The following is a 72,089-nucleotide window of genomic DNA, read 5'->3' on the forward strand; positions in this document are numbered from 1 at the left end:
GACACAAGGAATGCAGGCAGCCCCTAGAAGCTAAAAAGGCAAGAATATGACTTCTCTTCTAGAGCCTCCAGAAGGAATGCAAGACCAGGCATGGTGGCTCATGTCTGTAATCCAGCACTTTGGGAGGCCAAGGCGGGTGGATCGCTTGAGCCTAGGAATTCGAGACCTAGGAATTCGAGACAAAAAACCACAAAACTTAGCCAGGCATGGTGGCACGTGCTGGCAGTCCCAGCTACTCAGGCGGCTGAGGCATGAGAATAACCTGAGCCCAGAGAGGTGGAGGCTGCAGTGAGCAGTGATCATACCACTGCACCCCAGTCTGGGCAACAGAGTGACACCCTGTCTCAAAAAACAACACAAAACAGGCCAGGCGTGGTGGCTCACGCCTGTAATCCCAGCACTCTGCGAGGCCGAGATGGGCGGATCATGAATTCAGGAGTTCGAGACCAAGCCTGGTCAACATGGTGAAACGCTGTCTTGACTAAAAATATAAAAGATTAGCCAGGTGTGGTAGCAGGTGCCTGTAATAACAGCTACTCAGGAGGCCGACGCAGGAGAATTGCTTGAACCTGGGAGGCAGAGTTTGCAGTGAGCCAAGATTGTGCCGTTGCACTCCAGCCCGGGCGACAGTGTGAGACTCCATCTCAAGAAACAAAAACAAAAACAAACAAAAAAACCACATAAACAAAAAACAGAAGGAAGGCAGCCCTGTTGACTCTTTGATTTTAACCCAGTGAGGCCCATTTTAGACTTCTGACCTCCAGGACTGTAAGATCACACATTTGTATTTTTAAGCTACCAAGTTTGTGGTGATTTGATACAGCAACAATAGAAAACTCATACACAAACCCGTTCCAGATCTCCTCCTCCCTTGCTGTCTTCCACTCTAGAAGCTGGAGAGCCTAATGCTTGCCGTGTCAGCAGGTCTGTGCATTCCGAGTCCACATGATGGTCACCCAGATACCACTTTCACCAACATATGGTGCGCTGGAAATCCAGAGGACCTTGACTATGGAACAAAGTGCTTTGGCTGTCAAGACACACCCAGTGGCAGAGGAGAAGATAATGCTTCTCCTCTACAGTGTTACGCTCAGCTGCAGCCACATCTAGTGGGGGAAATTTCTGCCACGCAGCTCTATCTGTAGGTGACACATGGACACAGCCTTTTCCCAAGGTGTCTTCGTATAGGGCTAGAGTGCTACATGCGGAGATATTTCTAAACATAGCCATACATTTTAGCTGTAACTCCCTTTCCCTACCATCTCAGTGTCCTAGCCCCTGAGAGCAGAAGTCCCGTTGTATCCCAATTCCAAGATCCACCACGTTTTCTACCTCAAAATTAGTATTTCTGCCAGGTGCGGCGGCTCATGCCTGTAATCCCAGCACTTTGGAAGGCTGAGGTGGGTGGATCACCTGAGGTCAGGAATTCGAGACCAACCTGACTAACATGGTGAAACCCCATCTCTACCAAAACTACAGAATTAGCAAGGCATGGTGGCACATGCCTGTAATCCCAGCTACTTGGGTGACTGAGGCAGGAGAATTGCTTGAACTTGGGAGGTGGAGGTTGCAGTGAGCCGAGATTGTGCCATTGCACTCCAGCCTGGGCAACAAGAGTGAAACTCCCTCTCAAAAAATAAAAATAAAAATAAAAATAAAAATAAATTAGTGTTGTTTTCAGAGGAAAAAAAACCCACCTTATTACAGCAAAAGTGCATTTTTGCTTTCTAATCCCCATAAAGAAATTACCCCCTCAGTACCTCAAGCCATAGTTTCTTTCTCTTATGATTCTCATACATTTAACTTCATTTTTTGATCAGTATTGCTTCTCTACCTTTCCTCTCACAACCACCATAAAGCTGTCGGCAAAGCAAAGCGAGGAGTTTGCCACAGGCTCTGGTTTTACGTGCATGAAAATTTCAGTGGAGTGTGGAGTGTTTATGTACTTCCATATCGTTCTTTACCTCCCTCCAGCTAGGAGTGTAGTGGCGCGATCTCGGCTCACCACAACCTCTGCCTTCCGGATTCAGTCTATTCTCCTGCCTCAGCCTCCCGAGTAGTTGGGATTACAGGCACGCGCCATCATGCCCGACTACTTTTTGTATTTTTAGCAGAGACGGAGTTTCACTATGTTGACCAGGCTGGTCTCGAACTCCTGACCTCATGATCCGCCCACCTCGGCCTCCCAAAGTGCTGGGATTACAGGCGTGAGCCACCGCGCCCGGCCAAGACTGCATTTCTTGTCCACCAGGACAGTACTTGTGTTGTTCTTCCTTTTAGCCTTACTATATGCCCTCTGTATCTCTGGCCTAAGGTGATTGATTTCCATCCACCATAAATATTCCCTTGAAGGGTTCTGTTCTCTTCCATCTCTGTGTTCCATTCTTAAGTTTCATGCCTCAGAGTCTCAGCAACGGAGGTCACTCAGTTTGTTAATCGTGCTCTGAACTTAGGTACACACTTTGTTACTCATTAATATGTTCTAGGTGCCATGGGGAAATCCAAGATGCTTCATGTGACAGGAATCCTGCCTTGTGGTTCACAGTCCAGTTGAAGAGATGATTATTTAACCAGTAGGAGAAAAAGAAGTAGTGCCTGCTCGAAGAAAGGGATTGATAAAATGCAATGGGCGGTCAGAGGGGGACAGAGGGCACTTCCAATTTAAAGACAGACCTCAAGGAGGAGGGACTTCTAAGCCAGACCCGGAAAAGTATAAACAACTTAAAGATGGCTGGGCGTGGTGGCTCACGTTGTAATCCCAGCACTTTGGGAGGTGGAGGGGGGGCGGATCACTTGAGGTCAGGAGTTTGAGACCATCCTGGCCAACATGGTGAAACCCTGTCTCTACTAAAAATACAAAAATTAGCTGGGTGTGGTGGCGCGTGCCTGTAATCCCAGCTACTCAGGAGGCTGAGGCAGGAGAATAGCTTGAACCAGGGAGTCAGAGGTTGAGGTGAGCTGAGATTGCGCCACTGCACTCCAGCCTGGTGACAGAGAAAGACTCTATCTCAAATAAAATAAAATAAAATAAAATAAAATAAAATAAAATAATTAGCCGGCATGGTGGTGCGCACCTGTAATCCCAGCTACTCAGTTGGTTGAGCCAGGAGAATTACTTGAACCCGGGAGGCGGAGGTTGTAATGAACAGAGATCGCACCACCGCACTCCAGCCTGGGTGACAGACTGAGACTCGTCTCAAAACAAACAAACAAACAAACAAAAAACTTAGAGATATGAAGAAAGGGGTGGGTGTCATTGCAGGCAGAGGAGACTGTCATGTGTATGAAATGTGCAGAGGTGTGATAAGGCTGCTGTGTCCATGGAGAAGAATGAAGTTCAGCTTGGACAGGCACAGGTGTGTAGGGGTGGTGGTGGCGGGACTAATGTGAGATAAGACTAAAATGTTCTGTGGGGCCAGACCCTGGAGGGTTGTAAAGTCAGCAAACAGGACTTGCCTTTCAGCTGGAGCCACTGAGAGTCTTAGAAGTTTGGTGGGCAAGGAGAAAAGTCATCTGTTTTTTTAAATGTGTAATAACCACTAACTTTAAGAAAGAAAGCCAGTATTCGATGGTTTAACAAAGTGGCGTGGGTTGTCATCTAACTTCTGATCTCTTTCTCTCTCCCTTTCAAAAAAAAAAAAAAAACTTTTAAACAAAATTTCCAAGTTAATAGGGGCAAGCAAAAAAATGGTGACATAGGTGCTGAAAGGCCCTACCTAAGCATATCCCAGGGAAAACTGAGGCTAAAACGTTACTCAGATCCACCAGGCACTGACCTTTTCACAGCAGTGCAATCAGAGGAGACGAACAGGAAGAGGCAGCTCTCAAATACGATGAAGGTTGTGGTGGAAATGGCCTTGGAATGGCATTTGGGAGCCCAGATTGTACTGTTCCCTCTGTCATTGACTCAGATCCCTTCCCTTTTCCGGGTCCCAGTTTCCCATCTGAGCACTGAGGGGGGCCCATCAAGGTGGCATCTCAGGGTCCTAACCACGCTAGGCATGGGAAGTTCAGGGAACTCTGTTCTGTTTTCTTCTGAGGGGCCTCAGCCCCTCTGCTGCTGCCCCCAGCATGGGCATGAAATGAATGCATTCCACTATTCTTTCCTCATCCCTGGAACTTCTCTGGTCCTAAAATGCTGTACCCAGATCTCTGGATATAGAGAATACCAACCATAGTCCCCTTAATTCTGTTGCCCTTTCCAGGTAGATTTTGGCATCACTGGAGAGACATTTCAGGTGGGAGTGATGCTGGGGTGGAAAAACTTTGAAGAAACTCAAAGACAAAACTCTCCAAGGAAGGCCTATCCCAGAGCACTGTTTAGAAGGTGACTTTTAGAGAAAGCGTGGCTCTGCAGAATTAACTTTTTTATGCAGAGCTGTGAAGTGTGGAGTGGGGTGGGAACGAGGTCGTGTTTTGGATGGAAGCAGAACTGATGAATGGCCCTTGAATTGGCATTCTGCCCCTCACAGATTCCCTGGTCACAGTACCTGGAGTTGCAGATGGGCCTGGGGCAGATCTGACTGGTTTGGAAGTGCAACTCCTTGATCTTGGACTGTCAATACCTTGATCTTGGACTGCCAGACTGGACAACATAGTGAGACCCCATCTCTACCAAAACTGGTGCTTTTTAAAACTACCAGAAGCAGCTGGGGGTGGTAGCTCAAGCCTGAAATCCCAGCACTTTGGGAGACTGGGGTCGGCGGATCACTTGGGGTCAGGAGATAGAGACCAGCCTGGCCAACATGGTGAAACCTCATCTCTACTAAAAATACAAAAAATAGCCGGGTATGGTGGCTCATGCCTGTAGTCCCAGCTACTGGGAGGCTGAGGCAGGAGAATCGCTTGGACCCAGGAGGCAGAGGTTGCAGTGAGCCAAGATCGTGCCACTGCACTCCAGCCTGGGCAAAAGGCGTTACTCCATCTCAAACAAACAAACAAAAAAACTGCCAGCAGCTTGATCTTGGCATCACTTATCACCACTGATGGGCAAGAGAGAGCTGAGAAAATGGCAGTGGAGCCAAGAATAGAGGCAGGAGTAAGGCTCAGGAGGGAAGGGGAGGTAGGGAGGTCCCCAAGGTCTTGCAACACAGCCTGGCTATGAGTGAGTCCCCCCACCTCCCCCAGCAGATCCTGCAGAGAAGACATCATCTCTTTCCTGGTGACAGTGTCTATCTTCCAGGACACAGCTGCCTCTTCAGAGCTAAGGCAAATCTTGTGCTGGAACCAAAGCCACATCTGTTGGACTCCTCCACCCAGACCATTTGCCAAAATGATGGAATAGGGCCAGGCCTGCCAAGAGGTCCTCAGAGGGTATCTAGGTGAAGCCCCTCTCTCTACCAAAGAGGGAAGTTAGGCCTATGGATAGGGAGGGATTTGCCCAAGGTCATTTATCTAGCAAGTAGCTGCAGTAAAACTTGATGCCAGGCCTTCTTACACAAGATGTAGGTTAAGATAGCATTAGCCTTAAGCCAGACTACATGGGTCCAAATCCTGGCTGCTTCTCTGTCGGCTGAGAGGTTTGACCAACTTCGTTAACCTCTTTCAGATTCAGCTGCCCTTTTATTTTTTAATCCTTATTTTGTTTGTTTGTTTGTTTTTTGAGACAGGGTCTTGCTCTGTCACCCAGGCTGGAATGCAATGGCATGACCATGGCTGACTGCAGCCTTGACCCCCTGGACTCAAGTAATCCTCCTACCTCAGCCTCCAGAGTAGCTGGGACTACAGGCACACGCCACCATGCCCGACTAATTTTAAAAAAATTGTGGTAGAGATGGGGTCTCACTATGTTGCCCAGTCTGGTCTTGAACTCCTGGGCTCAAGTGATCCTCCAGCCTCAACTTCCCAAAGCACTGTTTTCCAATTAAATGAAATAATAAATAAAAATCACTTAACATAATGACTGCATATAATCAGGGCTCAATACATGTTAGTGAAAAAAAATGCCTGATTACTTTTCTCTACCTTCTGCAATAAAGACCTCCCAGTCTCAGTTCTTTCCCCCAGAACAAACTACTAAGTAGATATTAGATTTCTCTAGAGCTGGTCATAGGTATCACTCCTTTGGTTGTGCTCAAAGCAGAGAGCATTCTTGTTTGATACCGTTATTAACACTAGGTGCGTATCTTTTTTTTTTTTTTGAGATGGAGTCTCGCTCTGTCGCCTAGGCTGGAGTGCAGTGGTACCATATCAGCTCACTGCAACCTCTGTCTCCTGGGTTCAAGCAGTTCTCCTGCCTCAGCCTCCCAAGTAGGTGGGATTACAGGCACCCACCACCAGGCCTGGCTAATTTTTTTTTTTAATATTTTTGGTAGAGACAGGGTCTCACCATGTTGGCCAGGTTGGTCTCGAACTTCTGACCTCAGGTGATCCGCCTACCTTGGCCTCCCAAAGTGTTGGGATTACAGGCGTGAGCAACTGCGCCCAGCCATGGGTATCTTTTAATAGTGGTCCAGGCCATCTTCCCACAGACACAGTGAACTGTATCTAACAGGATGTGCTTGTGTAAGTTGCATTATTGGCAGCAGAGGCAAAATTGTGGCCACACGAGAGAGGCGTCAGCTACTCTGCATTTTAACTTTCTTTTATCTTAGCTAATTTTAAAAGATTCCTTATTTCCATTAAGAAAGAAATTATTCTTATTATAATATGTTCAAACAAAAATGCATAATTTAAAAGTTAAGCTGGGCGTGGTGGCTCACGCCTGTAATCCCAGCACTTTGGGAGGCCAAGGTGGGCAGATCACCAGAGGTCAGGAGTTGGAAACCATCCTGGCCAACATGGCATAACCCTGTCTCTACTAAAAATACAAAAATTAGCCAGGTGTGGTGGTGTGTGCCTGTAATCCCAGCTACTCGGGAGGCTGAGGCAGGAGAAACACTTGAACCTGGGAGGTGGAGGCTGCAGTGAGCCGAAATTTTGCCACTGCGCTCCAGCCTTAGAGACAGAGCGAGATATAATCGCTAAACAAACAAACGAGCAAACAAAAAACAAAAACAAAAAATTAAAAGTTAAGGCTGGGCATGGTGGTTTATGCCTGTAATCCCAGCATTTTGGGATGCCAAGACAGGCAAATCGCTTGAGCCCAGGAGTTTGAGACCAGCCTGGGGAAGATGGCAAGACCTCATCTCTACGAAAAACACAAAAATTAGTCAGGCATGGTAGCACATGCCTGTAGTCCCTTAGGAGGCTGAGATGGGAAAATCCCTTGAGCCCAGGAGGCGGAGGTTGTAGTGAGTTTTGATTGCGCCACTGCACTCCAGCCTGGGAACAGACTCTGACTTTAAAAAAAAAAAAAAAAAAAAAAAAGTTAAAAGTCGCTTATATAGCCACCCATTCAGAAGTAACCTCAGCTAGAGTATGATGGATTTTCTTCCAGTTTTGAGCTGGGCCAGGTGGCTCACGCCTGCAGTCCCAGCTATTAAGGAGGCTGAGGCAGGAGGATTGCTTGAGCCCAGGAATTCCAGACCCGTCTGAGCAATACGGTGAGAACCCCATCTCTTAAAAAAATTAAAAAATTACATATTTCCTTTGAGTTTTATTCTATTACATCCTATTTGCTAGGGCTGCCTTAACAAAATACCCCAGACCAGTTACTCCAAAAACAGGATTTATTTTCTCACAGATGTGGAGGCTGGCAGTGCAAGATTACGGCGTTGAGAGGGCTGGTTTCTTCTCAGGCCTCTCTCCTTGGCTTTTGGGTGGCCGTGTCCTCTCGCTGTATCCTCACATGGTCTTCCCTCTGTGTAAGTCTGTGTCCTAATCTCCTTTTCTTATAAAGACACCAGTCCTGTTAGATTAGGGCCCACTCTAATGACCTCATTTAACCTTAATTACCTCTTTGAAGGCTCTGTTTCCAAATACAGTCACATCCTGAGAGGCTGAGGATTAGGGCTTCAACATACAAATTGGTCGGGGGTGGGCCAAGGCACAATTCAGCCTCTCTTTCACACACACACACACACACACACATGCACACACAATTTTTTCTATACATCTCTGCAACTTTATTTTTCTTAAAGTAATTTCAACATGTTTTAATGTGAGAAGAAGACCTGTATCTTTCTGAGGAAGCTGAGGTATTGAATCTTTAGCTTTTTATCCTCCGTAGGAAATGCAGGCCCACTGGGTCATGACCAAGTCTCAGTTAGCAGGGCACATGGGCCTTTCACAGCCCCTCATCCTTCTTTTGATTGCTTTTATTTCTCCATCTTTTCCTCTGACATTTATGTGATATTTTATTTTATTTTATTTTATTTTGAGACAGAGTCTCACTCTGTTGCCCAGGCTGGAGTGCAGTGGCGCCATCTTGGCTCACTGCACCTTCCACCTCCCTGTTTCAAGTGATTCTTCTGCCTCAGCCTCCCAAGTAGCTGGGATCACAGGCGCCCGCCACCACGCCCAGCTAATTTTTGTCTTTTTAGTAGAGATGGGGTTTCGCCGTGTTGGCCAGGTCTGGAACTCCTGACCTCAGGTGATCCACCCACCTCGGCCTCCCAAAGTGCTGGGATTACAGGCGTGAGCCACCACGCCCCGCCTGATTTTTCTTTTTTGGAGATGGGGTCTCGTTATGTTGCCCAGTCTGGTCTCAAACTCCTGGCCTCCCAAAGTGCTGGGATTACAGGCGTGTGCCACCATGCCTGGCTAATTTTTGTATTTTTGGTGGAGACAGGGTTTTGCCATGTTGGCCAGGCTGGTCTCAAACTCTTGGCCTCAAGTGATCTGCCCGCCTTGGCCTCCCGAAGTGCTGGGATTACAGGCATGAGCTGCTGTGCAGGGCCTTCATTCAGTTGATTCCTTTCTACATCTTTCCTCTCTTTGGCTTCTAGAGGTCACACGCACTTTCTTTTTTGTGTAAGTGCAAGGCATGTGTTATCTGAAAGTCCCTGCTGTTTTCACAAATGCCTTCTCCACCTGTGGGGGTGGCCATGAGCCTGTGGCTTCAGCTTCTGGGAAAGCTGAGGTGGGAAGATTGCTGAAGTCTAAGAGTTGGATTAATGTTTTCTCCAAGTCTTCTCTTTGACCTTCAAGGTGAATAGTTTCTCCCTGACCGCTCTCCTCCTTGTAGTTGGTATTTGTGAATTTTTCCTCTACTCTCTCCCCCGGAATTCTGCCCTGGTAAGTCAAGTTTGGTCCTGCAGGCGTATATACCCTCAGCTTTTAGATTCTTCTCATTTCCAGATGAGTCTTTGCAGGCTCATTAAGTTCCCATGGGTATTGCTTTGAAGTGGCAGTTAAATCTATTCTAGTGTCTTCAATGTCATGATTAGAGAATATTTTCTTACCTTGAGATAATATAAGTAGTTATGTGTCACTTAACGACAGATTCTGAGAAATCTGTAGCTAGAAGATTGCATCATTGTGCAAACATCACAGAGTGTACGTTTACAAACCCAGATGGTAGAGCCTACTACACACACAGGCTGTATGGGATAGCCTGCGGTACTGTATGCTGTAGGCAATTGTAATACGATGGTATTTGTGTAGCTAAACACAGGGAAGGTAGTGTGCTGCCCTATGACATTATGATGGCTACAGCTACAACATCACTAGGTGATAGCAATTTTTCAGCTCCATTATACTCTTATGAGACCACCATCATATATGTATCCATTATTGAACAAAACATTGCTATGTAACACATGACCGTATTCACTTATATATTCTTCTAGTAAGTACAAAGTGACTCCAATTTTTTTTCCAAATGACTAGCCAACTTTTCCAATGTCGCTTGTTCAACTATCCAAACTTTTCTCACTTATATGATATATGGAAGAGTATTTCTATGTACAGTGTATATAATATAATAAATAATGTATAGATAAAGCTTTTCTAGACTTTTCTTTCAGTCTTATTGATATAGCTCTTCTAGTTATATCTATTTTCAGAATACTAATATATATCCATAAACATACTACATTATATTATCATACATAATTTTTTTTTGAGATGGAGATTTTCGCTCTTGTTGCCTAGGCTGGAGTGCAATGGCGCGATCTTGGCTCACTGCAACCTCTGCCTCCTGGGTTCAAGCAATTCTCCTGCTTCAGCCTCCCAAGTAGCTAGGATTACAGGAATGCGCCACCATGCCCGACTAATTTTGTGTTCTTTTTGTAGAGGTGGGGTTTCACCATGTTGGTCAGGCTGATCTCAAACCTCTGACCTCAGTTGATCTACCCATCTCAGCCTCCCAAAGTGCTGAGATTACAGGCGTGAGCCACCGCGCCCAGCCTCTCATACATAATATATATAAAAATTTACTTTTATACTACTGGTAACTCAAAAGCTGTATAAGTAATATAAAAGTGCCCATTTTTCAGACTGGGCAACATGGTGAAACCCCCTCTTTACTAAAAATCCGAAAATTAGCCGGGCATGGTGGCATGCACCTGTAGTCCCAAACTACTCAGGAAGCTGAGGCGAGAGGATTGCTTGAGCCCAGGAGTTCAAGGCTGTAGTGAGCCATGATCGCGCCACTGCATTCCAACCTGGGTGACAGAGTGAGACCATATATACATATACATATTACATATATATAATAAAAAATTTTTTAAAAAGCCTATTTCCCTCTTCTCCTACTGAGACCCGTATGTACAAGGCCTAGTCCTAATGCTGACTTGTCAAAGCGCAATGGCTATGCCCCAAATAAGAAAACTGAGACTACCTCTCTTCCTTCAAGGTTAGGCTGCCTAGCAGGGCCCAGGAACCCATGGTGAGCTATAAATTTGTCCGAAGTTATCAAATCTTTATTTTAATGTAAGAAAGGGGGGAAAGTCTTATGTAAATATGAAGTATTATCCCAACAGGTGGCCCTAAAGTTTATCTTTGGGAAGTAGCATTCTTGGTTCTACCAAAAAATACTTTCATAATTCTTCTAGACATATAAGGTTGGTTCTCAAGTTGTAAAGCCTGGTCGTGAAGTGTAGAAAGAGAGAAAACAGAAATGAGACAGGAAGAGAGAAAAGGTAGAGAGCAGTGATACAGTAAAATTCCCAATGATGAAAGAGCTAAAAGGACTTTTAAGAGGAATCTAGGCTAGGCACAGTGGCTTATGCCTGTAATCCCAGCACTTTGGGAGGCCGAGGTGGGCAGATCACGAGGTCAGGAAATGGCGATCATCCTGGCTAACAGGTGAAACCCCATCTCTACTAAAAATACAAAAATTAGCTGGGTGGCGCAAGCCTGTAATCCCAGCTACTCAGGAGGCTGAGGCAGGAGAATCGCTTGAACCCGGGAGGCGGAGGTTGCAGTGAGCCGAGATCGCACCACTGCACTCCAGTCTGGGCAACAGAGTGAGACTCCGTCTCAAAAAAAAAAAAAAAAAAAAGAGGAATCTAATATTTAAAGCTGAATTCTTAGGGCTTGTATTATACGATATAAATTCCTTCATCTCTCCAAGTTTTCAGTATCATCTCCTCAAATGAAGGCCATGTTGGGTGGGGCAGGTGGGGGCCGTTGAGGAGAATGGGGACAATAGCTGTGTTCTGTATCTAGGTCCATGGACTGTTGTGCGATGGCCCATGATCTAAACTTACCAGCAGAAACACAATCTTAGAGCAGAAGCAACTGTGAGAAATGAAGTCCCCCAGACATTTGCAAAAATTTGGAGAGCATTGATTTCTACGAATTATAGAATGGGGACTTTATTTTTCATTTCTTTATTTTTTTGAGGCAGAGTCTCACTCTGTCACCCAGGCTGGAGTGCAATGGCATGGTCTCGGCTCACTGCAACCTCCGCCTCCTGGGTTCAAGCAATTCTCCTGCCTCAGCCTCCCAAGTAGCTGGAATTACAGGCATGCACCACCACGCCTGGCTAATCCTTTTGTATTTTTAGTAGAGACGGGGTTTCACCATGTTGGCCAGGCTGGTCTCTAACTCCTGACCTCAAGCGAACCACCTGCCTCGGCCTCCCAAAGTGTTGGGATTACAGGTGTGAGCCACCACGCCCGGCCAAGGGGACTTTAAATTATACTAAATCTAGTGAACAGGGTGATCTCAGCTAACACCTTGCAGTTATCTAAAATGTCACTGGATCTGTGTTTGTCTTTCCAAGGAGCTGGCTTCCTTCATATCTTTGAGGAAATGTCTCTCCATATTGTTCAATTCACCTTCCAGAAACTGGTGGGAAGAGACAAGAAACTCAGTTTCAAAGCCTCTGCCAGTTCTTCCAATGGTCCTTTTTTAAGCCAAGCAAATTAGATATGATTAAGGCTTTTTTAATCTGTGAAATGTGTTTAATCACAATAGCTTTTTCACAGGATTGTGTTGAAGATTCAGCAATTAATATGCAGACAGTACTTTAGAAGTGCCTGGCACAAAAGTAAATTCTCTGTGCCTTGCCACACAGTAATCTCACCTGGAGAAGCTCTGAAACTACTGATGCTGGGGTGGGGGTTGACGGTGGGGGGCCCTGACCAATTAAGTCATAAACTCTGAAGTGGGGCTCAGATGTCAGCAGGCCCTTGACCAATTAAGTCATAAACTCTGGAGTGGGGCTGACATGTCAGCATTTTTCAAAGCCTCCTAGATAATTCTAATGTGCAGTCAGCATTAACCACCACTGCTTTACGGGCTATTATTTTACCAAAACGATACACTAAATGTTGATTTCTTAGGAACAAAACCCTTCACGCAAGTTGTTTGTTAAGAGATTTGATATTCCCACATTCATCCCCTTAGGAGACCGGAGGTGGCAGGTACAATTTGCATTTAGATTTTCCTTAAGGAATGTTAATTGCTTAAGCTGTCATAAGAGTGGACGTTTTATGTTTCCCTGGTGGGAGCAAGAGAAGAGTCAGTACAGCGTGGCTGAACTCTGATCTGTATGTCTCTTTGGGAGGTTCTCCAAACCCAGCAAAGCAAGAGATCCTGCTTGCTTGCCGGACTTGTGTGCTGCTAGAAATGCAAGACTGAGTCAGCTAAGAGCAGTGCCAAAAAGTCACCAAGCCACCGCATGTAGCCTGAGATCACGAGGAAACCAAAAGTCTTTCTAAGGTCAAAAAGTTCTGCCTGTATTTCCAGATCTTCTTCTTGGTTTCTAAGCAGCCAGCCACCTGCTCTCAGCTTTCACCTAGGACTCAACAATTTCAGGAAGGAAAAAGATTATTCTAGGTCAGAAAGATTCTGGGAAATGTTAAATAACCTTGCCTCTGGAGAGTACATTTTTTTTGGCCTCTTTCTGACCTTGGCAAACATGTCCACCTTCTGGGGGCCACAGAAGACAGCCCTTCATCTTTTCCTAGTCGGTGCCTTCTTCTAGACCTAAATTCCTGATCTCATGCTGAAACCCAGATTAACAACTTTTTGGTGGGGAGGGGAGTTGTTTGAGATTAGACCAGGAAAAATTAGCCTGGTGGGGGAGGGGGATCGGTTTCTAGATTCATTCATTTATGTGTCCGCAGTGGCTGCCTGGTGCTGTTCTGTAAAAGGCCCATGGAAATATAAGTTATTGAGGTAGAAATATACAGAACATCTCAGGTAGGGGCCAGGGACGGTGGCTCATGCCTGTAATCCCAGTACTTTGGTAGGCTGAGGTAGGAGGACCACTTGAGCCCAGGAACTCAAGACCAGCCTAGACAACATACTGAGACTAAATTAAAAATTAGCCCAGTGTGGTGGCATGCACCTGTAGTCCTAGCTGCTTGGGAGGCTGAGGCAGGAGGACCGCTTGTGCCCAGGAGTTCAAGGTTGCAGTGAGCTATGATTGAGCCACTGTACTCCAGCATGGGCAACAGAATAAGACCAAAAAAACAAAAACAAAGAAAATCCCCAGAACATCTCGTCTTTCTAGATATGTATGAAGGCTACGCTTCAAGGACAAGGACAAGTTGCACACGCAGTGGTTTGATTGAGGAGTTTAAAGGAAGAACCCGTCTGCTCAATACAGACGACAATATCCTTGTTTACAGTGCCTATCACAGACCTCTGGGCTCCATGCGGAATTCGAGCAAATGCTAGGAAACCACACGCTATGCAGACTAAGCATTACACATAAAAGTACAGTTAGCGCAGGAAGCATGGAAGGAAAAACTAAGAAGTCTCACTGTGGTCCAGGCCAGGTTGAGGACCCTGTCTCCTACAGAGTGAACATCCCGGGGTACTGGGGTAAGAGTGAGCTCAGGCTGGCCCAGCTGGCTGTGTGGGAAGGGCAGAAGCCGCCCTGGCCTTTGGCGTCAGCCACGTGCACTTTGTCAGACTGCCATCTGCTGAGCACTTGTTAGCAATTCCCTCTGCTTTTATGTCACACCCCTGAAGTCCCCTCTCGGTTAGAGATCTTCTGAGCCCCAAAACGAGGCCTTTTTTAGGAAGCAAAAGGGATAGAAACGAGAAGCCCCAGAGCCTGTGACTGAGGACACTACTCTCTCTATATATTTTTTTTATGAGACAATCTCACTCTGTCGCCCAGGCTGGAGTGCGGGGTCATTATCTAGGCTAACTGCAACCTCCATCTCTCGGGTTCAAGCAATTCTTGTGCCTCAGCCTCCCAAGTAGCTGGGATTACAGGCACGCGCCACCACACCTGGCTAATTTTTGTATTTTTAGTAGAGACAGGGTTTCACCATGTTGGACAGGCTGGTCTCAAACTCCTGACCTCAAGTGATCTCCACCCACCTAGGCCTCCCAAAGTGCTGGGATTACAGGCATGAGCAACTGTGCCCGGCCGACACTACTCTTTTCTTCTCTGAACCTCATTCCTGTATTTTATAAAGGAGCGGAAGGCTCTAGATTTTCTTTCCTCCCATCTATGCACATTTACAGCACCCCATACCTCCCCTATCATAGCAACTATATAGTGACTGCTTCGTGTGTCTGCCTGACCAGATTGTGAGCTCAACATGAAAGGGGTTGTGTCTGTCTTGTTCATCCTGTGTCCTCAATGGTATGTACACAGATACTCAAAAACGTATCTGTTGAATGAGAGAGGAAAGGAGAAAGGAAGGAAGCGAGGGAGGCAGGAAGGAAGGAATGGAGAGAAGGAGGGTAAGATATCTCAGCACGTCACTAGAGCCTATTTGCAAGAAAGCCGCTAGGAGCCTTGAAAGTCCCTGCGAATGAGGAAGGGAGAAAGCTATTTCTCTCCAATCCCCACGAAGAGAAAATAAACGAGGCAAGCTGCAAATGGCGAAACAAGATGTGGTCTAGATTTCCAACAGAAGACTCCGTACACCTGATAAAGCAAAGCTACTTGTGGGGACCCAAATTTTGTGAACGTACCAGGCTGGTCCTGGAGGGTGGGTAATAGAACAGGGGGTAGAAGGGTTTTCTTCCAATGGTATCAGAGAGGTCTGAAGCTTTGCAAGAGCCGGAAAATGGAACTTTGTTAAAGCTTTGCAGTTTACATACATTGTCTTATTGTCAAAAGAACGGTATAGAATAGAGAGGTCACGGGCCAGGCACGGTGGCTCACACCTGTAATCCCAGCACTTTGGGAGGCCAAGGCGGGTGGATCACCTGAGGTCAGGAGCTCGAGACCAGCCTGGCCAACATGGCGAGACCCTATTTCTACTAGAAATACCAAAAAAAAAAAAATTAGCCAGGCATGGTGGTATGTGCCTGTAATGCCAGCTAAGTGGGGGGTTGAGGCAGGAGAATTGCTTGAACCCAGAAGGCAGAGGGTGCAGTGAGCTGAGACTGTGCCACTACACTCCAGCCTGGGTGACATGGAGAGACTACCTCTCCAAAAAAAAAAAAAAAAATCACCTGAGGACGGGGAAAGAACAGTGACATTAGCACAGGACTGGGCATGGGAACAGACCTCATAGCCCCAGAATTCTTCCCCTACCTGGAGTAACTTGGAGGAGACTCTAATGTGTGCCCTTAACTCATGTGGCCTCAGAGAACGAGGTGAAGGGAAAGCAGGTGGACTTGAAAGTTCAGGGGGTCTGGGTCATGACAAAAAGCTCTGAGTGTAAACTGGGCTCTTGATTTTTCTTAAAAAAAAAAGTGAATACTGAGAGATAGATATTTCTCATTAGATTATTTTTTACGGTAACCCTGACTTCATGCTCAAAGCATGGAATCACGGAATCACAGGCCTTGCCCACCAGCCCATCTCAACTTCTATAGAAATCTCCCTGACCCCTGACTTTCTGTAACTCCAACATCAATAGCAGCTGCCATTTTATTCAGCTTCTTTCTGCCCACAAAGCCAGGACTAAGGGGAGGTAAGTGACACATCCCCTTGGGTGCAAAACTCAAAAGGTGCCAAAAACCTCAGTAATCATCATAAAGAACATTTCTAAAATTCAAAATTAATGCAATAAAAATCCATGGTGAATAAAATATCTTTTTTTTTTTTTTGAGACGGAGTCTTACTCTGTCGCCCAGGCTGGAGTGCAGTGGCACAATCTTGGCTCACTGCAATCTCTGCCTCCTGGGTTGGAGCGATTCTCCTGCCTCAGCCTCACAAGTAGCTGGGATTACAGGTGCGCACCACCACGCCTGGCTAATTTTTGTATTTTCAGTAGAGACGGGGTTTCGCCATGTTGGCCAGGCTGGTCTTGACATCCTGACCTCAGGTGATCCACCCACCTCAGCCTCCCAGAGTGTTGGGATTACAGGCGTGAGCCACCACGCCTGGCCCAAAATTTTAAATAAAGACACAATCTAACTTTGCTCCAGCTCCACCTTGAGAGCCAGCCCCATCTCAGCTCTGACCAAACTCATTCTCATTTTAGGTCCTTTGTCCTTGCTATCCTCTCTGGAATATTCCTCTCAGATCCCTGCATACTGGGCTCCTCATTGTTTAGGTTTCTGTTCTAACGTTATCTTCTCAGGAAAGCCTTCTCTTATCTGACTTCACTGTCTAAAATCCCCCATTCCCCATCCTCCCTATGCCTGTACGGGTTCTCCCTATTCTACTAATGCTTTGTGGTTTCAGAGCACTTACAACTGTAATAATATTCTGTTACTTGTTTATGTCTCTGCTGATATCTCTCCAGCGTTCAACACATAGTATGTGCTCAAAAAAATATTACTTGCGCAAATGAAGGGAATGAGTGAAGCACCTATCAGAGATGGTGCTCAGGGCTTTACATGTATTATCTCATTTAATCCTCTCAGTAATCCCCTGAGAGAGATTCAATCACCACAGTTTTACAAGTGAGTAATCTGAGGTTTAGAGGTTAAGAGACATCTTCAAGGTCACATAGCTAGTAAACGAGGGAAGGCTAAACTCATCCAGAATCCTGTTTCTTTCCGCCACCTCTGCTGTTGCCAGGCAGGTGCAAGCCTCATCAGCTCCCTCTCGAATGACTGCATGGCCTCCTGGTCAGTGTCCTGGCTTGCATCCTTGGCCCCCAGCAGTCCTTCCGCAACACAGCAACCTGTTTAAATGTTTTATTTTATTTTATTTTTATTTTTATTATTTTTAGACGGAGTTTCACTCTTATTGCCCAGGCTGCAGTGTAATGGCATGATCTCGGCTCACTGCAACCTCCGCCTCCTGGGTTCAAGCGATTGTCCTTCCTCAGCCTCCCGAGCCCGACCTGTTTAAAGGTTTTCAATTGTTAAGTTAGCACACATCTCCCCTCAGCTTAACTCTCTCCGTTGCTGGCTGGGTGTGGTGGCTCACGCCTGTAATCCCAGCACTTTGGGAGGCTGAGGTTGGCGGATCACTTGAGCTCAGGAGTTTGAGACCAGCCTGGCCAATATGGTGAAACTCTGTCTCTACTAAAAATACAAAAATTAGCTAGGCATGGTGGCAGGTGCCTGTAATCCCAGCTACTCAGGAGGCTGAGGCAGGAGAATCACTTGAACCTGGGGAGTGGAGGTTGCAGTGAGCCGAGTTGCACCGCTGCACTCCAGTCTGGGTGACAGAGCAAGACTCTGTCTCAAAAAAATAAAAAAAGAAGTCTCTCCAGTTCTGTCCCTTGCTCTCAGACCATAAGCCAGAAGCACCTCCTGGTTACTATGTGATCCATTCCCCATGACCTGTCACCCGGCTCACTCTGCTCGGCCACTCTGGCCTCCTTGCCATTCCTTGAACACACGGGGCCTACTTCCACCTTGCTTGTCTCCCATTCTCAGACTGCTGTCCCTCAGGCAGCCACATGGCTCACTTGCTCACCTTCCAGCTTTTGTTGAAATGCTGTCATCTCTATAAATCCTGCCTTGAACTCAGCCAAGGACGGTGGCTCATATCTATAATCCCAGCACTTTGGAAGGCCAAGGCGGGAGGATTGCTTGAGGCCAGGAGTTCAAGACCAGCCTGGGCAACACAGTTAGACCCAGTCTCTACAAATAATAGTAATAATAATAATAATAATAATAATAATAATAAAAAATACATAAAAATAGTTGGGCGCGGTGGCTTTAGCCCAGGAGTTTGAGACTGCGTGAGCCCTGATTGTGCCACTGCCCTCCAGCCTGGGTGACAGAGTGAGACCCTGTCTCTAAAAATAAATAAATAAAAGAAAAATAAAAACTAGAACCCAGCCTTGTACTACTGCTCCATCATGCCAGCCTTCCCCCTATATAGCATTTAGCTATCCCCTTCTAAGATATCTTGTCATTTGGCTTATTAATACTATTTGGTTTACTGACTGTCTTCCACCCACTCAAATGCAAGTTCCGTTAGGGCAGGGACCTATCTGTTTTGTTTGCTGGTGTGTCCTGCCACTACACAGATGCTCAATCAATATTTTCTGAGTGAATGAATAAGATAATCCTTGGAGCAAGGATTTGAAACCAGGTGAACATCCTTCAAATCTCATGCTCTTAACTAAATCAGGAAGCGTGTCTCTAAGGATGAGCAAGGCAGGGCTGTGTGGCTCAGAACTGCCTCTGGACCCCTGTCTGTGCTGTCATCCCCAAACCTGAAGGCCCAGCACTGCACAGCTGGCCTTTTGCTTGAAGGCATCTGACTCCATTGCATTTACTTCCCAGGCGTCTGTCCTTTCACCCTTGGTTTTCTTATCTCTCTCGTCCAAAGGCAGATTTAACTCTTTTATCTCTAACGCTACCTCTGCCTCCTTCATGGAACCATTGTTGTGAAAACAGTGAAGTCTCAACACTTTCCTCTATAAAAGTCCTGCCAACTGTATGCCAAGGAGGCTCTGCTGGGATATGTGCAAGGAGGGGACCGTGCTTGCCAGGCAGCCTGAGGCTGGGGCTGCTTCCTCCCCACCTGTCCTGCCTGTAGCCAAGTAGAGTATATCTCAACTCATCATCCGTCTTCCACTTTCTTTAGCCCACATCATTTGTGTGACTTTGAGGCTATGAACTGTCCAACTGTCCAATCAGGTTTCGTGAGAAAGTAGCAGCTCTGGAAAACAGATTCTACTTGTGTTTGGCATTATGTTCTCTTCGGCTTTGTATAAAAGGTGCTATGCGGCCAGCTGGAGTGCAGTGGCACGATTTTGGCTCACTGCGACCCTTGCCTCCTGGATTCAAGTGATTCTCCTGCCTCAGCCTCCCGAGCAACTTTTGTATTTTTTGTACAGAAAGTCTTTCACCATGTTGGTCAGGCTGGTCTCAAACTTGAGACCTTAAGTGATCCACTTGCCTCGGCCTCCCAAAGTGCTGGGATTACAGGTGTGAGCCACCCACCGCATCCAGTGCCCCTACTTCTTTCATCTTCTCCTTTCCCCTCTCTTCCCTTTCTTTTCTCATCCTCCCCTCCTTTCCACTCCTCCCTGAGTCCATAGATGATTGGAATTGTGAAGCTGCTTTAGAGTTTTGGTAAAAAATGATGTTCACGCAATGCTTAAGGGTGTTACTACCTCAGTGGAAGGACTTAACGTGTTTTAGAAATGAGCTCCAGAGACCTTGAACTGTTTTTCGTTTGTTTGTTTTTTGAGACGGAGTCTCTCTCTGTAGCCCAGGCTGGAGTGCAGTGGCATAATCCCGACTCACTACAACCTCTGCCTCCTGGGTTCAAGCGATTCTCCTGCCTCAGCCTTCCAAGTAGCTAGGACTACAGGCGACTGCCACCATGCCCGGCTAATTTTTGTATTTTTAGTAGAGACGGAGTTTCACCATATAGGCCAGGCTGGTCTCGAACACGTGACCTCAAATGATCCACCTGCCTTGGCCTCCCAAAGTGCTAAGATTACAGGCATGAGCCACCGTGCCTCGCCTGAACTCAGTTTTGCTGTTGCTGAGATGTTGCAAGACAGACTGTAAAATGTGTTTAATTTGATTTGTATAACCGAAGTCCCAGAGACGTATTGATTGATTGTATTAATTTTTGTACTTTTTGTCAATTAATTAACTTGTTAATCTTTTTGTTAATTAAAAGATTTAGAGATTTCATATTGTAATCTGTGAATTTCCGACTTCTCTTGAAAAAAATATCAGAAGATCTGGCAATTAGGGTTCATGCTTGCCAGGACAGGTGTGCTTCTGATGGCCTCAGTCCACATGGGTTTTCTCCTGCTCTGAAAATTAAGGTTGGTTTTTCTTCACTCACACTCATATACACCACCTGCCTGGCCCCAAGGCACTTGAATCTGTGTCCCTTTGAAAGGTGACACTCAAAGATGATCATTCCTGGAGTGTACAAAAGTTTAACAATGGGACGAGTTGCTCAGAGATTGCAAGTGTCCACCTGGGGTGAGGGAACTGTCATCTGCCTTCATTTCATCTTTATATCCACTGTAGGATATAGGTGCTAAGAAGAGCTGGGGGCTGGTTCATCTTGGTCTTAACTTTCTGCTGGAGTCTAGAAAGGATAGGTTTGGTTCCTTTCTATGCTTAAGAGCAGATGTCCTGCCAACGCTTTATCATTTAACGTGAGACCGACCATATATGGAAAGTGCTTGCCTTGGTGGCTGGCACAGTCACAGTAAGCACTCAATACACACTTGATGACAAGGATTATTGTTGTTGTTACCATCATTAACCCTTGATTTCCTGCCACTCAACCAGCTCCCGGGAAGATAGATTTCCAAAACCCTTGCCTTTCTCTAATCCTGACCCATTAGTGGCCACCTCCCTTGCCCTCCTCCTCCCAACCCCTTCCTAATGTCTGGACCCATTTGTTTGCAGCCCTGAGCTCACTCCTTAACAAATGACACTGCCTCTTTGGCCCTGACTTCTGGCTTCCCCTCCTCTACCAAGACTAGCACATCCACCCCTGACTGCACTGCTTCTCGCTGTGCAGGTCAACCACTCAGACTGTCTATTCTTGCCTCTGCCCTAAAATGTGGGCTCTTGTAGGCACTGTCCTCAGCTCCTACATGGGACCAGGACTTCAGAGAGCACAAGTCGACAGGCTCTCATGATTGTGTCAAGAGAGTCAAGACCCACTGGAGAGCAGGGACCATGTCTGCATCTGTCTTTTTCACTGCTGCATCCTCAGGGCTCAGGACACTCCCAGGTACAAAGCAGATGCTTAATAAATACTCATTGGATGGACAAATGAATGGACGGACAGATGAATGAATGAATGAATGAATGAATACACAAATGAATCGGATCAGGGATCAGAGAGGAAAAAACTGCTTATGTTTTTAACACTCCTAGATGTGTTGCTTTTTGTGATCTTTTCTACTTCTCTTTAGTGAGTAGCAATAAAATCAGTAAGGAGAAGAGAGTCTGTGTGTTGGTTTTCTGGAGGAGGAAGCTGGGAAGACTTTCCTCTGCCCTGTGATCAGGCTCTGAATGGGGAGAGTTGTCCCAGGACATAGAGCAAGTGGTGACAGCGTGTGATGGAGGGAGGAAAGGAATACCTGTAGCATAGGGAGGAAAGGAACATATCGCTGGCTGGAGACTGAGAAACCACTACTTGTTCTGTGTCCTGAGAGAGAGAGGGGTTGAGCAGGAGAAAGGGCTGCTGGGGTTTCTCACCTGCAGACACCACTGCTGAAAGGCCTCCTGCCCAAGTCCTACCTCTGACTCAGTACCGACCTTAGGCAAGGCCCTTTCCCCATTTATGGCCATGTCCGAAGATGTGGCCTGCTCTGAGGTTATCAAAAGGCAGAAGCCTCATGAATACACCTGGTTATTAGCTCTGGCAGTGTAAAACCAACAGCACCACCAACCACATGGTGTGAGCTTCCTCTTCCACTTCTCTGTTCAGTTTCTCTTCCTGCCTGTTTTCTCTGCTGGGTGGGCAGTTCAGAAGGCTTGGGTCTACCAAGCCCCAAACAGGAGAGGCTACTTTCCTTTCCTTCTGAGCAGCCACAGCAGTGTGATCCCAGGTGTGTATCTGTTACCTTTTCCTCGCTCCCATCCCCAGCCCATGTGTCCCATGAAAATGAGCCATGAACCCCCCTTTGGACAGTGGGAAACTTGATGACAGATCCAGGTCCCCGATTTGCAAAACAAATTGCCTCTACTCTTTCTTCCAGCCCATGTGCCTCTCTTTGGGCAAAAGTTAATTCTCACCAACCTCTATCGACCTCCTCGGGTTGACTTCGCTGTTTTTTCTGGAAATTTGTGCTTCCCCATTTCTTAGAGCACAGCAAACTTGGGGTGCCCTGAAGGCTGAGACAGGGGCAGGGTGTGAGCAGCACTGGGCCTCTGAGGATGCTCCTCCTTGTACATTCCTGCCACATTGTGGGGACACAATCCCCATCAGCGTGATGATGTTATAATTGGGGTGGGCAAGATAGGGAAGTTCATTGCCTGTTGCATCCTTCCCGGCACCATCTTGGGACTCTTCCCACTCATTTGCTACTCAGGATCCAGGGTTTTCCTAGACCAAGACACAGCGGATTGGATGTTCGGCCATACCTACTCCCTTGTGGAGGTGCCAGTCATAACTAAGGTGTATTGAGCATTGACTTTGTTTAGCCAGGCATCGTATCAAACACTTTATCTTCATTAACTGATTCGATGCTCATAACAATCCTACAAGGCTTGTCACATTATTCTTTTCACCTTTAAAATGAAAAAAAAAAAAAAAAAAAACAAAACCAAAAAAAGCAAGCTTAGGAAGGTAATTTGCCCAAAGTTACCCAGCCACTAAGTGGTAGAGGCCCCACACTCTTCCCACCATGGCCACATCTTCTTTTTTTTTTTTTTTTTTTTTTGACAGAGTCTCACTCTCACTCTGTCACCCACGCTGGAGTGCAGTGGTGTGATCTCGGCTCACTGCAACGTCTGCCTGCCGGGTTCAAGTGATTCTCCTGCCTTGGCCTCCTGAGTAGCTGAGATTACAGGAATGCACAACCACGCCTGGCTAATTTTTGTATTTTTAGTAGAGACAGGGTTTCACCATGTTGGCCAGGCTGGTCTCGAACTCCCAACCTCAGGTGATCCACCCACCTCAGCCTCCCAAAGTGCTGGGATTACAGGTGCGAGCCACCGTGCCCAGCCGGCCACATCCTCTTATAAAGTGGAGGGGTGGAGGAAGGAGGGAGGTCTCTGCAAGGGTTTCCTTCTGGGTCTAACCATTAGTGAGCCCTCTCTAAGGAAGGAAAACCAACATCTGTGCAGAACTTCAGGCAATTCCCAGCTGGTGAGGAAGATGTTGATCCCAATTAGAATCTGGCATCTGGCACTTGCAATAAATACCAGGGCACCTGCTTGTGTCCACAGAATCACCCCAGCCTTTGAGTCAGAAAGAAAACACTCTTCACTGGATCCTCAAAGGAGTCCAGTCTCTGGCCCAGCTCCCACGGAGCTCATGGTCTGGTGGAGGTAATGAACTCCTCTCCCTCACTCCACGTCTCCCTAACTCACACCTCCTTCCTCTGAAAAGACTCCCTTCCGGGCCTTGACTAAAAGGGTCCCTGTCCTGAAGAACAACCGCTGAGCTACAGACTCAAGAAACAAGTCCTCATGACCCATCAGTCCCCTATCCAGCCGTCAGCCTTGATACCATATGACCTCAACCACTCTGCCTCCAGGGAACTCACAGGTCATCTGAAACTCATACCACCTGGCTGAACTCTGCCCTCCAGTTTATGGGCCTGTATGAAGTCTGATTTAACTGCAACAAGCCTTTTGACTAAGATTGGGATGTATATGTGCTCAGACTGCACATATCAATTCTCAGAAGTTGTTTTTTTTTTTCTCTCGGCTGGGCGAGGTGGCTCACACCTGTAATCCCAGCACGTTGCAAGACTGAGGCGGGTGGATCACTTGAGGTCAGGAGTTCAAGACCAGCCTGGTCAACATGATGAAACCCCGTCTCTACTAAAATACAAAAATGAGCTGGGTGTGGTGGTGGGTGCCTGTAATCCCAACTACTCGGGAGGCTGAAGCAGGAGAATCACTTGAACCCGGGAAGCAGAGGTTGCAATGAGCCAAGATCTCACCATTGCACTCCAGCCTGGGCACAGAGTGAGACTCCATCTCAAAAAAAAAAAAAAAAAAGAAGTTTTTTTCTTGTGGCAGAGCAAGAGTGGAAAACATAGTGTATTTTAAAAGTCAGCTTTTTTCCCCATTTTAAAATCCTGAGACCTAAATTTTTGTTCCTATGCAGTCAAACCTTTAACCTCCATTTCCTGTGTTCTTTAGCCTTCTTCAATAGAAAAGCTGCTAGCAAATTGCCTCCATGCACTATACACAGGTTTATTTTTTCTATGTAAAGTATGTCCTTGTGGTTTGAGATGCCTTATGAAGATGGAACTGACTGACTTCACTGATGGCCTGAATGTGGAGAGTGAGAGAGAGGGAGGAATCAGGAATGATACTGAGATTTTTGGCCTGAGCTTATGGATATAAAAAGGATTAATGGAAGGGAGTTTCCAGTAAGCAACTCACAATTCTACTTCCTGAAAAAGGAGTACTCTATCCAAGAAACTGTAAGAGGGAAACTTGGGAAGGTTTCCCCATCTCCTTAATATGGAGGAGAGGTCAGGAGGCAGAGGCAGGCTGTGGGGCTCTTGGGACCCGCTATGTTGTGTCACTTTTTTTTTTTTTTTTTTTTTTTTGAGACAGAGTCTGGCTCTGTTGCAGAGGCTGGAGTGCAGTGGCACGATCTCGGCTCATTGCAACCTCCATCTCCTGGGTTCAAGTGATTCTCCTGCCTCAACCTCCCGAGTAGATGGGACTACAGGCACCTGCCACCACACCAAGCTAATTTTTATTGTATTTTTGGTAGAGATGGGGCTTCACTGTGTTGGCCAGGCTGGTCTCAAACTCCTGACCCCAGGAGATCCGCCGGCCTAGGCCTCCCAAAGTGTTGGGATTACAGGAGTGAGCCACGGCGCCTGGCCTTGTGTCACCTTTTGCTGATGCAGATGAACAGTGGTCAGGAGCAGTTTCCGTGGTAGGAAAAGATTCTGGGGTGCAGAGGAGGCAGAGGCCCCCGGAAGGAAGCTGCACAGCACCACACCGTGTGCTTTGAGGGGCAGTTAAGCCAAAACTGGCCTCTGATGTGGTTGTTTTACCAAATGCAGAAAAGAGACCACAAAGAACGAAGTTTCCTAATTAGGACTGCTCTTGGTCCAGCTCCTTGCAGTCTGCCATACCAGTCAGGTCATGGGTGTTAAAGGTTTCCTCTTACTAAGGAAATACCTGAAGTACAGGAATAATGCTAATGACAAAAATGCCAGGCACAGATGAGGTGGTAGGGGAGCTACGTGGGGGCAGTGGGAACCTTCTACTGGGTTCTACAAGTTAGACCACAGAGCTCCCCCTTCTGAACACCTGAACATGGGCAGTTTTTAGAAACCAGCATAACCGATGTGAGTTTTACTGCACTGTACTCAGGTTAAAAAACGTCACATTTATTTCTACAAGTAAGAGAAATGTAGCCAGGTGTGGTGGCTCACGCCTGTAATCCCAGCACTGGGGAAGCCAAGGCAGGTGGGTCATTTGAAGTCAGGCGTTCAAGACCAGCCTGCCCGACACAGTGAAACCCTGTCTCTACTAAAAATACAAGAATTAGCCGGCGGACGCCTGTAAACCCAGCAACTCAGGAGGCTGAGGCAAGATAATCACTTGAACGTGGGAGGTGGAGGTTGCACTCCAGCCTGGGCGACAGAGAGAGACTCTGTCTCAGAAAAAAAGAGAGATAAATTTGCACAGAGCCCTCACCCACTTGGTGAGTGGAATATTCCATCTCAGTCATAATTCTGTTGTCCTTTCTTTCTTTTCTTTTCTTTTTTTTTTTTTTTTGATGGAGTTTCACTGTTTTTGCCCAGACTGGAGTGCAATGGCACGATCTAGGCTCACTGGCAAACTCTGCCTCCCGAGCTCCAGTGATTCTCCTGCCTCAGCCTGCTGAGTAGCTGGGATTGCGGGCATGTATTACCACGCCTGCCTAATTTTTTATATTTTTAGTAGAGACAGGATTTTGCCATGTTGGCCAAGCTGGTCTCAAACTCCTGACCTCGAGTGATCAGCCCACCTTGGCCTCCCAAAGTGCTGGGATTACAGGTGTAAGCCACCGCACCTGGCCAATGATGAATCATTTAGCTATAGAAACTCAAGGCTCTTCACAACGGAAGGCATGGCAGAAGCTCTCAACCACATAGCACGTGAAAGAGGCCCCGCTCAGAATGGCCTCACCCTGCTCCTTCACGAACCTAGTGTCACCCTTCTAGCTTCTGAAGAGAAGGCCAGAAACCCTCAGGAATATTCATCCAGTTCTGGCCCCAAAATGGCTTGTGCCAAACTTTAGTATGCTTGAGAGATGGCAGTTCTAACCAGGCCACTGAACGCTCAGCCACAAGAGAGGTGAACTCTCCACCACCATCATCTATCACTCCTCTCTTTACCTCCATCCTCTTTCTACTCTGCGCCCCTACCCGCCCTCAGTCTGGACCTAAGACTTCCTAAGTCTCTTCAGTAAGCCCTGGAGATCTCTTGTTTAGCGAAAAGACTGACCCCAGCCTTGGGTTGACTAGGTCCCCAGTTCAGGCAGCTGAGTGACACAAGATCAGGAAGGAAGAGCCATCTGGCTCAGGCCTGCTTTCCCGTTGCCACCAACTGTCCCACACATTTCACAGTTCCCATTTGGCAGCCACCAGTACCAAACAAATGTGAGGAAAAGAAGCCCCTGGTCCACACAAAACCCACAGTATCTTATTTTCAGGCCACAGCTGAGGCCTGTTAAGCCTAAGTAGCAAAACCTGCTATGTCTCATATCCTTATCTTTATTTATTTATTTATTTATTTATTGATTGAGACAGTTTCGCTTACCCAGGCTGGAGTGCAATGGCACGATCTTGGCTCACTGCAACCTCTGCCTCCCAGGTTCAAGCAATTCTCCTGCCTCAAACTCCTGAGTAGCTAGGATTATAGGCATGCGCCACCACACCAGGCTAATTTTGTATTTTTTTAGTAGAGACGGGGTTTCTCTATGTTCGTCAGGCTGTTCTGGAACTCCCTACCTCAGGTTATCCACCCACCTCGGCCTCCCAAAGTGCTGGGATTACAGGCGTGAGCCACTGTGCCTGGCCTCATATCCTTATTTTTATCTCTCCTTTTCCATTGCTGCCAGACAATATGGCCTAGAAGATTTTTTGCTTTGGGGAATGTATGATCATACTTTTCTGGCCAAATAATTGGTGTCTTTAATATTTCATGGGCAAGGGATTCCAATTAATAAAGCAGATTGAATGCATAAATGTATCACTCTTCATTTTAAAAAAAACACTAAAATGATCTTAAGGAAAGTTTTTCAAAAGGCATAAACCAACAAAGAAAATTGAAGAGAAAAGTATAGTAGATTCATGATAGTAATATTTTTTAAAATGGAAAGCAGATAGAAGAGGGGTAACTGACCTAGAAGATAAAAGAAGGAAGAAACTGGCCAGGCGTAGTGGCTCACGCCTGTAATCCCAGCACTTTGGGAGGCCAAGGCAGGAGGATCACGAGGTCAGGAGTTCGAGACAAGCTTGGCCAACATGGTGAAACCCTGTCTCCACTAAAAATACAAAAATTAGCTGGGCGTGGTGGTGCATGCCTGTAGTCCCAGCTACTCAGGAGGCTGAGACAGGAGAATCGCTTGAACCAGGGAGGTAGAGGCTGCAGTCTGCCAGTATTCCTCCACTGCACTCCAGCCTGGCGACAGAGTAAGACTCCATCTCAAAAAAAAAAAAAAAAGTTTCAGTTAGACTAGATGAATACATTCTACAGAGCTATTGTATAGCATGATGACTAAAGTTAATAATAATGTATTGTTTACTTGAAAATTGCTAAGAGTAATTTTTTTTTTTTTTTTTTTTGAGATGGAGTCTCGCTCTGTTGCCAGGCTGGAGTGCAGTGGTGTGATCTTGGCTCACTGAAACCTCCGCCACCCGGGTTCAAGGGATTCTCTTCCTTCAGCCTCCTGAGTAGCTGGGATTATAGGCATCCGCCACCATACCTGGCTAATTTTTGGATTTTTAGTAGAGATGGGGTTTTACCATGTTGGCCAAGCTGGTCTCGAACTCATGACCCCATGATCTGCCTGCCTCGGCCTCTCAAAGTGCTGGGATTCCAGGTGTGAGCCACTGCGAATGGCCAATTTTTAAAATTCTCATACAAAAAATTAGTATATGAAGTGATGGATATGTTAACTAGATGGACTTAATCAGTTCACAATATATACATATATCAAAACATCAAGTTGTACACCATAAATATATGCAAGTTTTATTTGTCAACTATACCTTTAATAAAGCTTTGGGGATGTGGAGAGGGAAAATAGAAAGGAAAAGAAATAAGAGAAATGTTCCTTCCTGCTAAATGTGTTAAATACTGTTTCCGTAGAAGGAAGCACATTACTTGTATTTCCCTTAAGATTGTGAGGGAATTGTGTATACAGAATGAGCCCACATTTTCTCACTAGTAAATAGGCCTGCGATAAATTATTTCAGTAGCTTTAAAATATTTTCTCCAGATTTTGGTAGGAAGTTGGTTTCTGATAACCTCTTTTAGTACTGGAAGTAAATGCTACATTATAAATTAATGTTGATATGAATTTACAAATAGGTAGAGTATTGGGTACACATTTTAATGCTAAGTTTAAACTGAATGTCTGTGTAATGGATTTTTTTTAAATAGATTTGGAAGTTTTTTGGTTTTTTGTTTTGTTTTGTTTTGAGACAGGGTCTCACTCTGTCACCCAGGCTGGAGTGGGTGACAGAATAGTTGCTGCAGCCTCAATCTCTCAGGCTCAGGTGATGCTCCCACCTCAGTCTCTTGGGTAGGTGAGACTACAGGTGTGCACTGCCTCGCCTGGCTAACTTTTTGTATTTTTTGTAAAGACAGCATTTCGCCATGTTGCCCAGGCTGGTCTCAAACTCCTGGGCTCAAGTGATCCACCCGCCTCAACCTTACAAAGTGCTGGAATTACAGGCATGAGCCACCGTGCCCGGCCTGGAAGTATTTTTAAATAGGTTTTTAACCTTACGTAAAATTACTTTTATACTTCTGTTAATGTTTCATCTGTGCCTTTGGGTAATTTATTTTTTATTATTAATTTCTAATACCCCAAAGCTAGCTAACACCTGAAAGCTGCCTTTAGGTGAATATACTGTTTCCAAAAATGCATCAGTGACACTTTTCTATCCTCATACTTTCAATATTGTGTCTTCTCTGTTCTTTTTGGATGTAACTTCAATGATTGTGTTATTCATGAAGATTTTAAAATTTCAACACCTCCAACACTCCTTGACGTCTAACTTTATAGCTGTAGGTATTTTTGAATGCCAGTTGTCTGGCCTATTTGATGTAGATAAAATTTATTTATAAGACATTAAGGGTAAATAAATAACAGAACTTTAAAATTTAATCTATTTTTCTTTTAGTAGGATAATTTTACCCATTTACATTTATTGTCAGAATTGATTAATTTGACCTCTGGTCTTTACTTTTACGTTTTGAATTCTTTCTTATGCTTTCTTTTTTTCCTTTTGTTTTCTATTTTCTGCTATGTAGCTTAAAGTTTTATTACTTAGACCTTTAGTAGTGTTTGGAAAACAAATGATTCTAACTCTATTAGTACTTGTCTTTATTTCTTTGCATAATGAAAAAAGGTTTTTAAAATTTTGACTAGCCTACCTTTTTTTCCCTTCACTGTTCAATATTGGTTACTGAGCAACTAGTGTGTGTAAGACATGGAGTGCACAATGGTAAAAAAAAGAGACACTCTCTTCCCTCATAAAGCCTACAGGTTAGCAGAGAAGACAATGACAGAAAAAGAGTAAAATAGTGCAAGTATAGGTTTTTTTTGTTTGTTCGTTTTGTTTGTTTGTTTGTTTGTTTTGACGGAGTCTCGCTCTGTTGCCAGGCTGGAGTGCAGTGGTGCGATTTTGGCTCACTGCATCCTCCGACTCCCGGTTTCCAGTGATTCTCCTGCCTCAGCCTCCCGAGTAGCTGAGATTACAAGCCCGTGCCACCACACCTGGTTAATTTTTGTATTTTTAGTAGAGACAGGGTTTCACCGTGTTGGCCAGGATGGTCTCAATCACCAGACCTCATGATCTGCCCGCCTTGGCCTCCCAAAGTGCTGGGATTACAGGGGTGAGCCACCATGCCCAGCCGCAAATATAGGTTTTACACTCAGGTTATTTTTGTACACGTTTGGCATACTATCAATTTCTTTTTTTTTTTTTTCCCTGGAAATGGAGTCTCGCTCTATTCCCCAGGCTGGGGTGCAGTGGCACAATCTTGATCTTGGCTCTCTGCAACCTCCGCCTCCCAGATTCAAGAGATTCTCCTGCCTCAGCATCCCAAATAGCTGGGATTAAAGGCATGTGCCCCACGCCTGGCTAATTTTTGTATTTTTAGTAGAGACGGGGTTTCACCATGTGGCCAGGCTGGTCTCAACCTCCTGACCTCAGGTGATCCACCTGCCTCGGCCTCCCAAAGTGCTGGAATTACGCGCGTGAGCCACGGTGCCTGGCCCATACTATCAACTTCAAGGATAATCTTTGATTTTTGCAGTCACTTTAGAACTACATTTCCAGTTATTGTATATAATAAGTAAGTGAGTTTCAGTGCTGCCACAATGTTCCCATTCCTGAGTTCTTTCTCTAGCTCACCTAGGCTATTATACATCTTTCAGGGAGCTGGGTAAAGGGCTTTTCAAGAGCCAGATAGCAAGGCAGAACACCTCAGTACTATGCAAAACTGACACATTGATGATTCACCACCAACAGGAGAACATGACGCATGGAACAAGGCTGTGGTTTAAAAATATAAAACTTTTGCCAGGTTAGAGAGAGCACTGCTAGGTTTTAAAAGAGGCATGTTTCTAAGACTGATTAGAGGTGTTTTTTAATATAGCTCTGCAGAAAACTCTAGGGAAAATTATAGAGTGGCTGAATAAGGATGATTTCTGCATTCCCATATTCCTGGATATAAATATTACTATTACTGAGAGGTGTTATAAAAATTCCATCTTGATTTCTAATATCAACCAATTGGAAACTAGAAAAGACTTCACACCTCCCCCCACCAAGTTAAAATACTATTGCAAATTATTGATAAAATACAACTTATAAATATTAATGGAATACTGTTATTTAATAATGCTTTTATTACAAAACACAGAATAACAAAAATGTTTAACATTTAATGACAAGGATTTAGACAAAATTCATCCTAAAAAAACCAAGAAGATTAAAATGATACAGATGAAAGTGAAAGCTTACTAATTAGGAAACAAAAATGGATAGAACAGATCAATCAACTCAAGAGCTGTTTCTTTGGGCAAACAAAAACCAATTAAAGAGATAAATCTCTGGCAAACCTAATTATTAAATAAATAAAGCAACGGAAATAACTATATTTATCCTGAGTTTCAAAAGAACGTAATTACTGACATGAAGATTTAGAAAATGTTAACAAACACTATAAACTGCTTGATATGAAAATCTCTAATACACAGTTCTCCATTTCTACCAAGAGCTCTACTAACCCAATACACTTCAAAGCTTCACTCCTCACTGCAGCAGCCCTAAAGCAAAACAATTACCTTACAACAAGGCCATAGGTCAACTCTTCAGATGTGGCAGGGCTGTTTGACCCCTTTCTCTACCTAAAAATGCAAAAAGTTCAGGTTATACTGCAAACCTCATAACACATGCCCTTTCCTTTCAATTAATGTAAGCTTGTCTCTTTTCAAGCTAAACTGCAGTCCCATACTCAGTCCTGTAAGAAATCTAAGTGAAAAATAAGCTTAGAGAATGTGGAGACTAGAGGGCAGAGAACCCAGAGTTTGACCTCGTAAAATACCAAACTAAGGACTTTGTTATAAGAGAAAGCAAATGGGGGAGTGGGTTGGGTCAGGAGGGGATGACAAATACTTCATGTAAAAAGTTAAACAACTTTGTACCAGGTGAATCAGTTCAACTTCTGATCAAGTCCTGTCACATGGAAGTTTTGGTTGTACAACTTCTGATTTTATCTTTTCTGTAAATTGGAGATGATCACCACTTTTCTCAGATAAATGTTAGGAGGAAATAAGGTAACATATGTGGAAGTGTTTTGCAAAGAGCAAGACTTGATATGATGGTAGTGCAGAGAGAGAGGGGCTCACTGCTCATTCGGGGATGAAATAGGCCAACACCTGTCTCATATCTGTTCTAGAGCAGTCATGACATTCAGCGTCCCAATGCAACAGTCATCGCTTTTCTCTCCAGATAAACCTGGAGCTACCAGTGTATTATTTAGAAAATACAACTTATAAATACTAATGGAATACCATCATTTAATAATACTTTTATTACTAAACAAATGATAACAAAAATGATTAAAATTTAATGACAGGGATTTAAACAAAATTCACCCTAAAAAAATCAACAAGATCAGGCCAGATGCAGTGGCTCATGCCTGTAATTCCAGGCATATCAGGAGATCTTTGGGAGATCGAGGCAGGTGGACCACTTGAGGTCAGGAGTTTGAGACCAGGCCAGCATGGCAAAACTCTGTCTCTACTAAGAATACAAAAATTAGCTGGGTGCAGTGGCACACACCTGTAATCCCAGCTACTCAGGAGGCTGAGGCACAAGAATCACTCGAACTTGGGAGGCAGAGTTTGCAGTGAGTCGAGATCTTACCACTGCCCTCCAGCCTGGGAGATAGAGTGATACTCTGTCTCTAAAAATAATAATAATAAAAAATATCCCAAGAAGCTCAAAATAATAAAAATAAAAGTGAAAGCCACGGTGTGGCTGAAGTCCAGTTGTCCCAGCCAAGGTGGAAGCATATAATAACTCCAGAGCCCGGTAATCTCTCAAGGATGCAATAAAGACAACACAAGACACTGTCTCCTCAGACATCCAGATTTCTGGACAGCTGAGACATTTGGGCAAGCTGGTCTACAAAGCTTGAGTTGGGGTATAGATGGATAATTGACCTTTAACTATGAAACAAATATGTGAAAAACTCATCAGGACTTAGACTTATATAGGGAAGCATAGACCAAAAAAAAAGGCTTTATTGCTAAAAAATGATAACGACAATCTGACCCTCCAACAAGTCAGAATCTTTTTACTGGTGGAGTCTTGCCCCAGTGTTGATGGCTGCTGACTGATCAGGGTGGTAGTCGCTGAAGGTTGGGGTGCCTGTGTCAATTTCTTAAAATGAAACGATAATGAAGATTGCTGCATTGATTGACTCTTCTTTTGGCTAAAGATTTTTCTGTAGCATGCCATGCTGTCTGACAGCATTTTATCCATAGTAGAACTCCTTTGAAAATTGGAGTCAATCCTCTCAAACCCTGCCACTACTTTATCAACTAAGTTTATGGAATATTCTAAATCCTTTGTTGCTATGTCAACAATGTTTCTAGCATCTTCTTTAGGAGTAGATTTCATCTCAAGAAACCACTTTCTTTGCTCATCCATAAGAAGCAGCACCTCATCTGTTCAAGTTTTATCATGAGATTGCAGCAATTCAATCACATCTTCAGGCTCCACTTCTAGTTCTCTTGCTATTTCCACCACATCTGCAGTGACTTAAACCCCTCAAAGTCATTCACAAGGTTTGGAATCAACTTCTTTCAAACTCTTGTTAATGTTGATATTTTGACCTCCTCCCATAAACCACAGATGTTCTTCCTAAAAGCATCTAGAATATTGAATCCTTTCAATATTTTCAATATTGAGAGTTTCAATTTATTATACCTTACCCAGATCCATCAGAGAAATCACTGTCTGTCACAGATCTTGCCTTATGAAATGTATTTCTTAAATAAGACTAGAAAGTAGAAATGACAACTTGATCCACGGGCTGCAGAATAGATGTTGTGATAGCAGGCAAAAAAACAACCTTAATTTCCGTGTACATCTCCATTATAGCTCTTGGGTGACCAGGTGCATTGTCAATGAGTAGTAATATTTTGAAAGGAATCTTTTCTTCTGAGCAGTAGATCTCAACAGTGGGCTTAAAATATTCAGTAAACCATGCTATAAGTAGATGTGCTGTCATTCAGGCTTTGTTGTTCCATTTATAGAGCACAGGCAGAGTAGATTTAGTGTAATATTTTTTTTTTTTTTTGGACAGAGTCTCGCTCTGTTGCCAGGCTGGAGTGCAGTGGCGTGGTCTTGGGTCACTGCAACCTCCACCTCCTGGGTTCAAGCAGTTCTCCTGCCTCAGCCTCCCGAATAGCTGGGACTACAGGCACACACTGCCATGCCTGGCTAATTTTTTTGTATTTTAGTAGAGACGTGGTTTCACTGTGTTGCCCAGGCTGGTCTCGAACTCCTGAGCTCAGGCAATCACCCCACATTGCCCTCCCAAAGTGCTGGGATTGCAGGCATGAGATTTAATGTAATTCTTAAGGGCCCTAGGATTTTGGGAATGGTAAATGAGCATTGGCTTCAACTTAAAGTTACCAGCTGTGTTTGCCTCTAAAAAGACAGTCGACCTGTCCTTTGAAGCTTTGAAGGAAGACACTGACTTCTAACTATCAAAGTCCTAGATGGCATCTTCTTCTACTAGAAGGCTATTTCATTTACATTGGAAATCTGTTGTTTACTGTAGCCATCTTCATCAATCACCTTAACTAAATCCTCTGGATAACTTGTAGCTTCCACATCAGAACTTGCTACTTCATTGTGTACTTTTATGTTATAGAGATGGCTTCTTTCCTTAAACCTCGTGAACCAATCTTTCCTGGCTTCAAACTTTCCTTCTGCAGCTTCCTCACTTCTCTCTTCCTTCACAGAAGTGAAAAGAGTTAGGGCCTTGCTCTGGATTAAGCTTTGGCTTCAGAGAATGTTGTGGCTGTTTTGATCTTGTATCTAGACCACTAAAATTTTTCCATATCAGCAATAAGGCTGCTTTGCTTTCTGATCATTTGTATGTTCACTGGAGTAGCTCTCTTAATTTCTTTCAAGAACTCTTCCTTTGCATTCATGACTTGGCTGTTTGGCATGAGAAGCCTAGCTTTGAAAGCTTATCTTGGCTTTCATCTGGCTTCCTCACTAAGCTTAATCATTTCTAGTTTTTGAGTTAAAGTGAGAAACATGTGACTCTTCCTTTCACTTGAACACTTAGAGGCCATTGTAGGGTTATTCATTGACCTGATTTCAATATTACTGTGTCTCAGGGAATAGAGAGGCTCGAGGAGAGGAAGCCAGATAAGGAACAGCCAGCGAGTGAAGCAGTCAGAACGCACACAGCATTTATCAATTAAGTTTGTTGTCTTCGCGGGTGTGGGCGCTCATGCCTGTAATCCCAGCGTTTTGGGAGGCCGAGGCAGGTGGATCATTTGAGGTCAGAAGTTTGAGACCAGCCTGGCCAACACGGCGAAACCCCGTCTCTACTAAAAATACAGAAATTAGCCGTGTGTGGTGGCATGCACCTGTAGTCCCAGCTACTCGGAAGGCTGAGGCAGGAGGCAGGAAAATCACCTGAACCCGGGAAGCGAGATTACAGTGAGCCGATATTGTGCCACTGCACTCCAGCCTGGGTGACAGAGTGAAACCCTTCTCAAAAAAATAAAAAAATAAGTTTGCTGTCTTATATTGGCATGATCCATAGCACCCCAAAACATCAAAGATCACTGATCACAGATCACCATAATGATGGAAAAGTTTAAAATATTACATGAGTTATCAAAATGTGACACAGAGACACAAAGTGAGCACATACTGTTAAGAAAAAGGCACCAAGAGATTTGCTACATGCAGGGTTGCCACAAACCTCCAATTTGGAAAAAATGCAGTATCTGTGAAGTACAATAAAGTGAAGTGTAACAAAACAAGGTGTGCCTGTATGTAAGTGAATATTCATATAATATTGGCATGCGAAAAACCTTTAGAGGCTGGGCATGGTGGCTCATGCCTGTAATCCCAGCACTTTGGGAGCCCGAGGGGGGTGGATCACCTGAGGTCAGGAGTCCGAGACCAGCCTGGCCAACATGGTGAAACTCCGTCTCTACTTAAAATGGAAGAATCAGCCTGGCGTGGTGGCAGGTGCCTGTAATCTCAGCTACTCGGGCGGCTAAGGCAGGAAAATTGCTTGAACCTGGGAGGCGGAGGTTGCAGTGAGCCGAGATCCTGCCACCGCACTCCAGCCTGGGTGACAGGGCGAGACTCCCAACTCAAAAAAAATAAAAGAAAGAAAAGCCCTTAGAAGCATAGCATAAAAGTCAGAAACTACAAAGGAAAATATTAATAAGACTAAAGGTCACATAAAAGTAAATACTCCTGTAAAGCAGCAACAATAAAAACAATAACAAAGAATAAATAAAAGACAAACATAAAACTGGAAAAATAGTGACAGCACAAATATTTTTCAAATACCAAATATATTTTGAAAATATATATGTATTTTTATATTATAAATTAAAAATGAAAAAAATTCCAACAGAAAAGTGGACAAAGGACCAAAACAGATATTTTTAAAATAAATTTTTTTAATTTAAATTTTTATTTCAATCGTTTTTGGGGTACAGGTAGTTTTGGGTAACATGGATAAGTTCTTTAGTGGTGAGTTTTGAGATTGTAGCATACCCATCACCCAAGCATTGCACACGGTACCCAATATGTAGTCTTTTATCCTCCACTCCCCATTCAACCTTCACCCCCAGTCCCGAAAGTTCATTGTATCATTCTTATGAAAATATGGAACTCTTCACAAATTTGCATGTCATCTTATACAGGAGTCATGGTAATTTTCTCTGTATTATTCCAATTTTTGTATATGTGCCGCCAAAGCAAGCACCAAAACACACATTTTACTAATGAAATTATACAAATAGCCACGAATTTGGGTTGAAAAAAGATTCATTTCACAACGATCAAACAAATGCAAATTAAAACAAAGGGGTGTCATTTTGTTTACTAGATTGACAAAGATACAAAATAATTACAATTTCTAATGTTGTTGACCGTATAAGGAAATTACTGTCATTCTCCAAGAATGACAATGTAAATTGGCACACATTTTCTAAAATAATTTGGTTATACAAATTAAAAGTATTCCAAATTGCATTTACTTTGCCCAGCAATGTGACTTTCAGGAATTTTTCTATCCTAAAAAAGAAGTAGAAGTTTTTAATAATAGAGAAAGATATTAAACACCCTAAATGGCCAAAAATAAGAAGTAGGTTAAAGAAACGATAGTACATATATACATTATTATATTGTTAATAATAAATAATATTTATTGTCTTTGAAAAATGTTCATAGTTTCTTAAAAAATGGTTTATAGAGTATGGTCCTATTTTTATCACATGTTATATATTCGCACATATCCACAGATAGAGAAAATATGAAAGAATTTAAGAGTTAAACTTTTTGTTTGTAAGAAACCAAGGCTGATCTAGCCAACTTAAAGAAAAAAGAGGGAATGAATTTATTGCAAAAACGCTGGAATATCTCATGAAATTGCAGGAACTGTTATACTTTTTTTTTTTTTTTTGAGACAGAGTCTAGCTCTGTCGCCCAGGCTGGAGTGAAGTGGCACAATCTCGGCTCACTGCAACCTCTGCCTCTCAGGTTCACACGATTCTCCTGCCTCAGCCTCCTGAGTAGCTGGGATACAGGCACGTGCCACCATGTCTGGCTAATTTTTGTATTTTTAGTAGAGATAGGGGTTTCACCATGTTTGTCAGGCTGGTCTTGAGCTCCTGACCTTGTGATCTGCCTGCTTTGGCCTCCCAAAGTGATGGGATTACAGGCGTAAGCCACCGCACCTGGCCAGGAAGTGTTATACTTTTAAGATATGATCAAATAAGGAACAATAATGCCAGGATTCCTCTCAACAGATGGATTTGAGGAACTTCTCCCTCTACAACTCTGATGAACTGATTCCCATCTAGTCTCTGTGTCTTTATAGTCCAAAGGTAAAATTTTAGGAATTTTTCTGATAGTCCCAATATGGGCCAGAAGTGAATGTCTGGATTAATAAACTATGGCCAGATGAGTAGGAATAAGTGTATTCACATGGCACCTGGAGGTCACTCTCTGTGAATCGGGGCCATGATCAGGATGACGGACCCGGACAGGTGCTTTAAGCGATGCTACTGGGAGAATATACACCACGATGTGAAGATGGGTGATCTCTGAGGGTGGGATAGTGGGTGCCTGTTTGCTTTGTCCGTATCATTCAAGGATGATTTGGCTGCAAGTGACAGAAACACAACTTTAACCATTAGGCAGAAAGCGGAAATTATTAAAAGGTTAACAGAAACGCAGCAAGAGTAGGGTGCACTAGCCTGGGGACAGCTGGAAACAGCATCTAGAACACTGTTGCCAGGCTCCTCTCTGCATCTCTCACTTCCGACTTTCTCTAAATGTCAGGCTTACTTTCCTCTGAATTTCTCCACATGACAGGAAACACGACGGCAAGAGGCTCCCTGGTCTTGCATCTCCGTTTCACTACCAGAAGGAGACAGATATTTCCTCTATCTGATTCCAAATTGTACAACCCCGGCAGGGTGCAGCGGCTCTTTGCACTGTAATCCCAGCACTTTGGGAGGTCAAGGTGGGCAGATCACTTGAGGTCAGGAGTTCAAAACCAGCCTGGCCAACATGGTGAAACCCTGTCACTACTAAAAACACAAAAATTAGCCAGGCATGGTGGTGGGCTCCTGTAATCCCAGCTGCTTGGGAGGCTGAGGCAGGAGAATTGCTTGAACCCGAGAGCCAGAGGTTGCAGTGAGCTGAGATCACGCCACTGCACTCCAGCCTGGGCAACAGAGCGAGACTCCGTCTCAATAAATAAATACAAATTGTACAACCCCAGAGAAGACTCTCATTGCCTTAACCTGGGCAGGAATTTTTACTGTCTTATTTGCCATTGTACCCATACTACCTGGCACATGGCAGAGCCTCAACAAACACATTAAATGGATGTGAGAGGAATGAAGACTAGTCAAGATGACTCCTGAGTTTGGGGACCAGTGAGTGGTGACATCATTAACTCAACCAGTCTTCAGAGCAGTAACAGTAGGCTTGGAGGGCCCAGCAGCATTGCTTAGCCTTAGGAAGGTAACTACTAGAGTCAGACTGTTTGGATTTGAATTCCAGTTCCACCACTTACCAGCTGTGTAACTGAACAAGTTACCTCAACCCTCAAAGCTTCAGTTTCCCGATCCACAAAAATGGAGATAATAGTAATACCCAGTTTGTAGGGCTCATTGTGAAAATTAACTAAAATACGTTGTGCAAAGTGCTCAATAATCATTGACTGATATTATTATATTCCTCTTTCAACCATGCTGCACTATGCTTTTAAATTCATTTTCACGACCTTTGCAGTTAGGACTAATGTTTTTCGAATGGTAGTGTAAGTTTCATGTTTCAACATTTCATGCCAGTTGATCAGTCTGTTTCTCCAGTAAACAGAGCAAGGATATGTGCTCAGTTATACTTGCCTCACTGGGAAGAAATAACTTTGCAGTGCCTACCTTTGCTCTGGTCCATGTCATAGCAGAGCCTGTGCTATAAGAAGAGTTTGTAGATTGCACAAGATGTCACCAGGAATGCTCTTGGCAGGCTTTCAGAGGGCAGTAGCCGGAAGATAGGAACTGCCATGTTACCAAATATTCAGAGAGCACAGGTCCGGCCCAGCAGATGATGGGAGTGTATGGGAACAAGTATACAGTCATGCTCCCTCATTACTGCTACCCACCCGAAGATGGGATACCCAAAAAGGTTTGGCCTCTCTAAATCTTAAGATCGAAGCTAATTTTCCCCTTCTCTAAGTTTTTAAGTATCAGGTAAGGGATTGAAATACATTTTTTAATGTAGAGAGTATGTAAGTTTGAAAGCAGAAACTACTTCTATGGTCTTTTTAATTTCTCTGTATATAAGAACTATGGCTTTGGAGCCACCTGCTCGAGATAGGTGATACTTGGAAGGTGTAAGTGGAACCCAGATAAGAAGGAAATTTTGTGAGTAAATTTTACTTTCTTTTTATTGGTAGAACATATTTTAAAATCTTATATAAAGGTCCTAATTTTTGTAACATCTTCAAATATGTTGGAGCAAATTATATTTTCCAAAGATGGCCTCACTAATGTATAGCATGACTCACAAGCTCTGATTATAGGTATACGCAAATAACAATATGTTGATTATATCCCAGTAGCTATTGACCTTTGAGTTATGACCCAAAATTCAGACCCTAACACTTGACTGAAAGTCTTTTCCTATACTCTATTCTGCCCTAATGCAATGTTAAAAGCCTAGGAGGTAGAATTAAATACCCTGGGTTTGATTCTCGGTTTACCACTAACCAGTTGTATGACCTTGAATGAGTGATTTGACCTTTCAGTGCCTCTGTTTCTTTATTTGTAAGATAGAGAAATAATTGTCTCAAATTCATGGAGTTGTTGCTAATTGAGTTAATACAGTTAATACCCTAAATATCCTAGAACAGTTCTAAAAACACAGTGTATGTTTAATATATGCTAGCTGATATTCTTCTTTTTTTTTTTTTTTGAGACAATCTCACTCTGTTGCCCAGGCTGGAGTGCAGTGACGTGATCTCGGCTCATTGCAACCTCTGCCTCCCAGGTTCAAGCAATTCTCATACCTCAGCCTCCCCAGTAGCAGGGATTACAGGCATGCACCACCACACCCGGCTAATTTTTGTATTTATAGTAAAGATGAGGTTTTGCCATGTTGTCCAGGCCGGTCTTGATCTCCCAACCTCAGGTGATCCACCCACCTTTGCCTCCCAAAGTACTGGGATTACAGGCATGAGCCATTTCACTTGGCCTGATATTATTCTGGGTGGTATCATTCAGATGGCTGATACAGAAGGAAATATAGAAGGAAACTGAGAAATATTGTAATCCAAGTACCAAGCTGATTTCGTTATTCTGGTTAATAAGTGAAGCAAGGAATTATCTGTTGACTCACTCTACTGATACCCGCTCCACTGGTCATTTCTTGAGCAACTGAGAGCATGCTGTGGTGGGACTGAGGCTACCGCTGGAGGGAGCTGGCCTGATTCACACACTTTCTGGAAGCCGAGGGTTGGGAATGGGTGTGTGTGTGTGTGGAGGGGACTACGGAAAGGAGAGATCAGGGTACTTCGGGGGAAAGCTTACCCTAAGGAGAGAAAGGACTAAATTCAGTATATTAGTTGCACCAAGAGCAAACCACATATTTTATCATTTTTCCCAATTTTAGGCCCCACACACTTACAGCAAGCCATGCCAACCTTCAGCCTTGGTGCAGGAGAGGGAGCGAGGCCTATGAAGTAAGGGGCTGGGTTGAAGGTGCTGGGCCAGGAGTGAGCTCTGGAAGAGAGAAGAAGAAAGGCAGAGTCCTGAAAGCTTCCTGCTTCACTCAAGGAGGAAGAAGCACGGACCTGCCTCCCCCTATTTCCAGCTGAACCACACTTTTTTTTTGTTGATCCAGAGTCTCGCTCTGTCACGCAGGCCGGAGGGCAGTGGCATGATCTTAGCTCACTGCAATCTCCACCTTCGGGGTTCAAGCGATCGTCCTGCCTCAGCCTCCCAAGTAGCTGGGATTACAGGCGCCCGCCAACACGCTCAGCTCATTTTTGTATTTTTAGTAGAGACGGGGTTTCATCTTGTTGGCCAGGCTGGTCTCAAATCCCTGACCTCAAGTGATCCACCTGCCTCGGCCTCCCAAAGTGCTGAGATTATAGGCATGAGCCACCATGCCCAGACTGAACCCCACATTCTTAATAAGTTACTACATTTATCCCATCCTGTTCACCACGAGCACCGTCATATATTGAATCTTTTCCAATTATTTTATTTAGGCCTCATGAATTACTCTGATATATATGCACGTGTGTGTGTGTGTGTATATATATACATATATATATATATATATATATATATATATTTTTTTTTTTTTTTTTTGAATGGAGTCTAACTTTGTCACCCAGGCTGGAGTGCAGTGGCATGATCTTGGCTCACTGCAACCTCTGCCTCCCTGGTCCAAGGGATTCTCCTGCCTCAGCCTCCCAAATAGCTAGGACTACAAGCCCGCACCACCACGCCTAGCTAATTTTTGTAGTTTTAGTAGAGACTTGATTTCACCATGCTGACCAGGCTGGTCTTGAACTCCTGACCTTAGGTGATCCACCCACCTCAGCCTCCAAAAGCGCTGGGATTACAGGTGTGAGCCACCGTGCCTGGCCTGAGTTCAATATTTTTCCGTCCAGGTAAGGATGGGAAATTCAGTTTCCTGTTAGAACTAGAATTTATATCCGGTGCCAGTTCCAAGACTCATGAATTACACCACACTGACTCCCACAGTGAAAAGTTGAATTCTTTTTTGAGACAGAGTCTCACTCTATCGCCCAGGTGGAATATAGTAGCATGATCATGGCTTAACTGCAGCCTCATCCTCCCAGGCTCAAGCAATCCTCATACCTCAGCCTCCCAAATAGCTGGGACTACAAGCGTGCTCCACCACACCCAGCTAATTTTTGCATTTTTTGTACAGATGAGGTTTCATCATGTTGCCCAGGCTGGAAAATTTAAATTTTTATCCCCATAAATCCAATCCCTCCCGTAACTACAGTTCCAGGAAAAGGAGGGAAAATTGGACGGTAGATATCAAAGCAGACTGGAGGCCTATAATAACAGGATATGCTGAGCACAGCAGAGCTCTTGGGTTATCATAAGTGCCAGTCACCTGCTCTCATCCTGCCTGTTTACAAGTCAGGAAACGAAGTGAGGGGGAAATTGACAAGTAAGCAAACTCTAGAAGTTTTGTTCATCCGAGAGACAGAACGTCAAGTTTCCAGACAGGGTGAGCAGGTAGCCCACGTCTCCTGCAGCCACACCAGACTGGAGGCCCAGTAAGATAAATGCCATCATGAATGCTGCTCGCACCCACAAGCAGAACCCCTAGGGCACCAGCAGCTTCTTCTCCTGGCCAGTTCTGATTGACGGACTCACGTAGGCTCACAGACTCATAAATACTTAGTTCAGATCCCAGTTCTCCTGTGTCCCCTCATAGGGTTGTTGTGAGAAATACAATGAGACGACATCTATTAAGGACTCACACAGTGCAGTGTTCGCTCACCTCACTTGTCAAGGGTAATTCTAGACTTCTCCAAAAGGTGACAGAGTCCTGACAGTTCAAGGCCTTAGATATTTCAAATTAGCTTTCTTCCTCGGCCTCAGTTCAGGCTATCAGAACGCTCCACCAAAACGTTAAATCTGACCTCATCATAGTCACATAAATACCAATTTGAAAGAAAAAAATAGCTTATAAAACAACTGGCCGGGCGTGGTGACTCACGCCTGTAATGCTAGCACTTGGGGAGGCTGAGGCAAGTGGATCACCTGAGGTCAAGAGCTCCAGACCAGCCTGGCCCACGTGGTGAAACCACATCTCTACTAAAAATACAAAAATTAGCTGGACGTGGTGACACATGCCTGCAATCCCAGCTACTCAGGAGGCTGAGGCAGGAGAATTGCTTGAACCTAAGAAGCTGAGGTTGCAGTGAGCCAAGATTGTGCCACTGCACTCCAGCCTGGGCAACAGAGTGAGACTGTCTCAAAAACAAAAACAAAAAGCAGCTGTAAGAGTGTATTCTATGGTCATACCACACAGTGCACTGTTAATTAATATAATTTAGAAGTCCTCTTATGGCTATCTTATGGAATAGCACATTCTGTATTATGGGAAAGTGTGGTTTCCAATTGTTTTGGTGGGAAGAGTCATTTCCAGGTTAGAATTCCTTATCTCCTCATCATGGTTGACCTTGAGTGCATTGCTGGTCTAGGTGGCTTAATTCAGCAGTGGTGGTTCCTCTTCAGGGATAAACCCCAGATGATTTTTTTTTTTTTTTTTTTGAGACGGAGTTTCAATCTTTTTGCCCAGGCTGGAGTGCAGTGGCGCAATTTTGGCTCACTGCAACCTCCACCTCACAGGTTCAAGCCATTCACCTGCCTCAGCCTCCCAAATAGCTGGGATTACAGGCATGCACCACCACGCCCAGCTAATTTTGTAGTTTTAGTAGAGACGGGGTTTCGCCATATTGACCAGGCTCATTTCAAACCCCTGACATCAGGAGATCCACCCACCTCAGCCACCCAAAGTGCTGGGATTACAGGTGTGAGCCACCACACCTGGTCATGATTTTGTTTTTTAGACATTAGTAACACTTGGTACATTCACAATGCTGTATAACCATCACTACTATTTTGTTGCAGAAATTTTCATTACCTTGAAAGGAAACTTCATACCCATTAAGCAGTCATTTCCCACTCTCTCTTCCAGACCTTGGAAACCACTGATTTGCTTTCTATCTCTATGATTTGCCTACTCTCGATATTTCATGTAAATGGAATCATTCAGATCATTTTTTAAGAGGTGGGGTCTTAGTATGTTGCCCAGGCTGCAGTGCAGTGGTCCATGGGTGCAATCATAGTACACGATAGCCCAGAAATTCCTGGGCTCAAGCAATCCTCCTGCCTCAGCCTTTCAAGTAGCTGAGACTACAGGTATGCACCACCACTCCTGGGCAAATAATGTATTTTGAGAGCCAAAGCTAACCCATCTGACTGAGAGATCCCCACTTGGGAGGCCCTGGGCCAATCAAGGATCCCCAGTTCACCGGCCCCATCACAGTCTGTCCCCCTTCGACAGCCCCCAATGGGTGGCTTTCTCAGATGAGAAAAGAGTGTTGGTTGAGCTGCTTCTTCAGCGATTCCCGTGGGCTGAAAACCCAGTTTTCCTCTTCCCTGGGCTTATCCTGACCCAACCTGGCCTTACACGTCACAGCCAACTGCTCCCACACTGCGAAGGGCCATTCTGTTATAAGGAGTGTGCTCTCTGATGGCATTTAAAGCCAAGGAATTAGAGACTAAGAAAAAGTGGCCAGAGAAGTAAGAGAAAAACCCAGGATTGTGAGATGCCATGGGGGCCAAAGGGAAGCAGACTGCAAAAACAAGAGAGGAATCAACAGTGATCAAATAAGGTGAGAACCGCAAGAAAGCAAGCTTCAGGAGAGAAGTTGTGATGGCAAGAAGCCTCAGCTAGAAACCACACTGCTATGGGTTGCAGGTGGAATAGGAGGCGTGGGGGTGGAGGCAGTGAGGGTAACTGACACTCTCAAGAAGTTTGGCTGAAAAGGAGAATAGAGAAAGTGAGTCACATCCAAAGAGGAGCATTGGCCGGGCACGGTGGCTCACACCTGTAATCCCAGCACTTTGGGGGGCCAAGGCGGGCGGATCACCTGAGGTCAGGAGTTCCAGACCAGCCTGGCCAACATGGTGAAACCCTGTCTCTACTAAAAATACAAAAATTAGCCAGGGTGATGGTGGGCAGCTGTAATCCCAGCTACTCCGGAGGCTGAGACGGGAGAATTGCTTGAACCTGGGAGGCGGAGGTTGCAGTGAGCAGAGATCACACCACTGCACTCCAGCCTGGGTGACAAGAGTGAGACTCTGTCTCAAAAAAAAAAAAAAAAGAGCATGGACTCTAAGGAGGGTTATTTGAGTTTTTGTCTTGTTTTATTCCATTTTTAGAAAGGGTCTCACTCTGTTGCCCAGGCTGGAGTGCAGGGGCACAATCATAGCTCACTGCTCACTCAACCTCCCCAGGATCAAGAGATCCTCTCACCTCAGCCTCCCGAGTAGCTGGGACCCCAGGCATGCACCACCACACCCAGCTAATGTTTTTGTATTTCTGTAGAGATGGGGTTTCACAAAGTTGCCCAGGGTGGTCTTTAACTCCTGGGCTCAAGCAATTCTCTCACCTCAGCTTCCCAAAGTCCTGGGATTACAGGCATGAGCCACTGCACTCAGCCTATTTTGGGTTTTTATGTGTTTGTTTTTGGACCTGGAAGCAGAGAGCATGTTTTCATGTTGATAAAAATGCTCTCGTGGAGGAGAGATTTCAGGTGCAGGAGACAGGATAACCACCTATTGTGCCTCAGAAGGCAGAGGATGGATCCACTACAAAGATCCTTTAAAGGGGGACCTGCCCCAGCCATGAAGGCCTCACGGGATGACTCCACCAGGCATACAGTCTGTCTAACATGTCTGGAAGCAGGGAGACCCCTGGCAGAGACTGTGATGGAGAAGCAAATGGCAGTGCAAGATGCAGGCTGGGGCTCCAGGGTGAACTCAGCCTCTTCCCCAAAGTAGCCTGTTCTCACGTCAAAACGACTTCCTCTAAATGTCTTAGATGAGGAATTGGTACAAGGTCAGCCTGGCTCCTGTCAACATACCTCCCCAGGGACTTCCTCACAGCAATCTTAGAGGCGGACAATGCCTCTATTTCAGTCTTTCATTGTGGAAAAGGAACAGAAAAGAGTATAAAAGCAGGATTAGGGCAAAGCCAGAAAACAAGATTTCTGACTCCCAGCCTCTGATCCTGCCCCATCTGATGGAGGCGACATCCGTCCGAAGGAGCTGGTTCAGAGAGGGGAAGCAGCTAAGTGGTTGAAGGAAGTAATCAAAGTAACTGCACAGAGCACATTTCACGGGAAGAAGTACAAATAATATCTCCTTTTTAAAAAAAATAAATAAACTTGGAGGGTTGTGAATCATAAATTAGCCTGTCTCTGCAGGATGTACATCCTGAGATTTGTTTGGCCTCTCAAGGATAATTGGCTCTCTTTTCAATGAGATTACACAAAAGCCAGGGCCAAGCAGGAGCAGAGAGGCAATTGTCACATCTCACGCAAAGCCACATTATCAGCCATGGCACTGGTGGCTGGGTGGCCGATATCAGCGCACTCCAAAAGGGTTGGGGGCTCCGAGTGTGCGTTAACTTGCAGCATCAGTGGAAGCTTCGGTCAGCTCTGCTCCTCTTCCTGGCCTTCGGGCCTCTCCAGGCCGCTTCCCCACTCTGACATCTGATCCCATTCAAACTCTCCCCCCGCTGTTCTCTTGGGTGTTCCCATCACAGCTATGATCATGAGATTATGCTGTGTTTGTTAGAGGCACAGTGGGAGGGCAGGGGAATGGTATTAATTCTCAGGACTAGTTACAACCCTCCAAAGAATGGGAAAATGCATGGGGCAAAGTGTTTTTTCCAAAGCCAGGGCCTTATCTTGCCCACAGCGTGGTAGCCACAGACAGGAGTGTCAGCAATTTTGTATGCCTCCTGCATTGGACTGCAAAGGAGACAGAGGTGGTCCTAAAATGCACTTTCAGGCACTATCTCATTTAATTCTTACACTTCTGGAGGCATAGGGATTGTTGCTGGAATTTTGCAGATGAGGAAACAAAGGCTTGAAAATGTTAATGATCGGCAGTGGTCATACAGCCAGTGGAAGAACCAGAGTTCGAACCTGGGTCGTCCTGATTCTTGTCCAGTATGGCTCACCTACCTGAGATTCAGTCCCTGAACTCCAGAAACTCACAAGAAATGTACAAGTGTATCTCATTCTATTGTGCTTTGCTTGAGTGTACTTTACAGATATTGTGTTTTTTACAAATTGAAGTCTTGTGGCAACCCTGAGTCCAGCAGGCTATTGGTGCTAGTTTTCCAACGGCGTGTGCTCACTTCATGTCTCAGTGTCACATTTTGATCATTTTGAAACATTTCAAACTTCTTCATTATTATGTCTGTTACAGTGATCTATGATCTGTGATCTTTGATGTTACTATTGTAACTGTTTTGGGGTGCCACAAACCATGCCCATATAAGATGGCAAACATACTCAATAAATGTTGTGTGTGTACTGACTGCCCCACCAACTGGCCATTTCTCTGTCTCTCTCACTCTCCTTGGCCTTCATAGGGAATAGTGATCCCCTGAGAGACAACGATACTGAAATTAAATCAGTTAATAACCCCACATCGGTCTGTAAGTGTTCAAGTCAAAGGAAGAGTCACACGTTTCTCACTTTGAATAAACAATAGAAATGATTAAGCTTAGTGAGGAAGGCATGTCAAAAACCAAGATAGGCTCATAGCTAAGCCTCATGTGCCAGAAAACCAAGTTGTGAATGCAAAGGAAAAGTTCTTGAAAGAAATTAAAAGTGCTGCTCAGTGAACACACGAATGATAAGAAAGCAAAACAGCCTTATTGCTGATATAGAGAAAGTTCAAACAGTCTGTATAGAAGATCAAACCAGCCACAACATTCCCTTAAGCCACAGGCTAATCTAGAACAAAGGCCTAAGACTCTTCAGTTCTATGAGGCTAAGAGAGGTGAGGAAGCTTCAGAAGAAAAGCTTGAAACAAGCAGAGATTGGTTCATGAAGTTTAAGGAAAGAAGCTGACCAAGCACAGTGGCTCATGCCTGTAATCCTAGCACTTTGATAGGCCAAGGTGGGAGGATCACTTGCGCTCAAAAGTTCAAGACCAGCCTAGGCAATATAACGAGACCTCATCTCTGTGAAAAATGATTTTTAAAAAATTGGCTGGGCATGGTGGTGCTCACCTGTAGTCCCAGCTGCTTGAGAGGCTGAAATGGGAAGATCACTTGAGTCTGGGAGGTCAAGGCTGTAGTGAGCCATGATCATGCCACTGCACTTCAGCCTAGGTGACAGAGCAAACCCCTCTCTAAAAAAAAAATCAAAAAAAAAAACAAAAAAAAAAAAACAAGGAAAGAGGCTGTCTCCATAACACAAAAAAGTACAAGGTGAGGCAGTGCTGATACAGAAGCTATAGCAAGTTATCCAGAAGATGTAGAAGATGTAGCTAAGATCATTGATGAAAGTGGCTACACTAAACAACAGATTTTGTTGATGAAACAACCTTCTATTGGAAGAAGATGCCATCTAGGACTTTCACAGCTAGAGAGAAGTCAATGCCTGACTTCAAAGCTTCAGAAGACAGGTTGACTCTCTCATTAGGCGCTAATACAGCTATTGACTTTAAGTTAAAACCGATGCTCATTTACCATTCCCCAAATTCTAGGGTCTTAAGAATTATACAAAATCTACTCTGCCTGTAGAGAGTGCTAGATCACAAAGCATCTGTTTACGGACTGGTTTGCTGAATGTTTTAGGACCACTCTTGAGACCTATTGCTCAGGAAAAAAGATCCCTTTCAAAAGATAACTGCCCATTGACAACGTAACTAGTCACCCAAGAGTTCCTAAGAGTTCTGATTGAGATATAAAAGGAAATTAATGTCATTTTTATGCCTACTAACACAACATCCATTCTGCAGCCCATGGATCAAGGAGTCATTCTGACTTTCAAATCTTATTATTTAAGAAATACATTTCATAAGGTTGGATCTGTCATACATTTCACAAGGCCTGTGATTCCTCTGATGGATCTGGGCAAAGAAAACCTTCAGGTAAGGATTCATCATTCTAAATGCCTTTAAGAGCATTTGTGGGCTGGGTGCGGTGGCTCACGCCTCTAATCCCAGCACTTTGGGAGGCTGAGGTGGGTGGATCACCTGAGGTCAGGAGTTTTGAGACCAGCCTGGCCAACGTGGTGAAACCCTGCATCTACTAAAAATACAAAAATTAGCTGGGCGTGGTGGCAGGTACCTGTAATCCCAGCTACTCAAGAGGTTGAGGCAGGAGAATTGCTTGACCCTGGGAGGTAGAGGTTGCAGTGAGCCCAGATTGCTTCATTGCACTCCAGTCTGGGCAACAAGAGCGAAACTCTGTCTCAATTAAGAAGAAGAAGAAAAAAAACCATTTGTGATTCACAGGAAGAGGTCAAAATATCAATATTAACAGGAGTTTGGAATAAACTGATTCTAACCCTCATGGATGACTTTGAGGGGTTCAATACATTAGTGGGGGGAAGTCACTGCAGATGTGGTGGAAATAACAAGAGAACTAGAATTAGAAGTGGCACCGGAAGATGTGACTGAATTACTGCAATCTCATGATAAAACTTGAATATATGAGGAATTGCTTCCTATGTATGAGTAAAGAAAGTGGTTTCTTGAGATGAAATCGACATGTGGTGAATTTTCTGTGAACACTGTTGAAATGATAACAGGATTTAGAATATTACATAAACTTAGTTGAAGAAGTAGTGGCAGGGTTTGCAAGGACTGATTCCATTTTTGAAAGAAGCTCTACTGTTAGTAAAATGCTATGAAACAGCATTGCATGCTACCAAGAAATCTCTCATGAAACGAAGAATCAACCAATGCAACAAACTTCATTGTTGTCTTATTTAGGAAATTGTCCCAGCCACCCCAGCCTTTAGCAATCCCCACCCTGATCGGTCAGCAGTCAGCAACATTGAGGAAAGACCCCATCACCAGCAAAAATATTATGACTTGCTAAATGGCTCAAATGATCACTAGCATTTTTAGCAATAAGGTATTTTTAAATTAAGGTAAGTCCATATTTTGGACATAATGTGATAGCACACTTAATAGACTGCAGTACAGTGTAAACATAACTCATAACTTTTTTTTATTTTAGAGACAGGGTCTTGCTCTGTCACCCAGACTGGAGGGAAGTCATGCAATCATCCTGCACTGCAGCCTCAAAGTCCAGGGCTCAAACGATCCTCCAGCCTCAGCCTCCCAAGTAACTAGGACCAGAGGCATGCACCACCACACCCAGCTAATTTTTAAAATTTCATCACCTGGAGGAAATGCCAATGCAGAAAAATGACACTTTTTTTTTTTTTTTTCAAGAGATGGGGGTCTCACCATATTGTCAGGCTGGTCCTGAACTCCTGATCTCAAGTGATCTTCCCTCCTTGGCCTCCCAAAGTGCTAGAATTACAGATAATGAGCCACCACACCCTTGTAAACATAACTTTTATATGCACCAAGAAACCGAAAACTTGTATGGCTCACTTTATTGCTATATTTGCCTTATTGTAGTGGTATGGAATTGAACTGCAGTATCTCTGAGGTATGCCTGTAAACGAATTACCATAATGTGATGTGGGCAACAGAATCCAGGGAAGATTCAGAGGGTGGAGAAATCCCATCAAAACGTTCTAATTTGGGAGAAATTGTCCAAGAGTCTGAGGAAAACCAGTCATGATATTTGAAATTAAGTTTATACCGAAAAATCTTAGGTGGACCTGCAAATTGAAAAAGCAGGTCAAGACTACTAGGGGCAGAGAGGAGGGAGAATGTTTAAGTTGGGCTCTAATGGTAGGATTTGGACACGCTGAGATGGAAGAGACCTAAGGGTGTTACTTCCAAAATGGAACCAGTAAAACAAAAGCCACGATTGTCTAATAGAAAGTCTTTGCCAAGGAGGCTTATGAGATAAAGCATGATAGGAATCAATTTGCAACACAAACCTGAATGTTCCAGAAAGTTCACATGGCTTTACTTACTTTAAACTATGGTAGGAATGACACTGAGCTTCCTTTCTGCTCAGCTAGTGGGAAATTTAATTTCAGAGATTGAGAGGATTGCCTTCTCTTCCCCACCTCCAATTCCCATGCCCAGTCCCAGAGCTAATGGCCAGGCGTGTTTATGTGAAGCCAAACAGTCATGCGGCATCTCTGGTCACTGGTTTACATCAGAGATCCACAAACTTTTTCTGTAGAGAACAGATAGTCAATATTTTAGGCTTTGCAATCTGAGCAGTTCTCTGTCACAATCATTCAACGCTGCCATTGTTGTTTAAAAGCAGCCGTAGACAGTAGGAAAATGAATGAACTTGACTGTATCCCAGGAAGGCTTTATTTATGGACACTGAAATTTGAATTTCATATAATTGCATGGGTCATAAAATATGATTTTTTTTTCCAAACACTTTAAAATGTCACCATTCTAAGCACATAGGTTATACAAAAACAGACGACGGCCCAGATTTGACCTATGGGCTAACCCCTTATCTACGTGGTGTCCCCCAAGTTGCCTGCTGGCCAAGCTTATAGAGTGAAGTTGGACATCCCTGTTGTCCCCCTGGAAATCTTTGCCAGAGCTGAGAGCCTCCATACCCAGAGTCAGAAAGACCTTTCTCGGCTCAACATGCAGTCATGGCTCCCGGACACCCTGTCATCTTCCTGAGAGTCTATGGAGGGTGGGCCACAGAGCCCCATTATTTTAAAAACTGTGCATATCCTTTCCTTCCCTTGGGGAACTGTCTTAGCTGTCTTGATACTAAGGACCGTGTCTCTCAAAAACACTCTACCACTTCTTTTCGTAGCGCAGCATGCTCAAATCCCTCAGTGTGAAGGAGGAAAAAGTCAGGACGGGAAGTGACGTGCAGGCTCCTTCTTTGGGCCCTGAAAGCTCAAATTCCTGGCTACCTGCCCTAAAGGCTGAGTAATGTACAAAGAAAACAAAGACAAATAACTCAGTAAATTATCCGGCCTAGGATCAGAGCTTTCTAGCCCCAGAGCAAGCTCAGGCCTCAACATTCTAAGCTTAAGAGGTCAGGCTGTCCCTCCATATTTCAAATGGTACAGACCTTGAGTTTCCTCAGAAAACCTCTGAAGGGAGGTCACAGTTATGGGGACAAAGAAGGAAAGTGCTGGATTCAGGACACCAGGCTCCACTGAAGGTGACTCATGGTTTTGGCTCGCAAGCAACCTTGCTGATCACTTTGACCAACCACAGGTCCCTGCCAGCTGCCCCCTCCAGGAGCACTCCTATTTTTATATCTGTGGTACAAAGAACTCCTACTAGCTAATTTCCACTTCCCCCACAAAAGCCTGTTTTACTTCTGCTTTGAGTAAAAAGCTTTCCTCTTCCTGGTATCAAAGCACACACTCAACAGTGCCTGTAATTCACAGTCTTCTGGTACCCTTGGCCTATCTCAGGCCCCTGTAGTAACAGCTGGCTCCAAGCATGTCTCCTACAGCCACAAGCTCCAGTGGGGTAGCCAGGATCACTGGAAGAGAATGTTCCCTACACAAGGCAATCTGAGGCAGAAAAAGTCATCCTCAGAAGGTAGGGATTGGTGGACATGTGAGCCTGGGAAACGAGAACAATTTGTGCTGGGAAGTTGCTCATGTAAAGAGTTCACAGTGCAGGTATCTGCTGCCCAGGCTTAAACTCTCAAGTGGAAAATGGAAACCATCATTCCAGATTGACTTCTTACCCTGTATCTGTGCATTCATCAACCTTTGGCAATAAGATCATTTTTTAGCCCCACACATAGCATATAGGAAAGATTTATCCAAGCCTTGCTATTATAGATGAATAAATGAAACACATTCAGGAGGTTGCCCATACGGTATTTGCCTCATTTTCCCCACAGCTCTAAAGAAAGGACATTTTATAAGTTCTATCATTCCACAGAGCTGTACAAAGCCGCCTGGCTTAACTGACTTAAATTTTTTTTTTTTTTTTTAGAGACAGGATCTTGCTCTGTCACCCAGGCTGGAGTGCAATGGTGCAGTCATAACTCACTCCAGCCTGCAGCTCCTGGGCTCCAGCAATCCTTCCACCTTGGCCTCCCAAAGCACTAGGATTACAGGTACGAGCCACCATACCCGGCCTTCATTTTTTTTTCAACTTGACAAAATGGTTCTTAAGTTCAAGATGGTTAGCATACATCTGCTTTCAAGACAGAAACTGGGGAAAAAAGAAGGAACAGCCACAATTGTTCACTTTATCAGCAAAGTAAAAACTTTCCCAGAAGCTCCCCTAGTATATCTCACTTCTGCTTAATTAACTAGAACTGTACTTTCTGTCTGCCCAGAGCAACAAAGGAGATTGGGAACTTGAGTTTTCAGCTTCTTCAGCCCCTAGTGAGGAGGAGGAGAGGGATTTGGATGGTGTAGAAGGAGTCAGTCTGAATTCTGCTTCAAATAGCTAAACAACTTTGAAAACTAAAAGCCCAACAGGGAAAACTAGCTCTGCTCTCTATTAAAATTATAAAATTATAGAACTATGGGATATAGTTTCATGTAATATCATAAAACTATAAGAATAAAATCAAAGTTGAACACACAGGATTTGGCAGAGATTAATAGGACCGACGAATTAGCCCAGAAACAGATCCTAATACTCAATATAAGGCTTTTTTTCTTTTCTTTTTTTTTTTTTTTGAGACAGAGCCTCACTCTGTTGCCCAGACTGGAGTGCAGTGGCGCAATCTCGGCTCACTGCAACCTCTGCCTTCTGGGTTCAAGCGATTCTCCCGCCTCAGCCTCCCAACTAGCTGGGATTACAGGTGCCTGCCATCAAATCCGGCTAATTTTTGTATTTTTAGTGGAGATAGGGTTTCGCTACATTGGCCAGGTTGATCTCAAACTCCTAACCTCTGGTGATCCACCCACCTCAGCCTCCCAAAGTGCTGGGATTACAGGCAGGAGCCACTACGCCCGACCAATATAAGACTTCTTTAAAAGCCATCACAGATTTCCCAGGAAGAAAACTACCATTCACTACCATTCAATATAACGAACATTGGTGCTATTGTTCTGGGATAATTGGGAGGAGAATATATTCTCACCATATCAACCGTTCTTACCATGACATATATCAAAACTAAATCCATAAAGAATAAAATAAAGGAGAATAATTTTGTACTCTTCAGACAAAAGACAAGAACTGAGCAGAAAGCTTGGCAGGTAGGAGGGAAGGACTGGATATGGTTATGAGACCACCAGACCTGTGGCCCCCACAAGTAGAATACTGAAAAAGGTCAGCAAGGCAGGACCAAACACTGCTTAGTGATGTGGCTGTATCTGTGTCAGTGAACAAACAGCCTATGGGCCAATTCCAGTTTGCCAGCTGTTTTGGTGTGCTCACAAGCTAAGAATGGTTTTTATACTTTTACATGATTGAGGAGAAAATCAGCAGAATAATATTTCATGACATGAAAATTATATGAAATTCACATTTCAGTGTCCATAAATAAAGTTATTGAGACACAGCCACACCCATTCATTTAGGTATCGTCTGTGGCTACTTTTGTGCAACGTGGCAGAGTTGAGGACTTAAAACAGAGAACACCTGGCCTACAAAATCTAAAATATTTATTATCTGGCTCTTGCCAGAAGAAGTTTGCCAATTCCTCAGCTCCATGATGAAGTGAGCTTGCTGCGTAAGGAACTTGTGAGACTGAATCAGCCATGGCTGTTGTTGGAGGGAAAATCAACCCAGAGGGGAATTCATCATCTACCCCTACTGATGCGTCAGGGTCCCTTCGTCTCTTTGAAGCTGATGATCTGAGAAGAGGATGCCTGCACTAGCAGTCAGGTGAAGTTAAATTTGCATTTTGAAGTTCCAAGGGGCACAACTTCTATCTCCCTTAGAACGAGGCTGAGTTTTCCAGGAAATTTGAAGTGAGAACTGGGAAATGTGGAGACTTCTGAGAGGGCTGTAGAAGGAAGAGGGAAGATGAGCTATAGAGAGATTAGGGAAAGAGGGCTCTGCATGGAGCACCTTATTTCTGGAGGTGGTTAGAACTTGACCTTTATGATATATAAGGGGAATGAGTAAACAGAACAAAGTCTCAGTTTCCACTGTGTTGATAATACACGTACTCTTCATTAACTGATCTGTGATTGTCCTATTATTAGCTAGCGTGTGTTTGGTCTGTGGAAACATTGTGAGCAGAAAGTTCTAGGGCAGGAGAGAGCAAACATTCTTATGCCACTTTGTTGGGCTCTGGCAGAAATGATTCTATAAATTCATCAATCCCCTTTCATAGATGATGATGATGATGATGATAAAAATAAAAAGAGCAGTTAGCATTTAATGAGCATTTACAATGTGTCAGGAGTATGGATTATATAATTTAAACCTCAAAATCATCCTTTGGAATTATGCTATTGCCATCCCAATTTACTCAGATGAGGAAGCAAAACATGTTAGGTGAATCATCCAAAACCACCCAACTGGTAAGTGATGAAGTCAGGGTGCAAACCTTAGTGGAGGGACCCCAGAAATCATGCTCTTAACCCCTATCTTGTCCCGTCTTCTTTGCCAAAGAGTCACAAATCTTCCAGACTGGTTGCTACAGTGAGAGACCTGAGACCAATAGCAGTAAAGATGCTTCTCCCTGGAATGAGAGAGCATGCAGCTAAGTAGCCTAATTTCCTGCCCTCCTTCCACCCTGTAGATTAATAAGAAACACCTTCATACCACAAAAATGAAGACCACTGCCACATGCAGGGTTCATCCAGAATTGCTGTTTCAAGTGCTCTTTCAAAAGCAAAGGGAGCAAATGTTTTCTAAATGCCTCATATTAAATAAGGAAAGCAAATTCTCCTTTTTATTTATATTTATTTTTATTTTTATTTTGGAGATGGAGTCTCGCTCTTGTTGCCCAGGCTGAAGTGCAGTGGTGCGTGCAATCTTGGCTCATTGCAACCTCTGCTTCCCGGGTTCAAGCAATTCTCCTGCCTCAGCCTCCAGAGTAGCTGGGATTACAGGCATCCGTCACCACGCCCAGCTAATATTTTGTATTTTTAGTATAGACAGGGTTTACCATGTTGGTCAGGCTGGTCTCCAACTCTTGACCTCGGGTGATCCGCCTGCCTCAGCCTCCCAAAATGCTGGGATTACAGGCATGAGCCACAGCACCCAGCCACAAATTCTTCTTTTTAAATCCCATCGTTGACAAATAGAGAATTATAACTTAAATAATGCTTTTAAAAATCTTAAAGGAAACCATAAGTAGAATTTAAAATGTGATTGACTACATAAGAACATAAAAGTGGCACAGAATAATTAAAAGATAGACAGATATATATGGGGCAAATGCAAACTAAAAAGTGAGGATTGTGGTTGTTATTTTAGATGAATTCAAGGAAAATAATTAAATTTTTATAAGACACATACTTTATAATTGATATGTAAGAGCTGTTATCTTTTATGCATCAAATAACATGACATCAACATATAGAAAATAAAAACTTCTGGAAATAAGGGGGAAATGACAAAAATATAATCAAAGATAGATTTTTAAATATTCATTTCACTATTGCAAACATACGATAAGAGAAAAAGAAGCAAGGACAAAGAGGAGCTGATTAACAAATAATAAGACAAGGATCAACTTAGAAAAGAGTATGTTGTCTGTAAGGGTTTTCTCTGGACCCAGCTCCCCAAATCTAAATGACAGACCCCATGCACAGTTCTCTCTGACATTTCAGACAAGCATAGTTGCAGTAAATAAAGATCCTTGTACATGTATGCTTACACACTGGTATTGTTATTTTCTTGATGGTTGGTTATCAAGTGAGATTTCAAGGCCAAAGCTAAGTATGCTTTTGATTTGCATAGATGATGAGATTGATTGCATTTCTAAAGACTATAAAAATTCATATTCCTACCACATCATCAGTGCTGTTTTACGTTTTGCCAAATGTAAATGGCATTTCATAATTACCTTAATTTTTATTCCCCCCTCTTCCACATTTATTGGAGAGTTGGATTTCCTTTTCTATAAATTGTCTATTTATATCTCTGCCCCCTTCCCCCTTTTTTTTTTGTCTATTTATATCTCTGTCCCCTTTGCCCCTTTTTTTGAAAGCTCTGTCACCCAGGCTGGAGTGCAGTGGCATGATCACAGCTCACTGCAGCCTCAGCCTCCCAGGCTCAAGTGATCCTCCTACCTCAGCCTCCTGAGTAGCTGAGACTACGGGCACACACCACCATAACTGGCTGATTTTTGTGTTTTTTTTTTTTTTGTAGAGACAGGGTTTTGCCATGTTGCCCAGGCTGGTCTTGAACTCCTGGGATCAAGCGATTTGCCTCCCTCAGCCTCCCAAAGTGCTGGGATTACAGGCATGGGCCACTCTTTCTATTATACTTGGTACTAATATTTTTCCCTATCATTTGTCTTTCGATATCTGTTGGTGTTTTTCAATAGGTACACACAAACTTTATTGTAGCCAATTATATCTATATTTTCCTTTATAAATTCTGGCTTTCCTGACTTGCTTATGAATTCCCTTCTTACCCAAGTTGGTGCCCATATTCTCCTAAATTTTCTTCTTTTTTTTACATTATATCTTTAATCCATTCGAGATTTACTTTTTGAAGGTGATACATGAGGAAAAGATCCCATTTCATTTTCTTAATTTTCTTCTCCAGCACTAGTGATGAAATAGAAGATGCTTTGCCTACTTACAGTTCACCTTTATCGTATATTAATTACCCACATAGATCCAAGATTATTTCTGGACACAATTATGTTTCTCTGATCTATATATCCTTGTGTCCAGATCGAATTGCTTTTATTACCATTGCTTCATATAATTTTATTTTACTTATTTATTGAGATGGGATCTCATTCTGTCACCCTGGAGTACAGTGGTATGATCTCAGCTCACTGCAACCTCTGCTTCCCAGGCTCAAGTGATCCTCCCACCTCAGCTTCCCAAGCAGTCGGAACCACAGCCTCTTGCCTTTACATCTGGCTAATTTTTGTATTTTTTGTAGAGGCAGGGTTTCACCATGTTGTCCAGGCTGGTCTCAAACTCCTGGGCTCAAGCAGTTCTCCCACCTCAGCCTCCCAAAGTGCTGCGATCATAGGCATGAGCTACTGCATCTGGCCTCATAGAATTTTATTTTATTTTATTTTATTTTATTTATTTATTTTTTGAGACAGAATCTCACTTTGTCACTCAGGCTGGAGTGCAATGGGGTGATCTCGGCTCACTGCAACCTCTACCTCCCAGGTTCAGATGATTCTCCTGCCTCAACCTCCCTAATAGCTGGGATTACAGGCACACACCACCACGCCCAGCTAATTTTTGTATTTTTAGTAGAGATGAGGTCTCACCAAGTTGACCAAGCTGGTCTCAAACTCCTGACTTCAAGTGATCCACCCGCCTTGGCCTCCCAAAGTGCTGGGATTATAGGCATGAGCCATAGCACCTGGCCTGAATTTTAAATGGTGTTGAATAACTAGTAAAACGAAGTGAGAAACTATTGGATTTTGTTAGTAGGAAACCATTCATCACCTTTGAGGGTATAGTTTCCATGGGTCCATAGAGATGGAAGCTAGATTTGGGGCTGTTTGGTGATGAGTGGAAGGTACAGATTGTTCTCTTGAAGAATTTGGCAGTGAGACAGTGGAAGGTGAGATGGTGGGTTGAGTGGGAAGCAGGAAAAAGGAAAATATTTTAAAGCCCAGGCGAGATGTGCACGTGTGTGGCCTAAGATAAAGGAGTCAATTGAAAGCAAATAAACGACAACTAAAGACCCACATCCCATAAAAGAGTTCTAAGCACCCATAATCTTCTTCCCAATATAACTAAAATGATGTGATTGTCATAAAATAGTGTTACTTAGTGATAGGCTGTACATAACGAGAATTGCCATTAAAGCTTGGCATAGTCTCAATTCAACATTAAGGGCTGGATTAAAAAAAAATAAAATTGGCCAGGTGTGGTGGTTCTCACCAGTAATCTCAGCACTTTGGGAGGCCAAGGCAGGTGAATCAGAAGAATCCTTTGAGCCCAGGAGGTTGAGGCAGTGAGCCGGGATTGTGCTACTGCGCTCCAGCCTGGGTGAGAGAGAGAGACCTTGTCTCAATAATAATAAAAATAATAAAATCAACTACATCCTCTCCATTGGTAAAAACAATGATGAGGTTTCTCTGGCAAGTATGATGACCCTGGGAGACAGACACCAAGAAAGAAGACTGGTGGAAGCTACCATCACTGGGTTCCAAGGACTCCAGGGCATGCGCTTCCTGAGACCCAAGGTAGTCACCATGGTTTTGCCTGGAATGAACATTTTCCCTTTTGCTCTACTCCCAACAGGACCATGGCTAAACTTGCACCTGGGACTGTGAGGCAGTGGTTTCCAAATTTGGCTGCACATCAAAATTACCTGGGGAGGTTTTTTAAAATCTCAATGCCCATGTGGCACTCCAGACCAATGAAATCAGAATCTCTGCTTGTGACACCTGAGCATCAGTAGTTTTTAATGCTTCCCAGGTGATTATAATGTGCACTGATTTTGGGCGTCTGAATCAGTTGACAACGTAATACAGCTTTTTGAAACTGGGACACGTGGTAGCTCACACCTGTAATCCCAGCACTTTGGGAGGCCGAGGTGGGTGGATCACGAGGTCAGGAGATCGAGACCATCCTGGCTAACACGGTGAAACCCCGTCTCTACTAAAAAAAAAACACAAAAAAAAATTAGCCAGGCGCGGTGGCTGCCGCCTGTAATCCCAGCTACTCCGAAGGCTGAGGCGGAAGAATGGCGTGAACCCGAGAGGCGGAGCTTACAGTGAGCCGAGATCGTGCCACTGCACTCCAGCCAGGGCCACAGAGCGAGACTCTGTCTCGAAAAAAAAAAAAAAAAAACAGAAACTGGGACATGTGCATTTTGACCAGGTCTGGTGTGAAGAAATGTTAGGGACAGGCAACGAAGATGCCTTCAGATGACAGAGCGTATTCTCTGTGAGCCAGTTTACTTAGAATGTCCTTTCAGGAAAATGCCATTGATACCTTGAATTGGGGTATTTTCCAGTCTGCTAAAGGATACCCAGGGGGTTTCTAACATGGCCAAGAATTAGTAAAGCACAAGAGTGCAGAGTGGGGTTCTTTAGTAGCTGTGCAGAAAAAAATGAAAATAAAAATTTAAATATCACAAGACATGAAAGAGAAGCTACTTCCAGTATGGAGTCGAGTGTGAAAATTCAATTACAAGAAGCAAGAAAGTAAGCCAGTCTCTCACGCCTGTAATCCCAGCACTTTGGGAGGTTGAGGCAGCAGGATGGTTTGAGGCCAGGAGTTCAAGACCAGCCTGGGCAACATAGCAAGTCCCTGTCTCTACAAAAAAAAATTTTTTTTAAAGAAAAATACAAAAAAGAAAGAAAGTAGTCATTCATTTAGTAGTTTCCTAGGAGGCAAAATTATTTACTTCCCAGCTCTGCCAGTAGTTATAATAATGTTTAAACCAGCTGCCAGGAGGCATTTAAAAATTAACTATCCTACAAATTGTTTTGACATACAGGCACCTACGGCACATATTCTCATCCACCCTAAAATCAAAGTTTGCAAGACTGGGAATATGGTTAGCAGGAAACAAAGTGAATCATACTGAAACTTGAAAAATAGCACACTAATGTGTCACCTTTACATTGAGAAGCAAAATGAATCATTTGCTAGTGTTTGATTTTTAGTACCAGAGGCCAGGTGATTTTTATCTGAGGTCAGTCTTTTTTTGATCTCTTAACTAGAAAATAGGAAGTTGAGTTTACCACCCAGAGGATCTTTTAATAATGAAGCAAATGTCTGCCTTCACATAATTTTTTTTTTTTTTTTTTTTTTTTTGGAGACAGAGTTTCACTCTTGTTGCCCAGGCTGGAGTACAATGGCATGATCTTGGCTCACTGCAACCTCCACCACCCAGGTTCAAGCAATTCTCCTGCCTCAGCCTCCCGAGTAGCTGGTATTACAGACATGCATCACCATGCCCAGCTACTTTTTGTATTTTTAGTAGAGACAGGGTTTCTTTCACCATGTTGGCCAGGCTGGTCTAACTCCTGACCTCAGGTGATCCACCCGCCTCGGCCTCCCAAAGTGCTGGGATTACAGGCACGAGCCATGGAGCCCAGCCTCATATAATGCTGTATACACAAAAAATTTCCGAGCTCAGGTTGTAGGGCACAAAGTCTTAGGTTAGAAGCCCTGGGTTGGGATCCCAGCTCTGCTAGGTACTTGTAGGCGACCCTGGATAATGACTTAACCTCCCTACACCTCAGTTTTATCAACTTTAATACAGGATTGATGATGGTGGTGATGATGATGATGGTGATGAAGATAATTGTTTCCAAAGTACTTAGCTCTATTCCTGCCATAGGTAAACATTCAATAGATGATAATCGTTCCTCTAGCCATATTCTCCTTATAAATTGCCTAAAAGACGCAAAGAAAGGGCAGGCATGTTGGCTTATGCCTGTGACCTCAGCACTTTGGGAGGCAAGGGGATCCCTTGAGCCCAGGAATTTGAGGCCAGCCTGGGCAACATGGAGAAACCCCGTCTCTACAAAAAATACAAAAATTAGCTGGATATGGTGGTGTGTGCCTGTAGTCCCAGCTACTCAGGAGGCTGAAGTGAGAGGATTATCTAAGCCTGGGAGGTTGAGGCTGCCGCGAGCCATGATCACGCCTCTGCACTCTACCCTGGGTGACAGACCAAGAACCTGTCTCAAAAAAAAGACCCAAAGAAATATCCCTGCTTATGGTCACTTGTTATGTAAAGATTGCATAGAAATAGATTAAATGTTTGGGCTTTAATTTAAAAACATGTGGTTTCATTTAGAAATGCACTATTCTGAATCTTAATTCTTGATTTTGATCCCTCAGCTGGGCCTGCTCGCCTTCCAAAGTCGGACTCCTCTCTCTCAGTTACTCTCGTGCCCTTTCTCTGGTAAAAAATTAAAAATACACTGAGTAAACAGAGTACAAATTATTGGTTTATTTTTAAACTTTACAGGTTCCCTCGGAGACATAATCATTTCCTGTAAGCATGTCAGCTCAAGCTTGCTTTTCCTGGCTCTCTGCTGCCACCACCATTCCCACAATCCAAGCTCCTTGGAACCTCACACTTCCCCATTTTCAGTGCCATCAGGGGCTGCCCTCTGGGACAGTCATTATTTCAGTTCCATTTCTCAGTCTTTCTGTCTGCCTCCTACTCCTCCATCAATTCGCGGTGCCGACATTTCAAATAGTTTTGTACATATCCAAATACAGGGAGGCCCCCTCGTTAGTAAATTTTATTTTATGGTTTTTTGTTTTGTTTCGTTTTGTTTTGTTTTTGAGACGGAGTCTTGCTCTGTTGCCCAGGCTGGAGTGCAGTGGCGAGATCTCCACTCACTGCAAGCTCCACCTCCTGGGTTCATGCCATTCTCCTGCCTCAGCCTCCCGAGTAGCTGGGACTACAGGCGCCTGCCACCACGCCCGGCTAATTTTTTTGTATTTTTAGTAGAGATGGGGTCTCACTGTGTTAGCCAGGATGGTCTCCATCTCCTGACCTCGTGATCCGCCCGCCTCTGCCTCCCAAAGTGCTGGGATTACAGGCGTGAGCCACCGCGCCTGGCTTATTTTATGTTTTAACTTATTTTTTTGAGATAGAGTCTTACTTTGTTGCCCAGGCTGGAGTGCAGTGGCCACGATCTCGACTCACTGCAATCTTTGCCTCCTGCATTCGAGCGATCCTCCAGCCTCAGCCTCCCAAGTAGCTGGGATTACAAGCATGTGCCATCATGCCCAGCTAATTTTTGTATTTTTATTAGAGATGGGATTTCACCATGTTGCCCAGGCTGGTCTTGAACTCCTGACCTCAAGTGATCCACCTGCCTCAGCTTCCCAAAGTGCTGGGATTACAGGCATGAGCCACCGTGTCTGGCCTCATTACTAAATTTTAATCACTCTCTCATACACTAGAAGAGACATACCTAGGACTTTATAAACACCTAAATCTCAAAGTTTTCAAATATTGCCTTTCCTCATTTCTCCCTGTTCTCTTTTCTGAAATCCTAATTATATGTATTTCTAATTTTCACCTTCTATCCTCCATATCTCAACCTCTCTTTTATGTTTTGCACAATCTTCTCTGTTTATTCTTCATTGTGGGTAATTTGGTAATTTCTTTAGATCTGTCTTCCTAGTTTATAAATTCTCTCTCCATCTAACACTAGGTCTTATTTCCATCAAACTGTGTATTTGCACTCACTGATCAACTTGAGAAAGGTTTTGTAAAAAGTATTTGTGTTTGGGCCAGGCACGATGGCTCATGCCCGTAATCCCAGCACTTTGGAAGGCTGAGGCAGGCGGATCACTTGAGGTCAGGAGCTTGGGACCAGCCTGGCCAACATGGTGAAACCCTGTCTCTACTAAAAATACAAAAATTAGCCGGGTGTGGTGACACATGCCTGTAGTCCCAGCTACTCGGGAAGCTGAGGCAGGAGAATCACTTGAAACTGAGAGGCAGAGGTTGCAGTGAGCCAAGATCATGCCACTGCACTCCAGCCTAGGCAACGGAATGAGACTCTTAAAAAAAGTATTTGTGCTTCATTTCCGTAAATGCTATTTGATTCTTTTTAAATTATAGTTTTTGAGCAGATAATAAAGCCACATTCAAAAATTATGTGGCTTTATTATCTGCTCAAAACTAAATGTATACGTTTAAAAGGTATAAATTGAGAAGTTTTATTCCTACTCCATCCCTGCCCAGCCCCCATAGATAATCAGCTTAATTAGTTTCTTGTATATGCTTCCAGTGTTTCCTCATGCAGGAAACACATATGTATTTTTATCTTTCTCTTTTTCTTACACAAAAGTTAGCACAATATATATGCTGTTATCCATTTAATTTTTTTTCACTTTAAAAGTATAACTAGGAGATTATTCAATTTGGTTATTTTTAAATCTTCCCAGTCACAGACAATACTGTCTGATTACTTATCCATTTTTTAATTCAGTCTTTTTTTTTTTTTTTTTTTTGAGACAGGATCTCACCCAGGCTGGAGTGCAGTGGCAGGATCTCGGCTCAGTGCAACATTTGCCTCCTGGGCTCAAGTGATTCTCCTGCCTCAGCCCCCAGAGTAGCTGGGATTATAGGTGCCCACCACCACACCTGGCTAATTTTCGCATTTTTTAGTAGAGACGGGGTTTCGTCATGTTGGCCAGGCTGGTCTCAAACTCCTGACCTCAGGTGATCCACCCGCCTCGGCTTCCCAAAGTGTTGGGATTATAGGAATGAGCCACTGTGGCCAGGCTTTTTTTTTTTTTTCAATCTTATTTATATAAATAGCCCATGCATAGTTATTTTATATTCTGTGTCTAGTAATTCCAGTATCTGAAGTCCCTGGAGTTTCCACATGATTAATTATAGATTCCGCTAACTCTCACAGTGACTCATTTCCTTGAATGTTTGGTGGTCTTTGAGATATAGTTCATAATAATTAATGGGATCCTGATGATCCAAATTAAAGATGTTTTCTTCCAGAAAGAATTTGCATTGGTTTCTGCCAGGAGCTAGGGACAAGGGGTGTTACTAACCTGCAATAAGCAAACACCGTTCAAGGGTCTTCTGCTTAATCTCAGTCTCTCATTTAGTATCCCCTGTTCCACCCACTGGGGACTGCATAATTACAAAATTTGGGCCTTCGTTGAAACGTTGACACCAGTGTTTGCCTGGTGTACTTTCATTTCATTTGTACTTTCATTTAATTGTTCTATTTCAGCACCAGTACCAAGTTATTTACTGCAAGCCTTATGGTACAGTTTAATATCTGATAGGGAAAGTCTTTTCGTTTTCGAAATTTACTAGGTTCTCATAATTTATTTTCCCAAATGATCTTATAAATTATTTGCTCATTGATACAGTTTTGATATTTGTCCCCACTCAAGTCTCATGTTGAAATATAATCCCCAATGTTGGGGGTGGGGCCTGGTGGGAGATGTTTGGATCGTGGGGACAGATCCCTCATGAATGGCTTGGGCCATCCCCTTGGTGATAAGTGAGCTCTCGCTCTGAGTTCACATGAGATCTCGTTGTTTAAAAGTGTGTGGTATCTCCCCCTCACTCTCTCTCTCTTTCTCACTTGCTCTTGCTTTTGCCGCATGACATGCCTGCTCCCCCTTTGCCTTCTGCCATGATTGTAAGCTTCCTGAGGCCTCTCTAGAAGCCAAGCAGGTGCCAACACCGTGCTTCCTATAAAGCCAGCAGAACTGTAAGCCAGTTAAAACCTCTTTTCTTTATAATTTATCCAGTCCTGGGTATTTCTCTATAGCAATGCAAGAGTGGCCTAATACACTCATGGACTTTTCCAAAGTGAAACAATCTGTGAGGACTTATAAGGAAAATGATAGCAGAAGCGTATGTTAACCTCCAAACCCTATGTCAACGCAAACAAGAACGAATAAAAAGAACCGAAAATTAAGAAAAGGACTCTATGTTGCAGTGAGGAAAGCCCCCAACATTATACCACACACTCTGAAGATGAAGAATGCCAAATATAATGTCATGTGGAGCAAGTTGACAGAGTCCCATGATCAAACACAAATCTCCAGTTCATGAGCACAGTGCAGTATGGCAGGTCCTAAGTGTAAGAAATTCCAAAAGATCCCACCAATATAAGTGCTAGGGGCATGAGCAAGCTGCTGGAAGAATAAGGAACACTCTTCCGTGGAGCCCACTGACCCATTACTAAGGAATGTGGTGTTGCAAGACATTCTGCCCTGCTGAGTGCAGTTTTTTCTCCATCATCATTTTCTATCAGATTGGGGCAGTATCTGGAGGCAAAGTCTACTTCACGATCACAGGGAGCATTGAACAATCCCATGATGACACAATTGGAAAAACAAATGAAAAAAGATAAATAATTTCTTTCTTTTATTATTATAATACTTTAAGTTCTGGGATACATGTGCAGAACGTGCAGGTTTGTTACATAGATATATGTGTGCCATGGTGGTTTGCTGCACCCATCAACTCATCATCTAGGTTTTAATCCCCACATACATTAGTTATTTGTCCTAATGCTCTCCCTCTTTTTGCCCCCATCCCCCCAACAGGCCCCAGTGTGTGATGTTCCCCTCCCTGTGTTCATGTGTTCTCGTTGTTCAACTCCCACTTATGAGTGAGAACATGCGGTGTTTGATTTTCTGTTTCTGTGTTAGTTTGCTGAGAGTGATGGTTTCCAGGGGATAAATAATTTCTATACTAAACTGTTCTAGGGTAGAGAAAGAAGAAATTCTTGCCAATTAACAAAAACCAATGTAAGACTGTTTTATTATAGATAATGCACAGGAGAAAGCTAGAGATATCTCAGAATTGATTTTTAAAAATTCTTAATAAAGTATCAGCAAATATAATCTAGGAGCAGATTTGGTTAAAGAGCAATACACCATGACTGCAACTTTTATTCCAAGAATGCATAGGTGGCTAAATATTAAGAAATCTATTAATACTGATGAAAAGAAGATAAAAGTATATGATCCTATGGTAGGTATCAACAAAACGTTTCATAAAACTTAGTGTCCATACCTGATAAATGCTCTTTGTAAAATGGGATTCGGTGAATATTTCTTTACATCAAAACATCTCTTAAACCAAAAGTTGATATCATGTTTAGTGATTTTCATCTTATAATCTACATAAGATTATGTGATAGACATTGCAAATAGACAAGAGAACAAAATAAGAAATTTACAAATTAGAATGAAGAAGACAAAATTATCATTATTTGTAGATAATAGAAAGTCTAAGAGATTCAGCTGAAAGCTATTAAAAAGTAAAAGAGTAAAAGAGAGCTCAGAAAATTTTCAGGATATAATGTTAATATTCAAAAATCAAACATCTTATAATGCATTAAAACATGATCCAAAATAAATCCATTTGTGAAAGTATAAAATACATACAAATAAATTTGAATTATATGGAAAAAAAACAGAAAAAAATGTGATTAAGTGAAAAGGCATACCCTGTGAGGGAACAGAAATATTTAGTATGGTGTAAAATATAAATTCTTCCAAAGTAATTTGGAAAATCATCATCATTCTGGTCAAAATTCTAACATGATATTGTGGAAGGGGGCATTTTTTTTTTTTTTTTTTTTTTTTTTTTTTTTTTTTGAGACAGAGTCTTACTCTGTCGCCCAGGCTGGAGTGCAGTGGCGTGATCTCGGCTCACTGCAAGCTCCGCCTCCTGGGTGCATGGCATTCTCCTGCCTCAGCCTCCTGAGTAGCTGGGACTACAGGAGCCTGCCACCACACCTGGCTAATTTTTTGTATTTTTAGTAGAGACGGGGTTTCACTGTGTTAGCCAGGATGGTCTCGATCTCCTGACCTCATGATCCGCCTGCCTCAGCCTCCCAAAGTGCTGGAATTAAAGGCATGAGCCACCGCGCCCGGCCCTGGAGCATTTTAAAAAATATTTAAATTGCATGATACAAAGGTGGCATCTCAATGGTGATTGGGTAAAGATAATCACATAAATAATTGTGCTATTATAATTATGATGAATGGTATTAAGAAAAAATACAGATTGGTGTGAAATGTTTTAAATACAATGTGGGTTCTTGTTTCATTCATTACACCAAATACATTCCAAATGCAACAAATGTTTTAAAGCACAGCTGAAATTGCATGAGAGCTAGGAAAAAAATGGATAAATATTTTTAAATCTTGGGTGGAAAGTCTTTCTGAGCACATCATGAAATTCAGTAATCACAAACAGAAGATCGGTAACCTGGACTAAGTAACAATGAAAACTTTCCCATGACACAAACAAGCAAAAGTCTTATAAATAAAGTTGCAAGACAAAGAGCAAATATGGAGAAATATGTGCAATATAGATGACAAGCAGCTTGTGGCTTCCATAATATAGAAGAGTTGTGTAGTTATTTAGAATAAACCACCCCTCTTCCCAAATAAAAAAGTATAGGTCTTCAGCTGAGGAAACGTTTTCTCGTGTCTCTACTGAACTACGCTCCCATACTCTGAAGTTGAAGGAAGGAGGTATGACCAATGGCAGTTGCTATTACTCACTCTTACCAGGATCCTGCCAGTGCCCTTCACACACACCCCCCCCACACACAACACACACAAATGTACACACAAACATAGACACAATGCACTCAGCTCTCACACACACACCACATACACACCACACACACATGCACACACATGTATATACAAACATGCACTCAATGCACTCAACTCAAATACACACAACACATATACAACACATATCTTGGGCAGTTTATTGTGGGGTCATACCTGCCTGCACGGTATGATCTGTACCTGTACCCCCTCTGTGTACCACTCAGCTGTTTCTAAGCTTTGCACTCTATCTGGATCTAGAATGATGCCAGTGAACGTGGTCACGAAGAGGACATGTTCTGCCCGCTCCCCAAGATGGAATCAGTGCATAGAGTCCCATGGCTGCCTATTTTCTGGTTCAGGTCATGGCAAAGTCCCTTCCTCCCTTTGCAAAAGGGTACTGTTTTTGTGAAATGAAGGCAGGGTACGCTGTGTGCATATCTGAAGTCAGATCCTTCTGAGGTTCTGCCATTAGCTTGTCCATCTTCATTGTCGACGGTATCAGGAAATTCCCCTCCTTTCCCCAGCTTTGTTGGGTCTTCAAGGGTGACTGAAGGAGAGGTTCTTATGAGTCATTGCATTGCAGGCCACCAGCCAGACATCATGTGAGCCATAAACTGTCATATAACAGCTTTTCCAACCACAATAACAAAAAAAAATATTCTCAGAACATAGATATACACAGAATACGGTCCTTGTGTCAACAGTCACTTGTGTGGGCTCAGCACTGACAACAGTGCTGTGGCTACTCCAGGTATGCCTGCAATCCCTCTTTGAAGCTTGCCATCAGGGCTGGAAACACATATTTTTGGTATTCTGAGTCCACAAGTGTAGTATTTTTACATTGTGTTTGATTTTCGGAAATGGTTAAAAGTCATTCGCCACATACTTCAATTTATAAAAGAAATGTCCAACTGGCTGGAAAGGGTGGTGGAAGGGGAGAGGGGTGGGAATGGTTAATGGGTACAAAGAATATAGAAAGACTGAATAAGACCTAGTATTTGATAGCACAACAGGGTGACTATAGTCTATCATAATTGAATTGTACATTAAAAAATAACTAAAAGAGTATAATTAGATTGTTTATAATACAAAGCATAAATGTTTGAGGGGATAGATACCCCATTCTCCGTGTTGTGATTATCACATATTGCACACCTTATCAAAACATCTCATGCATTCCATGAATATGTACACCATGTACCCACAAAAGTTAAAATTAAAAATAAAAAAAGAAATGTCCAACCGGCTAAGTTTTAATGATATATATTTTATATGGATATATAATGTTTTTACCCTACATACACAGAGAAAACTGTAAAGTAATAAGACTAACTGATGTTCTTTTGCAGCTCATAAACACTCCGCAGGCAATTCCCAAAGGTAACTTCTTAGAAAAAAATGTTAATACTAATAGTGTCACTGGAATATGCATTTAGTCTTTCAAAGAAACTACTTAGAAGGACAATTATAATTCAGTTGAATATCTAGTATGTTTTGGGGAAGTCTCATTAGAGTTACACTTTGTCTAGAAGATGTCTTTAAATGTTTTGAAAGACTTAATAAGCAAATTGTCCCCTTCCTTTACCCACTTCCTTGCACCCCCCCAACACTCAGCCAATCCAATGCACTGTCAAATTCTTCATTTTTATTTTGATAACGTCTCCTTTTCATTAGAACCTTCCTCTCTAGTCCCTCTATTTCAATCTTTAATGTTGTTCTTTGTGCTATTTCATGCCTTTGTTTACATTCTTACACACACACGCCCCATTCCTGGAATTTCCCCCCTAGTCGTCTCTGCCTGAAAAAAAAACCCTACTAACCCTTCGAGGCCAGCTCAGACTTCACCTGTGTGGCCCTTGCTGGCCTCTTGTACTTATTCGCTCTGTCGTTATGCTTGTCACTCTGAACCACTGTGTAGTATAAAAACTCCATCACTGAAGGAGCTGGGTAAGGTGTTGCTGGATGTTGTGAAATGAAGGTTAAACTGATTTCTCAATCACAGGGGAAATTCAGCATCAAAATTAAAGCAAATGATATCAGTTCATTTCAGTCAGAGGTCCAATCTGCTAATAAATAATGCTACATTAACAACAGGAAGGACTGAATTTTATGCTTCCAGTCTCATTCCTTTGAAACCATATTGGGAGGCTTCCTGGATACACTCAATATAGAGAATACACATCTAGTCCTCCTTTGGGTTTAAGAAATATGACTAAATAGATAGGATCAATTAGAAGCCATCAATTAGAGAACAGGAGTATTATTCAAGAAAAGACAAAATTAGTACTTGGTAATAGAAAAGTTGAAGATACATAGGACGGGCGTGGTGGCTCATGCCTGTAATCCCAGCACTTTGAGAGGCTGAGGCGGGGGAATCACCTGAGGTCTGGAGTTTGAGACCAGCCTGGCCAACATGGTGAAACCCCGTCTCTACTAAAAATACAAAAATTAGCCAGGCATGGTGGTGGTTGCCTGTAATCCCAGCTACTTGAGAGGTTGAGGCAGGAGAATCGCTTGAACCTGGGAGGTGGAGGTTGTGGTGAGCCAAGATCACACCATTGCACTCCAGCCTGGGCAACAGAGCAAGACTCGGTCTCAAAAAAAAAAGAAAAGGTTGAAGTTGTTGTGTTAACTACTACACAAAAAAAATCACACCTGCCATTTTGATAGTGAAAATTTTGGTCAGCTGTCTGATGCCTACCCAGCTTTCTACTCCAGTGTTCTCATGTTCTTCATTTGTTGCTTCACTTTCTCTGGTACAAAAACGAAAACAAAAATGCAGGTATGACACCAGAAGTCCAGACAGCAAAAGCAAAAAAAGACAAATGGGATTATATCAAACTAAAAGTTTCTGCAGAGCAAAGGAAACAACCAACAAAATAAAAAAGCAATCTATAGAATGGGAAAAAATATTTATAAGCCATATATCAATAAAAAGTTAATATGCAAAATATTATATGTAAGGAACTAATACAACTCAACAGCAAAAAAAAAAAAAAAAAAAAAGCAAGTTACTTGATTTTTAAGAAATAGGCAAAGAACCTGAATAGATTTTTTTCAAAGAATACATATAAGTGACCAACAGGTATATGAAAAGGTGTATGACTTCACTAATCATCAGGGAAATGCAAATCAAAACCACAATGAGCTTTCACTTCACATCTGTTAGAATGGCTATTATCAAAAAGTCAAAAGATAACAAGTGTTGATGAAGATATGGAGAAATGAAACCCTTGCACACTGTTGGTGGGAATGTAAATGGGTACAGCCACTGTGGAAAACAGTATGGTAGTTCCTCAAAAAATTAAAAATAGAACTACAGTATGATCCAGCAACCCCACTTCTGGGTATATATCCAAAAGAAATAAAATCAGTACGTGGAAGAGGTTATCTGCACTCCCATATATATTACAGAGTTGTTCACAACATCCTAGACACGGAATCAACGTAAGTGCCTGTAGACAAATGAATGGATG

At 43.5% G+C, this 72,089-nt stretch overlaps 1 non-coding gene across 1 annotated transcript; it reads right to left on the minus strand.

Annotated features, from left to right (window-relative positions):
• Positions 1-36,896: 36,896 nt before the first annotated feature.
• LOC115836442 lies at positions 36,897-37,002 on the minus strand. Its single transcript, XR_004031526.1, has one exon. It is a non-coding gene; the product is annotated as a U6 spliceosomal RNA (small nuclear RNA).
• Positions 37,003-72,089: the final 35,087 nt, after the last annotated feature.

The sequence above is a fragment of the Nomascus leucogenys genome, chromosome 8 (assembly GCF_006542625.1).
Source record: "Nomascus leucogenys isolate Asia chromosome 8, Asia_NLE_v1, whole genome shotgun sequence".
NCBI lineage: Eukaryota > Metazoa > Chordata > Mammalia > Primates > Hylobatidae > Nomascus > Nomascus leucogenys.